Source organism: Castor canadensis, chromosome 14, assembly GCF_047511655.1.
Source record: "Castor canadensis chromosome 14, mCasCan1.hap1v2, whole genome shotgun sequence".
Lineage (NCBI taxonomy): Eukaryota > Metazoa > Chordata > Mammalia > Rodentia > Castoridae > Castor > Castor canadensis.
Window position 1 is genome coordinate 54194443 of NC_133399.1, and position 69896 is coordinate 54264338.

The following is a 69896-nucleotide window of genomic DNA, read 5'->3' on the forward strand; positions in this document are numbered from 1 at the left end:
GACAGACATATTCCATAGTGTGATACTGGGTGTGGGGGGGGGGAGGGTCAAACCATGATCCTGAGATTAAGAGTCTCCTGCTTTACCAACTGAGCTAGCTCTAAAACAGAAAGACCCAATTTGTTGATTCTCACAGTTAAGCCCCAGAAAATGTGTAATAGGCATCCTCCACAGGAGCAGAAAATGAGCAACCAGTGCTGTCTTGGGTCCCTCTTCTGGTCTGTAGAGAAAAAAGATCTACCCTGCCATAACTCTCTTGCAGCCTGTATTAGAATCAGTTTCGTTAGAATTGCCCTCTTAGGAGGTACTCAGGAAATGAATAAATTGGTATGCACTCATTAGACCTCTATTGAATGGCTTGAATGTTCATCACCAATGGCATTTTTTTCAACCAGATTGGTGACTCCTAAAATTTAGAGGCAGGAAGTCCTGACTGCTGGTAGTAACATGGTGGTGCATTGTTTTTGTACCCAAATTTGGCATGGCCTTTTACTTCTATATTGAAAATTTCATGGTGAGGTACTTCATCTATGTGTCCTGCAAAAAGACCAGGCAAAAATTTCCTTCAACTACAGTGCAGAATACTTCTGAGTAATGGCATCAAAATGTGAGAACTTTAAAACTCTACCTATTTTTAAATACATTTATTTTGACTCTCTAAATGTCTGCTCAAAGATGGAATCTCAAGCTGACTTAAGCCCTTTAATTGGAAAGTCTCTTAAAAACCATCTAGCCTGCCTCCCCCAATCTGTATGTGAGAAGACATGACCCCAGACAAGCCAAAGGGCTCTTGTCCACATAATTCTGTAAGCCAGGGAGAGCTGGCAGAATCCACTTCCCTTTTTCTTTATTGATGACACATGTGCCTGCATCCTGACCAATCAGTGACAATAAATGGTGATCTAGCTTTCTCATCTGATCAACATTTTAATAGAGCTTCTTTGTGAGTTGATGAAGACTATATTAGTTTTATTTTATTTTGACTAATGAAAATTTACTGAAAGACACTTTTCTGATAATTATCTGTGTGTGTGTGTGTGTGTGTGTGACTAAGGTTTGAATTCAGGGCTTCACACTTGAAAGCAGGCACTCTACTGCTTGAGCCACACCTCCAGTCCATTTTGCTTTAGTTATTTTGGAGATGGGGGGGGGTCTCAAAAACTTTTTGCCTGGGCTGCCCTTGAACAGCAATTCTCCCAATTTCAGCCTCCCAAGTGGTTAGGACTATAATTTTTTTAAGAACTTTATACTTAAAAAGATACCATAGAAGGACAAAATTATACTTTTGGAGTGTTGTAGTACTTGTGAAGCAGAACATAAGAGTCTTTGCTATAATTCCTAATATGTGTATATTTCTGGTTCCTAACTCCAATTTGTAATTTTTTATTGGTGTGGGGATAGGGACAAAGCCTCCCTGTGCAGCCCAGACTGGCCAGGAGCTTACATTTCTTCTGCCTCAGCCTCACAAGTGCCAGGATTACAGGCATAAATCACCATGCCCATCTTATATCTTTTCTTCTTCTTCTTCTTCTACTTCCTCCTTCCTCCTTCTTTTCTCTCTCTCTCTCTCAGATCAAATGTAGGGCCTTGTGCATACTAAGCAAATACTTAACCACTGAGCTATGACCTCAGCCCTCCTTTTTTTTTTTTTTTTGGTACTGGGGTTTGAACTCAGAGACTTGTACTTGCTAGGCAGGTGTTCTACCACTTGAGCCACTCTACTTCTGTGTCCTTTTGGCCAGAAATTTCTCATATATTATTTAAGGCTGTATAGTGGCTGGGCTGTGGAGTATTTTGTTGTTACTAGACTGGTGGTGTGTGGCTCAGTCTTCAGACATTCAATTTTAATGCTCAAGACACTGGGTGCAGCTCCCTACTTCACTCAGGAAGAGGAAACAGCGGCAAGAGCTATCGTTGGTGATAAATCACAATCTTGACATTATGATGAACACTATTGGAGTCCAAACATTGCTTCTGCTGCACTATATTTATTTTTTTTTTCATTTTTCTTTTATTATTCATATGTGCATACAAGTCTTGGTTCATTTCTCCCCCCTGCTCCCACCCCCTCCCTTACCACCCACTCCACCCCCTCCCTCTCCCCGCCCTCAATACCCAGCAGAAACTATTTTGCCCTTATTTCTAATTTTGTTGTAGAGAGAGTATAAGCAATAATAGGAAGGAACAAGGGTTTTTGCTGGTTGAGATAAGGATGGCTATACAGGGAGTTGACTCACATTGATTTCCTGTGCGTGGGTGTTACCTTCTAGGTTAATTCTTTTTGATCTAACCTTTTCTCTAGTACCTGTTCCCCTTTTCCTATTGGCCTCAGTTGTTTTAAGGTATCTGCTTTAGTTTCTCTGCGTTAAGGGCAACAAATGCTAGCTAGTTTTTTAGGTGTCTTACCTATCCTCACCCCTTACTTGTGTGCTGCACTATATTTAAAGGAATGTAGGAGCAAAGAAGAATCTTCATGATCTAGAAAGAGCTAAGTTAAAACACATGAAAAAATGCTCACCATCTCTAGCAATAAAGGAAATGCAAATTAAAACCACGCTAAGATTCCACCTCACCCCTGTTAGGATAGCCATCATCAGCAACACCACCAACAACAGGTGTTGGTGAGGATGCGGGGAAAAAGGAACCCTCTTACACTGTTGGTGGGGATGTAGACTAGTACAACCACTCTGGAAAAAAATTTGGAGGCTACTTAAAAAGCTAGACATCGATCTACCATTTGATCCAGCAATACCACTCTTGGGGATATACCCAAAAGACTGTTACTCCAGAGGCACCTGCACATCCATGTTTATTGTGGCACTATTCACAATAGCCAAGTTATGGAAACAGCCAAGATGCCCCAACACTGATGAATGGATTAAGAAAATGTGGTATCTATACACAATGGAATTTTATGCAGCCATGAAGAAGAACGAAATGTTATCATTCGCTGGTAAATGGATGGAATTGGAGAACATCATTCTGAGTGATGTTAGCCTGGCCCAAAAGACCAAAAATCTTATGTTCTCCCTCATATGTGGACATTAGATCAAGGGGCAAACACAACAATGGGATTAGACTATGAGCACATGATAAAAGCGAGAGCACACAAGGGAGGGGTGAGGATAGGTAAGACACCTAAAACACTAGCTAGCATTTGTTGCCCTTAATGCAGAGAAACTAAAGCAGATACCTTAAAGCAACTGAGGCCAATAGGAAAAGGGGACCAGGAACTAGAGAAAAGGTTAGATCAAAAAGAATTAACCTAGAAGGTAACACCCACCCACAGGAAATCAATGTGAGTCAACTCCCTGTACTGCCATCCTTATCTCAACCAGCAAAAACCCTTGTCCCTTCCTGTTATTGCTTATACTCTCTCTACAACAAAATTAGAAATAAGGGCAAAATAGTTTCTGCTGGGTATTGGGGGGGAGAGGGAGGGGGTGCAGTGGGTGGTAAGGGAGGGGGTGGGGGCAGGGGGGAGAAATGAACCAAGCCTTGTATGCACATATGAATAATAAAAGAAAAAAAAAGAGCTAAGTTAATAAGGGTGTGGATGGGAAGGAGATAGGAGGGATAATCCTAATTAGTAATAATGGTTTTGTAAGGCAGGACTGGGTGGAGGCTTAGCTTCCTAATAGGGGTTAGTGAGAAAGTGGGTTAGAAAGGTAAAAAAGATCTAGTAACATCTAGCTAATGTTGTGTTGGGGAAGAGAGGAGGAAGAGTGGTGCAGAGAATTAAACAAGCAACAAATTTTGGAGAGAAAAAGAGATGATTTTGCAGTCCAATTAACCTGCTAAAAGTGTAGCTAATGAAGGATTATGGAAGAGGATCTAGAGATAGAGGCAAAATATGAGAGAGCAGTTCTAATTGTAGATGGAAGGACAGTATTAGTGGGGAAATTATGATAGGAAAAGGACAGAATGGGTATGGTTTAAGATTAAATGCTGAAAGATGAAAAGTGGGTGTTTTGGTTGATATACAGTGACTGCCAAGAAAAGGAACAGAGGAAAAATAGGATTAAAAAGAAAATGAGAGATTATAAAGTTATCCTAATCAGATATACACACACAAAAACCCAATACAAATGATTAAAGGATCAAAAAAATCAAAATCCAACAGTGACAATACAAACTCATTTTTAAAAAATCAAAATTTCCAGTTGCTTTCCTGCATGGGCAGCTCTCTCCCTCTCCCTCTCCCTCTCCCTCTCCCTCTCCCTCTCCCTCTCCCTCTCCCTCCCCCTCCCTCTCCGTCTCGCTCTCCTTTAGAGTCCAAAACTTTCAAGTCAGTAGATAGCAGTCTAGTTTGAGACTTGACTCTGAAATGGGGTCTGGGCTTGTTTCTAGTATGGTGGGTGGGGATTTGGTGTTCTGCATACAGTCTCCAGTGAGGTTTCAGAGGTCTGAGCCTTCAGCCCACCAGTCTCACATGTTGCACTAAGCTTGTAGTTTCCTCTCCCAAGTCACTCATAGTCAGTTGTATGTTCTAGTGGTAGTACTTTCCTGGATTGGAAACTACTGAATTGTGCTTCTGTACATGCTGCCACAGTTTCTTTTATTATTATTATTTTATTTTATCATTTTTACATTTACTCACATATGGATACATTGTTTGGGCCACCTCCCCCACTGCCCCTCCCCACTTCTGGGAAGAACCTGTTCTGCCCTCGTGTTCTCCAATTTTGTTGAAGAGAAAACAAGAGATAATAAGAAAGACACAGCATTTTTGCTAGTTTGGGATAAAGATAGCTATACAGAGAGATTCCTCGGGCTGCTCCCATGCACATGTGTATTACAACCCACATTGGTTCATCTCTGCCAGATCTCTTCACTATTTCCTAGTCCTTTCCCATAGTGGCCTCTGCCAGTTTAAGATTACTATATTTGCTCCTGTACAGTAAGCACATCAACCACATTCAAGTTTTAAGTTTCCTTCCCTATCCCTATTCCTCCTGTGCGCATTCTCCCCTTAACTGTGTGACCCATGTCCAATGATATTATTGCATTTGTTTTAGGTCTATAATCCACATATGATGGAGAACATGAGATTTTTGGCCTTCTGAGCCTTGCTAACTACACTTAAGATGATGTTCTCCAGTTCCATCCATTTATTTGAGAATGACAAAACTTCATTCTTCTTTGTGGCTGAGTAAAATTCCATTATGTATAAATACCACAGTTTCTTAATCCATTTGTCGATAGTGGGGCATCTTGGCTGTTTCCATAGCTTGGCTATTGTGAATAGTGCTGCAATAAACACGGGTGTGCAGGTGCCTTTGTAATAACTTGAGTCACATTCCTTTGGGCATATCCCTAGGAGTGGTATTGATGGATCATATGGCAGGTCTATGTTTGTTTTTTTAACAAGCCTCCATATTGTTTTCCAAAGTGGTTATACTAGCTTACATTCCCACCAGCACTGTATGAGGGTTCCTTTTCCCCCACATCCTTACGAACATTTGATGTTGGTGGTGTTCTTGATACTAGCTATTCTAACAGGAATGTGGTAGAATCTTAGTGTGGTTTTGATTTACATTTCCTTTATGCCAGGGATGCTGAGCATGTTTTCAGTGGTTTTTTTTAGTCATTTGGATTTCTTCCTTTGGAAAAGTTCTGTTGCCCACTTCTTTATTGGTTCATTGGTTTTGGGGAAGTTTAGTTTTCTGAGCTCCCTGTATATTATGGTTATCAGTCCTCTGTCTGATGTATAGCTAGCAAACATTTTCTCCCACACTGTAGGTGGTCTCTCAATTTAGAGATCATTTCTTTTATTGTGCACATTTTTAATTCATGTAGTCCTATTTGTCCATCCTTTGTCTTAGTTGCTGGGCTGCTGAAGTTCTACTGAGGAAGTCCTTGCCTATACCTATTGCTTCCAGAGTATTCCCTGCTCTTTCCTATATTCACCACAAGGGGTTTTGGGTCTGATATTAAGGTCCTTAATCCACTTTGAGTTGATACTAGGACAAGGTGATAGGCGTGGATCTAGTTTCAGTTTTCTGCAGGCAGATAACCACTTTTCCCAGCAACATTTGTTGAAGAGGCTGTCTTTTCTTCATTGTATGTTTTTGGCACCTTTGTCAAAAATAAGGGGGGCATAGCTGTGTGGATTCATATCCAGGTCCTTTATTCTGTTCCACTGGTCTTCATGTCAGTTTTTGTGCCAGTACCATGCTGTTTTTATTGCTATGGCTCTGTAGTATAGTTTGAAGTCAGGTATTGTGATATCTCCAGCATTGTTACCTGTAGCTAGTAGCTGTTTCCCATCCAAATGAAGGCCTCTATCTTTTGTCTCAGATGGGGTTTCTATGTAGGTATGTCTCTTTCCTGCTGTTTTTCTTACTAGCTAGAGCACAGGATGATCAGAGGTTTCTATGTTTGCCTGTGAGGAGCACCCACCAGACAAATCCATAGTCCCATTGTTCTGCTTTTGTTCACAGTTACCCTGGCACTCATGGGCTGTTGATGTAATCAAAACTACTTTGCTGCCAGAGCTCACTATCTTAACAGTTTTTCAAGGAGTTAGTTAGGTGAGTTATTTGCTGCTAACTGGGGTGCATTCCTGAGAAAGATGGTGCGTGATGTTACGCCATTGCCATCTTGCTGTTGTCTCTCAACTATACATTTAAAAAAATTATTATTAGCATATAATAATTGTACAGGGAGTATGTCACTTATTCCACTGTGTCATAAAGGGCTTAAAAAGGACCCATGTTAAGCCTCTCAATTATAGTCAGGTGACATAAGTAAAACAGGAGGAAAAAGAGGCCCCTTCTGCATTTTGCAAAAGATTGAGGGAGGCCCTCATTAAACACACCAACCTTAATCCTGATAAATATGAGGAAGAATTGATTCTAAAAGATAAGTTCATAACCCAGTCTGCCCCAGACATATGCAGAAAATTTCAGAAGTCCCCCAGAGGCCCTGAGGACACTTTGGACAACCTCTTAAATTGATTATTAAGGTGTTCTACTCTAGGAAGGAGGAGAAATTACAGGCTCAGAGGCTTAAACAGGGAGGAAAGATGGAGGCACTTGTGATGGCCATGCGAGAAAACAATCTCAGAAAAGGGGAGAACATGAAAGACATTCTGCTTGTCATCAGTATAACAAACCTGTCTACTTCAGAAGAGACTGCCTTACAGGCCCTGCCCAATTTGCTGAAGGTACTACTAGAAAGTGGACTGTGCCAAGGGACAAAGGTTCCCAGGGAGGGACTCCTCTATAATGGGCCAGGGGCAGGACTAATGGGGCCCAAGGTCCCCACCTCATGAGGTCCTTCTGTTCTGCTCTGAGATAACTAAATGGGAATCTCACATAGTTATTGAAGTGAAAGGAAACATGACTGATTCCCTATTAAGTACTCAATTCTCCTGTCTTACTCCAGAGTTTTCCTAGAGTTTATAGCCAAAGGAGTCCTGAAGTTTCAAATATTAAAACTTTCTCCATAGCCCAGATTCCTTTGATGTTTGGCAATTTGTTTTTGGTAGTACCAGGGTTTGAACTAAGGGCTTCACACTTGCTAAGCTACCTTTTGAGCTACTTTTTGAGACAGCCCTGTTTTGTATTGGGTATTTTCAAAACAGGGTCTTGTGAACTATTTGTCCAGGCTGGCCCATGATATTCCTGAGAAAGATGGTGCGTGATCTGTGGCTCCTGAGTAGTTAGAGTTACAGGGGTGAGCCACTGACACTGGATAATGTTTGGGATATTGTAGACAAACTTTAGGTGGGACCATGATGGCAGATAGCTTATAGATATCTGGGCAGGTAACCCAGAATTCTGAACTCTCACAAGTCTGAAAAAAAACTTCAGGTTTGTGGTAGCAAGGGTAGGGGAATCTTGCTACTCTGCCGAGTAAAATACTGCCAACACATAGGAAGACCAAATTTACAATGACAAATGTTTAAGTTAGATTTTTATAGCACAAAACAGTCCCAGGTGCTGTGGCTTCTAGACTGCTGGCGAGTGGTTTCCTCTCTCCCTCCCTCCCTTACTTTCTTTCTTTCTTTCTTTCTTTCTTCTTTCTTTCTTCTCTCTCTCTCCAAAGAAGAAAAACTCAACACAGAAAATTGCAGACCAAGTTCTTTCTGAAGCACGCCCAGGGTTGTCCTGGACCCACAAAGAATCATGGATGCCACTTGCAACCTAAGCTCCCAACACCCTGATACCACTGAGAGAAAACCCATTCAGGTTAGCTAGCCACACCATCCACCCTGGGGGAAACTGTATAGTTCAGCAAAGCTTGTAGGCATTGATTGCACCTCTCTAGAACAAACCCTTTTAAAAAACTCCTGCCCTGCCTGGTGGAGGAGGGATGACTATTTGAAGTGCTGAGCTGAACCAGGCCATGTGGGTTATGTTACCTGGGGCAAATAACAATGCATTCAATCACCTTGGAGTGGCTAGTAGCAGCTGAAACCAACTACCTTGCCAAAGATGAGCTTTTGGACTAAACAGCTCAACTCCAGCTCCCAGGCTTGCCCAGTGGGCTACAGGGGCTGCCTTCTGCTCACACATCAGGACCACTTTGGAGAACCCACTTACTCAAAAAAGCTGACACTGCCCACTGTCCCCCCAAGAGGATGCGAGGCTTAAATATCCTGAGTGGAACCCTCCCAAACCTGTTCAATAGAGAGGGGCACCATCAATTGCCACACAACTAAACATCTTAATCCTAAGAAGGGGCAGGGTCTCAAAGAAAGCCCCTGTCAGAAGGAATAGCACACAGACTAGATATCAGAAGGAAGCACCAGGTGTACTCATTGAACTCAAAGGAAACCCACTCCTCTCCACAACAAGGTAGAAATTTAGACAATAAATACTTATTTTTAAAATTTTTTTTTACTTATTTCTTTTTTTCCACACTGGAAATTTTAATTTGCTTAGCCTTCTCTTGTTCCATTTTCTTTTCTTCATTTTTCTTCCCTCCTTGTCCTTATCTTCATCTCTTCTCATTCCTTTTCCCTCCATTGTCCCTATCTTCTCCACACAAACCATTCACCAAGTAATCTATTATACCAATTTACACATTACTCCCATCCTTCCTATCCTTCTGCAATCCCTGACAATAGCACCCTCCTCCACAATGACTGAACTATGTCTTTACACAAATTACCCCATATCTCCAACCTCATAACTTTTCTCCCCTTCTCCCCATTAACCCTGTCTCCACCTCTTTTTCTAATCCCCTCTCTCTCTCTCTCCCTTTTTTTTTTTTTTTTTTTTTTTTGCAGTCCTGGGGCTTGAACTCGGGGCCTACTTCTTGAGTCACTCCACCAGCCCTTTTTGTGTTAAGTATTTTCAAGATAGGGTCTCACTAACTGTATGCCCAGGCTGGCTTCAAACTGTGATGCCTCCTGAGTAGGATTACAGGTGTGACCCACTGGCACTTGGCTAATCCCATCATTTTTGTTACCTAAATTTTATTCTCCATGCAAACATTTTTTATTTACCCAATACCTGGTGTTTATAGATAATACTGCCAAGGATTTTATATACTATGTAAATAACTAATTCAGAATTGAATCCATGATTTTGTAAATTACAACTCCAGGTCAGTGAACAGAAATGTTACAACCTAGCTAACAACTAAGCTAGCCTTAGAAGAAATTAAGTCAAGGGACAGATAACAAGTGATTAAAACTCCAAACCAACTAATCAACAGCACATGAACAAATCTCAAAATAGAAATGTGGGAAATAAAATAAGGCAAGGGAATATGATTCCTCAAAAAGATAATGATCATACAATAGAGGATTTGGTGAAATGAAAGGGATGAATCCTCAGTTGCTGAGATCAAAAGAATCATAAGAAGAATATTTAAGGACATTAAAGAGGACCTACATAAACAACTCATTGAATCCTAAGAAAATACAGATTAAAAAAAACTCAACAAAACACAGAAACAATTAAATGAACACAAAGAGGATTTCAACAGAGATTGGAATGAAACCAAGGAAATTATTTAAAAAGAGATAAATGAAATAAGACAATACAAAGTACTTAAGAGGATCTTGGCAAAGATGTACAAAATCTGAAAGAAAGAAAAGGAAAAATAAGGAACCCTGGAAACAAAAAGTTCCTTAAGTCAAATAAAAAACACAGTTGAAAGCCATCCACCAGAATGGAACAAGTAAAAGAATTTCAAGACTTGAAGACAAAATAGATATTAAAGAAAAAACAAAGAACACTTAGAGAAAGACTGAAGAGCTGTGAAAGGAATATGCAAGGATTCTGTGAGTCCATCAAAAGGTCTAACCTGAAAATCATGGGCATCAAAGAAGGAGAAAAGGTACAAACCAAAGATATAGGAAATATAATCTACAAAATAATAGCAAAAAAACCTCCCAAATCTTAAGAAAGAGATGTCCATCCAGGTACTGGAGGCCTCTAGGACACCAAAAACACATGATCAAAATAGAACCTCTCCATGGTATATTATAATTAAAACAATTAGCAAAGAGAACAAGGAAAGAATATTGAAGGCTACAAGAGGGAAAAACAAAACAATATGTAAAGGTAAATCCATCAAAATAGCAACAATTTTGTCAACAGAAACATTAAAACCAAGAAGGGCATGGAGTGAGATACTTTGAGCACTGAAGGAATACAATTTTAAACCTAATAAGTTCTACTCAGGAAAGGTAGCATTCAAAATTGAAGGAGAAATAAAAAACCTTCCATGATAAACAGAAATTAAAACAATAAATGATCACCAAACCAGCCCTCAGGAAGATGATCAAAGGAATCACACACACAGAAGATGGAAATAAACATTGCCATAAAAGGATGGGAATTATTAAATATCAAAAGAAGTACAGATAAGTAATTAGAGAATTGCATAAAATGAGTTGTACACACACACAAACCCCTATACAAAAAAAAAAAAAAAAACTAAATGGCAGGAATCCCCATACACCTCTCAATATTAACCCTGAATGTTAATGCCCTTGAATCCCCTGTTAAAAGACATTGTTAGCAAGCTGGATTAAAAGGGAAAGCCCAAATATTTGTTGTTTACAAGAAATCCACTTCATAGATATAAGCAAACATTGACTTATAGCAAAAGGGTGGAAACAGATCTTCCAAGAAAATGGCCACAGAAAACATCCAGGAGTAGCTATACTTACTAGGATTAAAATAGACTTCAGATCTAAATTAGTCAGAAGAGACAAAGAAGGTGACTTCATGCTTATAAAAGGAACAATGTATCAAGAGGAAATAACAATTGTTAACTTATTGGTGCCCATATTAGTGCACACAATTTCACCAAACATACACTACTGGACTTAAAAACAGATAAACCCCAACTAATGATAGTGGGAGACTTTAGTACTCCACTATCACCAATAGATAGGTCATCCAGACCAAAAAAAAAATCAATAAAGAAACTTTAGAAATGAATGATACCATAGATCAAATAGACCTGACAGATGTCGATGAAGTATTACATCCAGCAACTTCACAATGTATATTTTTCTCAGCAGCCCAATGAACTTTCTCCAAAACATATATTTTAGGGCACAAATAAAGTCTTAACAAATATAAGAAATCTGAAATAACTCCCTGCATACTGTCTGAACACAGTGGAATACAACTAAAATCGACATCAAAAGAAACAACAGAAAATACTCAAACACCAGGAGACTAAACAACACATTGTTCCATAACAAGTGGGTTATTAAAGAAATAAGGGAGGAAATTTAAAAGTACCTGGAATTACATGTAGATGAAAGCACAACCTACCAGAACTTATGGGTCAGACCAAAGGCAGTGCTAAGGTGAAAGTTTATAGTCATGAAAGTATATATTAAAAATGCAGAAAAATCTCAAATAAATGACTTAATGATGCATCTCAAAATCCTAGAAAAATAAGAACAAGTTAAACTCCAAACCAGCAGAGTACAAAGATCATAAAAATAAGGACTGAAATAAATGAAATAGAGAATAACAACAAAAATACAAAAAATCAACAAAACAAAAGTTGGTTCTTTAAAAAGATAAATAAAATGAATATACCCCTAGCAAATCTGACTAAAATGAGGAGGGGAAAGTCCCAAATTAATAAAATTAGAAACAAAAAAGGAGAAATCCCAACAAACACTGACGAAATCAAGGGAGCCATTGGGGATTACTATGAAAACCTATATTCAAATAAATTAGAACATCTATAAGAATTGAATAAATTTCTAGGCACATATGACAAACAACCATTGAACCAAGAGGATATAAATCACCTAAATAGATCTGTGACAAGCAATGGAATTGATGCAGTAATAAAGAGCCACTATGGAAAATATGGAGGCTCCTCAAAAAATGAAATAAAAAACTACCATATGATCCAGCAATAGCACTTCTAGGAATACCTAGGGATATACCCAAAGGAATGTAAATCAGGTTACAATAAAAACACATGCACACCCATGTTTATTATTCACAATAGCTAAGCTATAGAAACAGCCAAAATGTTCCATAGCTGATAAATGGATTAAGAAAATGTGATACTTATAGACAATGGAATTTTATTCAGCCATAAAGATGAATGACATTTTGTCCTTGGAACTGGAAAACTTCATCTTAAGTGAGGCTAGCCAGGTTAAGAAAGCCAAAGGCCACATGTTTTCTCTCATATGTGGAATATAGACCCAATACAAATACAAGCAATATTACATATAAATAGAAATATATACAGAACATGGTACCCAAAAGTGAGACTGGTAGGAGGAGAGTAAGGGAGGATGAAAAGAAGGAAAGAAAGTGATAATAACAAATTACATCACATCTGTGTAGGAACAAGGCAAAAGGAAATACACTGAAAACTGTTAAACAAAACAGGATGGGGGAAAGGCAAGGAAGTGCAGTGGAGGGGGTTTACATTGACATAAGCATAATACATGTATAGGTATAATACCAAGGCAAAAAATCCATGGACAGTGAACCAAAACACCTAAACAACAAAGGCCAAGAATGAAAAACAAGTCACTAACAGGAAGAGGAAAGTAAAAGAAGGAATTAAAGAAAGTGAGTATGGTTGTGAATTTTCTATACAAGAATACAGAATTTTTAAACCTCTTGAAATCTCCATAAGAAGGGGACTATGGTAGAAAGGAGAAAAATGAAGGGGATGAACCAACTCAGGTTATAATACATATATACATGAAAATGTCATAATGACACCCCCCATAGGTATCTTAAACAAACAACAATGCAATGTCTTTTTTTTCAAAAACATAGGACAGGAAGGTAAAACAGGTCCTGTCTGGGGATTGGTACCAGTGTGTGTGTATGAGGGGGGTGATATAAGGAAAGGGTGTAGGAGGGTGAATATGTTGAAATGTTATGTACTCGTGTATGAAAATGGAAAAATGAGACCTGTTGAAACTATTCTAAGAATGGGGGGGATAAAGGGAATGATGGGGGTGCTGAATTTATTATAAGCACTTTTGTAAATGTTACAATGCACTCCCAGTACAATATAGTAAAAAATTTTAAAATAAAATATAATCAATATAGAATTTTTAAACTTCTTGAAGTCATCATAAGAGGACTAAGGCAGAAAGGAGAAAAATAGAAGAGATGAACCAATTAGGGATACAATACATATATATATATATATATATATATAAAGAAATGTCATAATGAAACTCTGTATAGATATCTTAAACAAACAAAAATGTCTTTTTCAAAAATGGAGGGCAGGAAGGTAAAACAGGTTCTGTCTGGGGGTTGGTACAAGTGGGAGGAGGAGGATATAAGGAAAAGGGTATACTATGGTGAGTACAGTGGAAATACGTACTCATGTATGAAAATGGAAAAATGATACCTGTAATGGGTAAGAGGATAAGAATGGGAGTAAGGGGATAAAAGTGAATGATGGATGGGGTGAATTAAAAATAAGATATATTGTAAGCACTTTTGCAAGTGTTATAATATACCCCCAGTACAAAAATAATATGATAATAAAAAATTGAAAGAAAGAAAAGAAATTCTAGGCACTAGATGGAGACTTTGTATCCATGTCTAAAATACATGGACAAACATGCATCTACATCAGTTCCACAGAGGAAACCATTAAATGAGAAAGCACGAGGATACCTTAGACGTTCACCAGGACTCTGATGCACAGTAAGTGGGGAAGAACTCACAACAGCCCTAAAAACAGCTGACAATACTTTTTTTTTAATTAAGTTGCAGGGCAGCAATCATCCAATTGAAAAACTATAACCTTAGCTGTATCTACAACAGCAACACTTTCTTTCTTTCTTTCTTTCTTTCTTTTTCTTTCTTTCTTTATTTCTTTTTCTTTTTTGTTTGCTTGCTTGCTTTCCTTCTCTTTCTTTTCTTTCTTTCATTTTATTATTTTATCATTTTTACATTTACTTACATTTGTATACATTCTTTGGGCACCTTCCACTCCATACTTCTGGGCAGAACCCATTCCACCCTCTTCTTCTCTGATTTTGCTAAAGACAAAACATAGGAGATAATAAGAAAGTCATAGCATTTTTGCTAGTTTGACATAAGGATAGCTATACAGAGAGATCCCTCGGGCTGCTCCCATGCACATGTGCATTACAACCCACATTGGTTCATCTCTGCCAGATCTCTTCACTATTTCCTAGTCCTTTCCCATAGTGGCCTCTGCCAGTTTAAGATTACTATATTTGCTCCTGTACAGTGAGCACATCAACCACATTCAAGTTTTAAGTTTCCTTCCCTGTCCCGATTCCTCCTGTACACATTCTCCCCTTAACTGTGTGACCCATGTCCAATGATATTACTGCATTTGTTTTAGGTCTATAATCCACATATGATGGAGAACATGAGATTTTTGGCCTCCTGAGCCTGGCTAACTTCGCTTAAGATGATGTTCTCCAGTTCCATCCATTTACTTGAGAATGACAAAACTTCATTCTTCTTTGTGGCTGAGTAAAATTCCATTATGTATAAATACCACAGTTTCTTAATCCGTTTGTCAGTATGGGGCATTTTGGCTGTTTCCATAGCTAAGCTATTGTAAATAGTGCTGCAACATGGGTGTGCAGGTGCCTTTCTAATAATTTAAGTTGCATTCCTTTGGTTATATTCCTAGGAGTGGTATTACTGGATCATGTGGCAGATCTATGTTTAGTTTATTTTTTGTTTTTCTTTTATTCATATGTGCATACAATGTTTAGGTCATTTCTCCCCCCTTCCCCTCACCCCCTCCCTCTCACCCCCTATCCCCCTCACTACCAGGCAGAAACTATTTTGCCCTTATCTCTGATTTTGTTGAAGAAAGAGTATAAGCAATAATAGGAAGGACCAAGTGTTTTTGCTAGTTGAGATAAGGATAGCTATACAGGGAGTTGACTTTCATTGCTTTCCTGTTACATGTGTGTTACCTTCTAAATTAATTCTTCTCGAACTAACCTTTTCTATAGTTCCTGGTACCCTTCTCCTATTGGCCTCTGTCGCTTTAAAGTATCTGCTTTAGTTTCTCCGCATGAGGGCAAGAAATTCTATCCAGTTTTTTGTGTGTCTTACCTATCCTCATACCTCACTTGTGTGCTCTCACTTTATCGTATGATCAGAGTCCTGTCCCCTTGTGTTTACCTTTGATCTATTGTCCATATATGAGGGAGAACATATGATTTTTGGTCCTTTGGGCGAGGCTAACCTCACTCAGAATGATGTTCTCCAGTACCATCGATTTACTTGCAAATGATAGGATTTCATTCTTCTTCATGGCTGCATAAAATTCCATTGTGTATAGATACCACATTTTCTTAATCCATTCATCAGTAGTGGGGCATCTTGGCTGTTTCCATAACTTGGCTATTGTGAATAGTGCTGCAATAAACATGGGTGTGCAAGTGCCTCTGAAATAACCTGTGTCACATTCTTCTGGGTATATCCCCAAGAGTGGTATTGCTGGATCATATGGTAGAACAATGTTTAGATTTTTAAGAAGCCTCCAAATTTTCTTCCAGAGTGGTTGTACTAGTTTGAATTCCCACCAGCAGTACATAAGGTTCCTTTCTCCCCACATCCTTGCCAACACCTGTTGTTGGTGGTGTTTCTAATGATGGCTATTCTAACAGGGGTGAGGTGGATTCTTAGTGTGGTTTTAATTTGCATTTCCTTTATGGCTAGAGATGGTGAGTATTTTTTCATGTGTTTTTTGGCCATTTGAATTTCTTCTTTTGAGAAAGTTCTGTTTAGTTCACTTGTCCATTTATTTGTTCATTAATTTTGGGAGAATTTAGTTTTTTGAGTTCCCTATATATTCTGGTTATCAATCCTTTGTCTGATGTGTAGCTGGCAAATATTTTCTCCCACTCTGTGGGTGGTCTCTTCAGATTAGAGACCACTTCTTTTGTGAGAAGAAGCTTCTTAGTTTTATGATCCCATTTATCTATGCTATCTCTTAGTTGCTGAGCTGCTGGGATTCCATTGAGAAAGTCCTTGCCCATACCTATTACTTACAAAGTATTTCCTACTCTTTCCTCTACCAACTTTAGAGTTTGGGGTCTGATATTAAGATCCTTGATCCATTTTGAGTTAATATTGGTATAGGGTGATAAACATGGATCTAGTTTCAGTTTTTTTGCAGACTGCTAAACAGTTTTCCCAGAAGCTTTTGTTGAAGAGGCTGTCTTTTCTCCATCGTATATTTTTGAGCCTTTGTCAAAGATAAATTGGTTATAGTTGTGTGACTTCATATCCAGGTCCTCTATTCTGTTCCACTGGTCTTCATGTCTGTTTTTGTGCCAGTACCATCCTGTTTTTATTGCTATTGCCTTGTAATATAGTTTGAAGTCGGGTATTGTGATACCTCTAGTGTTGTTCTTTTTACTGAGTATTGCTTTGGCTATTTGTGGCCTCTTGCATTTCTATATAAATTTAGCGGTTGATTTTTCAATGTCTTTGATGAATGTCATTGGGATTTTGATGGGAATTGCATTAAACATGTAGATTACTTTTGGGAGTATAGACATTTTCACTAAGTTCATTCTACCAATCCATGAGCATGGGAGATCTCTCCACTTTCTATAGTCTTCCTCAATCTCTTTCTTCAGAAGATTATAGTTTTCCTTGTAGAGGTCATTCACATCCTTTGTTAAGTTTACACATAGGTATTTGATTTTTTTGAGGCTATTGTAAATGGAATTGTTTTCATATATTCTTTCTCAGTTTCTTCATTGTTAGTGTATAGAAATGCTAATGATTTTTCTATGTTGATTTTATATCCTGCTATCTTGCTATAGCTGTTGATGGTGTCTAGGAGCTTTTGAGTAGATTTTTTTTGGTCTTTAAGGTATAGGATCATATCATCTGCAAATAGGGATATTTTGACAGTTTCTTTACCTATTTGTATTCCTTTTATTCCTTCTTCTTGCCTAATTGCTCTGGCTAGGAATTCCAGTACTATGTTGAATAGGAGTGGAGATAGTGGGCATCCTTGTCTGGTTCCTGATTTTAGAGGGAATGGTTTCAGTTTTTCACTATTAAGTATAATGTTGGCCATAGGTTTGTCATATATAGCTTTTATAATGTCGAGGTGCTTTCTTTCCATTCCTAGTTTTCTTAGAGCTTTTATCATGAAATGCTGTTGGATCTTATCCAAGGCTTTTTCTGCATCTATTGAGATGATCAAGTGGTTTTTGTCTTTGCTTCTGTTAATATGGTTTATTACATTTATTGATTTTCATATGTTGAACCACCCCTGCATTCCTGGGATGAAGCCTAGTTGGTCGTGGTGAATGATCTTTTTGATGTGTTGTTGAATTCAGTTTGGCATTATTTTATTGAGGATTTTTGCATCAATGTTCATTAAGGAGATTGGCCTATAGTTCTCCTTTTGGGAGGTGTCTTTGCCTGGTTTTGGGATAAGTATAATACGGGCTTCATAAAATGTGTTAGGCAGTTTTCCTTCCCTTTCTATTTTGTGCAACAGTTTAAGGAGGGTTGGTATTAGTTCTTCTTTAAAGGTCTGAGAGAATTCAGCATAGAATCCATCAGGTCCTGGACTTTTCTTTTTTGGGAGACTCTTGATTGCTGCTTCAATTTCATTTGATGTTATAGATCTATTCAGGTGATTAATGTCCTCTTAGTTCAGATTTGGAAGACTATAAGTATCTAGAAATCTGTCCATTTCTTCAAAATTTTCAAATTTATTTGAATATAGGTTCTCAAAGTAGTCTCTGATGATTTCCTGGACTTCCATGGTGTTTGTTGTTATCTCCTCTTTTGGATTCCTGATTTTACTAATTTGAATTTTTTCTCTCCTTATTTTAATCAGGTTTGCCAGGGGTCTATCAATCTTGTTTATTTTTTCAAAGAAACAACTTTTTGTTTCATTAATTCTTTGTATGGTTTTGTGGTTTCTATTTCGTTGATTTCAGCTCTTATTTTTATTATTTCTCTCCTTCTATTTGTTTTGGGATTTGCTTCTTCTTGTTTTCTAGGGGTTTGAGATGTATGATTAGGCCAACGATTTGAGATCTTTCAGTCTTTTTAATATATGCACTCATGGCTATAAACTTTCTTCTCAGGACTGCCTTTGCCATGTCCCATAGATTCTGGTAAGTTGTGTTTTCATTTTCATTAATTTTCAGGAAACTTTTAATTTCCTCTTTTATTTCATCAATGACCCATTGTTCATTAAGCAATGAGTTATTCATTTTCCAGCTGTTTCCATGTTTTTTGTCTTTATTTTTGTTGTTGAGTTCCAGTTTTATTGCATTGTGATCAGATAGTATGCATGGTATGATTTATATTTTCTTATATTTGCTGAGGCTTGCTTTGTGCCATAGGATATGATCTATTTTGGAGAAGGTTCCCTGGGCTGCTGAGAAGAATGTATATTGTGTAGAAGTTGTATGAAATGTTCTGTAGACATCAACTAGGTCCATTTGATCTATGGTATGTTTTAGATCTAGGATTTCTTTACTGATTTTTTGTTTGGATGACCTATCTATTGATGACAATGGGGTGTTAAAGTCTCCCACAACCACTGTGTTGGAATTAATATATCCTTTTATGTCCTTCAGGGTATGTTTGATGAAATTGGGTGTGTTGACATTGGGTGCATATAGTTTGATAATTGTTATTTCCTTTTGGTCTATTTCCCCTTTTATTAGTATGGAATGTCCTTCTTTATCTCATTTGATCAATGTATGTTTGAAGTCTACTTTGTCAGAGATAAGTATTGCTACTCCTACCTGTTTTCGGCATTTACCATTTCGGCATTTAGCCATTGGCTTGGTAAATCTTCTTCCAGCCTTTCATCCTAAGCCTATGCTTATTTCTACTGATGAGATGGGTCTCCTGTAAGCAACAAATTGTTGGATCTTCCTTTTTAATCCAGTTTGTCAAGTGGTGCCTTTTGATGGGGGAATTAAATCCATTAACATTCAGTGTTAGTACTGATAGGTATGTGGTGATTCCTGTCATTTAATTGTCTTAGTTGTTTGAAGGTTTGATTGTGTGTAGCTATATTGATGTTACTCTCTACTTTCTTGCCTTTTCTTCTCCTGTGGCTTGGTATTGCCTGCCCTTTCATGGTTATGTTGGGTTTCACTTTCTGTGTGCAGAATCACTTGAAGAATCTTTTGTAGTGGTGGCTTTGTGGTCATATATTGTTTTAGTTTCTGATTATCTTGGAAGACTTTTATTGCTGCATGTATTCTGAATGATATTTTTGCTTGGTAGAGTATCCTAGGGTTGAAGTTGTTTTCATTCACTACACGGAAGACCTCACCCCAAGTTCTTCTTGCTTTTAATGTTTCTGTTGAGATGTCTGCTGTTATTTTGATGGGTTTACCTTTGTATGTTATTTGTTTTTTCTCTCCTACAGCCTTCAATATTCTATCTCTAGTCTCTGTACTTGTTGTTTTAATGATAATATGTCATGGGGTTGTTTTATTTTGGTCAGGTCTGTTTGATGTTCTGGAGGCTTCCTATACCTGTATGGGCACAGTTTTCTCTAGATTTGGGAAATTTTCTGTTATTATTTTGTTGAATATATTACGCATTCCTTTTGCTTGCACCTCTTCTCCTTCTTCAATGCCCATGATTCTCATGATTTGGTATTTTGATGGAGTCAGTAAGTTCTTGCATTTTCTTTTCACAGGTGTTGAGTTGTTGAACTAATAGTTCTTCAGTTTTTCCTTTAATTACCATTTCATCTTCGAGTTCTGAGATTCTGTCTTCTGCTTGTTCTATTCTGCTGGATTGGCTCTCCATTTTGTTTTCCACTTCTGTTTCATTCTTTTTTCTGAGGTTTTCCATATTCTGAGTGGTTTCCTCTTTAATATTGTCTATTTCTGTCCTGAGTTCATTTATCTCTTTATTTATCTTGTTCTTTGTTTCACTTTGGTGTTTATACAGTGCTTCTAGAGTTTCTTTTATTTGTTCTTGTGCTTGCTCAAATTCTCTATTTTTATTGTCTTGGATTTTCTTGAGTGTCTCCTGTATATTTTGGTTGACCATATCCAGTATCATCTCTATAAAATTCTCATTGATTACTTGCAAGATTTCTTGTTACAGAGTGTTCTTGTGGACTTCGTTGGGTTCCATGGCATAGTTTATCTTCATTTTGTTGGAGTCTGGATCTAGGTATCTGCTTTCTTCATTTCCCTCTGGTTCCTGTACTAATTTATTACTGGGGGAAAAATGGTTTCCCTCTTTTTTCTGTCTTCCCACCATTGCCCTTGCTATTGTTACTGTCCCTGTACTGTGTGTAATTCAGTATTATCTAGCTTGCAATAATAACAATGTGATAACTAGAGTGGAAGTGTGAGAGGAAAGGGAAAGCAAAGAAGGTAAAGAAAAAGGGGAAAAAACACACAAACAAATGAACACACACACACACAAACAGAGCCAAAGAAATAAACAGGGAGAGATAGTGTACTAATCAATGGTAAGCTAAACAAGCATTAGAGAGACAGAGAGAGAATTAAAAAAAATCTCCAAGTTCAAATGCAATAAAGTTTCAGTCTTAATAATTTTGGTTTTTGTCCTTCAGCCTCCCATCCTGGTGTTGGTGCCTGCGAAGTAGTTCTGTCGTCTCATCAAAGGGGAAAAAAACAAAAACAACAAAAAACAAACAAAAATCCCAAGTTCAAATGCAATACAGTTTCAGTTAGTCCTTCAGCATCCAGTCCTAGTTCCGTCATTGTCTCATCAAAGGAAGAGAGAAAGAAAAAAAAAGTCTGGAGTCAGGTTTGTGAATGTCTATGTGAGGCTGTGGCTCACCAGCCACCTACTGTCAGCCAGCTGCTGCTGCAGGCTTTATTTATTGTAGATCTCAGGAATGAACTTTACACTCACCTAGCCCCGCAGGCTTTGTTTATTTAGAGTTCTCCTGGACATGTGCCCTTTTGTTTTCTCCAGTATACATCCCTACCTGCAATTGCAGTCATTTTTTTTTATTTAGAGTTTGTGTGGGGATGTGCCTCTCCCCCACTCTCCTGTGGAGCATGCCACACTTTAGCCACTATTACAAGCCTTCCCCTCTCCAAGCACACTGGGGGAGGTGGTGCCACAGCCACCTTTTCTGGCCAGCTTGTTTATTTCAGTTCATAAGAGGGAGTATCCCCCCACACACACACTCTCCAGAGCTCAGGGCGCTCCACCTTCTTTGCTATGTGTCTTCTTTTTTTCAGCTGCTTGTTTATTATTCAGTTTGTTTGGGTTTTTTCTCTTTTTTCCCTGGATGGGGGTCAGTCTGTCCAGGGGGCTATGCTGATTTGTTCCAGGGCTGTCTGTGGGAGTATCACGTGCTACTTAGCTCACCTGGTGGTCTGCTTCTCCCATGCAGGATAGAAGCTGGCATCTGGCGGCATGGGAGCCCTCCTGGTTTCTCCATTTAACGTGGAGTGGGGATGCTATGTGCGGGCTGGGGGTGTGGAGGTGTCAGAGTTTTGCCGCTTCTTGATGGTTTTTCCTGCAAGGCATACCTCCAGCGTCTCTCCAAGATTTTACTTTAGGAGGCATGCTTTCTGCTTCCTCCCTCTAGTCGACATCTTGAAAATCTCTCTATATTTAGTTTTTTAACAAGCCTCCATATTGTTTTCCAAAGTGGTTGTACTAGCTTACATTCCCACCCGCAGTGTATGAGGATCCTTTTCCCCAGCATCCTCACCAACATTTGCTATTGGTGGTGTTTTTGATGATAGCTATTCTAACAGGGGTGAGATGGAATCTTAGTGTGGTTTTGATTAACATTTCCTTTATGCCAGAGATGCTGAGCGTTTTTCTTGTGTTTTTTTGGCCATTTGGACTGCTTCCTTTGAAGAAATCTGTTTAGGTCAGTTTCCCACTTCTTTATTGGGGGAGTTTAGTTTTTAAACTCCCTGAATATTATGGTTATCAGTCCTTTGTCTAATGTATAGCTAGCAAACATTTTCTCCCACTCTATGGGTGGTCTCTCAATTTAGAGACCATTTCTTTTGTTGTGCGAATTTTTAATTTCATGTAGTACTATTTGTCCATCCTTTGTCTTAGTTGCTGGGCTGCTAAAGTTCTACTGAAGAAGTCCTTGCCTATACCTATCACTTCCAGAGTACTCCCTGCTCTTTCATGTACTAACTGCAAGGTTTTGTGTCTAATATTAAGGTCCTTAATCCACTTTGAGTTGACACTAGTACAGGGTGATAGACATGGATCTAGTTTCAGTTTTCTGCAGGCAGATAACCACTTTCCCAGCAACATTTATTGAAGAGGCTATCTTTTCTCCATCATATGTTTTTTGGTGACTTTGTCAAAAATAAGGTGGGCATAGCTGCATGGATTCATATCCAGGTCATCTATTCTGTTCCACTCATCTTCATATGTTTTTGTGCCAGTACCATATTGTTTTTATTGCTATGACTCTGTAGTATAGTTTGAAGTGAGGTTTTGTGATACCTCCAGCATTGCTCTTTTTGGTCAGTATTGCCTTGGCTATTTGTCTTTTGTGTTTCCAAATGAATTTTGGATAGATTTTTCAACCACTGTGATGAATGTCATTAGGATTTTTATGGGAATTGCATTGAACACATAGATTGCTTTTGGTAGTATAGCTATTTTTACTATGTTGATTCTGCCAATCCATGAGCATGGGAGATCTTTTCATCTTCTGTAGTCTTTCTCAATCTCTTTCTTCAGTGGTTTGTAGTTCTCCTTGTAGAGGTCATTTACATCCTCTGGTAAGTTTATTCCTAGGTATTTTTTTGAGGCTATTGTAAATGAAATTGTTTTCTTATATTCTCAATTTGTTCATTGTTGGTGTTTAAAAAGGCTATTGATTTCTGTAAGTTGATTTTGCATCCTGCTACACAAAAGCTGTTTATGGTGTCTAGGAGTTTTTTGATAGTTTTTTGGGCCTTTGAGGTAAAGGATCATGTTGTCTGCAAATAGGGATAGTTTGATTATTTCTTTACTTATTTGTATTCCTTTTATTTCTTCTTCTCAGCAGCAACTATTTCATTTAGAGTCAACTAAAACATTTTTATTACCATGGCTCAAAACATTAGGATTCTATTATATTGTGTCCTGTATTGTGTTCAAATGAAGTAGTAGGAGGAAGAGAAAAATGATTCTTGTTACTCTCAGAAAAATGCATTCTATTTTCTTCCCTGGACTGGACTGTTCATTTTCACACATGGAACGTGCAAGTGCAGGGGCTGATGAAGAATGAATGGGAGAGCTGACATGTAATACTTTACTCCAGTAAATAGTTTTTAAAAAGAAAGCATTAAAGATGACCGAAAGTTGCAAAGATGCTACAAAAGTTGAAACATTATGAAAAAAGTTAATGGAGCTTCATTTCTTATTTGATAATAACAAAAGAATAAGAATTTCACCATGACAGTCTCTGATTTTACAAGTGATGGTAAAAATAAAGGAAGATAACACATGTGTGTTCTGGTTCACAAGTGTATCTAGAGTTTAAAAGTAATTTTAATTATTTAATTCCATTAAAAAGTAAAAATCTGAAAAGCACTGTAACAACAAAGGCAATATCTGAATGACCCACTGTCGATGCTGCCAGGCATGGCAATGCTTTGCATCCTGATTAAGAATATCAGCAATAAACTCAAGCTCTTGAGATGGATCCTTTAGCCATTCCACTAACACTTGCCTATGGTGCCTAAAGTCCAGAGAAGTTTAGCATTAATTTAAAACCAAGAATTTATCAGGTGTGTGTTTCACTAGGTGACATGGAAGGGCACTCAAAAAACAAAAATTCACCTCCTAATTCTCAGCATTCTACTGGAGAGAAAAAGTAACAAAACAAAAACACCATCAGAAAAATTGCAGAACACTAAGTAAGAAAAACATAAAAAACATTAACGTACGTTACATGTAGAATCAGATACCAAGGGCTGAAAGATCATTTTTATCAATCTAAGCCTCGAAGTACAGTTAGCTTTTGACAACCACAAACTTCTGTTCAAGATCTCTGAAACACTTTATAACAAGTCTAGAGAAATGTAATATTTTTATCAAGTAAAAGGTTTCCTCTACTGAAAGTTTGTTGATTTTCCCTACATCCAAAATGTCACTATACAAGCAACACAAGCAACTTTTGATAGCTCCTTTCTTTTTTTTTTTGTGGTACAGGAGTTTGAACTCAGGGACTAATGCTTGCTAGGCAGATGGTCTTCTACTTGAGCCAGTTTGCCAGTCCAAGGCAACTTTTTCATTCCACCAATTAGTGAGGAGAATGGAATTTACTTCTACCCTGACAAATAAATAGCTTTATCAAGTTGCAAATTTGTCACAAGTACTAGAAAATACTTCTAAAAGTTCTATAGTGGATTCCATTTTAATAATTTTCTTTACTTAAAATATAGAAATCTGTATTTAAAAAAAAGTTCTAAAGTTCACTGTGAGGGTCAGAGGTAGCTCAGTGGTAGCACACCTACCTAACGTGTGAGGTCCTAGCACCTACTGAGGAAAAAAAATCACTGTGTCGATGGCTGCACACATCTATGACTATACTAAAAACCTTTTAATTATATACTTTAAATGGGTGAATTGTATGTTATGTGAAGTATGTCTCAATAAATAAGACCCAGAAACAAGCCCACACAGAAGTAGCCATCAGATTTTTCAATAAAGGCACCAAAAATATGAGTTGGTTAAGAGACATCTTTTCAAAAATAGTGTTAGGAAATCTGGATATCCTCATGTATAAAACTGAAACAAGACCCCATCTCTCAATTCAAAATGGATCAAAGATTTTAACGTAGGACCTGAAACTTTGAAAATATTAGAGGAAAATCCTTTAAGATATAGGCCATACCACGCTGGACACACCTGATCTCATGTGATCTCGGAAGCTAAGCAGGGTCGGGCCTGGTTAGTACTTGGATGAGAGATATAGGCATAGGTACTGTCTTTCTAATAGGACTCCAATTGCCCATATTGAGAACTACCAGGTCTATATGTGCTGAAGGATTAACAATCTCATCACATAAGAAAATGTGAAAGTACATTATAAATCATATAGTGATTTTTAAAATTAGCATATATTAGTTGTACAAGATATTTCATTGTGCCATTTAAATGTGCTTACAATGTATCTTAATTAGATTCAGCCCCTCCATCATTTTTGCTCTTCCTTCTTCCCTTGCGGTGATTTTTTTTAAGACCTGAAATAAGGTACGTAGAAAGAGAGTTTGGTAGCACTAAAAAATGGCTAACTTCATCTGTCTCTTCTGATGATACCTCCAAATGTGAGATAGCAAGCTATGTGGACAATGAATTCCTCATCTAGGTTTTATATAAAATATGATTTTCTCTTGTACTTTTTGCAGTTGGTGGTACTGAACTGTGTCTGTGCACAAAATGAAAACTGAAGAAGGAAGGAGATTAAAGGGACAGTATATGGTTGCTGGACTTCAAATACCTGTAAGAGGCAGAGTTGAATAACCTCTTGCAATTGCTTTGGGTGGGGTGGGGGGGGGCTGGGGAGAGATGATGGGGGCAATGTGGACAGTGTACAGTGTAAGCCTGATTGGAATTGTTACTGCAAATCCCCCCATGTAGTGAAAGTTTCCAAATAAAACAATTATAAACAGAAAAGCCAAACAACTTCTCCCTTTAAACCCTATCCTCAGTTTGTTTCTGAGGGTGAAGGGTTTGAATTATCTCATAGACATCCCCTTGCATAAATGTGTCTGCTTTGTCTCACTTTTTTCAACCGAAAAAAAATAAAGTATACAATCCTAAAAAAAAACAAAAACTGAAGTCTGACAGGCAGTGGTCCTGTTTGGTGTCTGGCATGTTAAAGCATCAGAGTAAACAAAAGAAGGCAAAGCAAAACTTGGTTATTACTACCACCAATTTTCTCATTTTAGGCAGTGGATTTGTCTGAGACCACACCATCAGTTGTGAACTGGAATTACAACTTAGGTCTTCTAATTCTAGTGCAGTGTCCTTTCCCCTGTACCAAACTGTTTTAGCTTTGTTGTCAATATTTTAAAACAAATTACTCTGACCTAATAGTTTTGCTCTAGTTCAAAGTCCAAATGTGAAGCAAATCCTTAAACAAGAATACAATCTAGACAGGGTGTCTTTACCAGATCACCTTCACACAGTCACTGCCACATCACATGAGAGGGTTAGAAGGAATACACAGCTTTCTGGTAGAATTTTTTAATAACAGCTTTATTGAGATATAAGTCACATACCACAAAATTTTTCATTTACACAATTCAATGATGATCAGTATATTCACAGAACTGTGTAACTATCACCACTATGTAATTTCGGAACGTTTTTATCACCACCCCAAAATCTCAGTAGCAGTCAATTCCTAATCTTCAGCTCCAACCCCCTACCAGCTCTTCACAAACACTAACCTATTTCTATGGATTTTTATTCTAGACAAATTCAAGGAAAGGCAGAGTTCACTTTGGAGCATGTGTGTCTCTGAACATCAGTTATATAACCACCTTATTAGTGATCATTAATATACACCAAACTTCTTATCCCTACAAATGATGACAATGCCACAGGAAAGTGTTGTTGCTTTGGCTTTTAGAGCAAGGGTCTCACCACATAGACCAGGCTTGTCTCAAAATCAAAATATTATTCCTCAGCCTCCCAAGTGGTAGGATTACAGGTGTATACCACTACATCCAGCTCCAGAAAATAACTTTTTTTGAAGGATTCAATCATGCAATTCAAGGGAAAAGGCTTGCCACTTTGTAGTAATGAGTAGCACTTATTGATGTAAAATATTCACAATCAATTTTGAACACAGAAAACCCAACTCAATAGGAATTTCAAAGCATCACTCAAGATCACTAAGAACTTCCCTCAACTCACTGTTCAAAATACTCTTACCCATTCAAAATCTCGAGTGTGCTTTCACACTACAGCTATGGCATGTTCAACACCTTTGTTTGCATTTTTTGGTTTAGTTGTGTTTTTTCCTTTTTTTTTTTTAAGTGCTGGGGATGGAACCCAGGGCTTCACACACAGTAGGCAAGTAATCTACTACTGGGCTACACCCGAGCCCTTAATGCCATTTTTTCTATTTAGGAGGAAAAATTGTTCTTTGATGAACTACTGTATGTTTCTTTCATATACTGATATTTAAAAATATATTTTAATATATATTAAAAGCTTATAAATTTGGCTATCAGGGTAGGTGAAGCTTCTTTATGGCTATACTTTTATTACTTCCATCAAATATTGGGTAGATTCACTGCTTCTCTGTATCTTCACCAGAAAGCAAGCAGCCAGAGAAAAGTGAAGCTAGATTTAAATCATATCTGGTTTGCTCTTAACAACTTCCATCCAGGTTGCCAGGACAGAAAAGCACACTCAAATGTCAGGCACATGTAGAGAAAGAACTACATGGCCCAACAGCAAAACACAGTGAAACACCAAGTCAATCAAAAACCTCCATCATCAGAATAGAATTGCTGTAACTTCCATTCAGTCCTTAAATCCCATCCTTCAATGACTGCACTAGGTCTTATAGCATTTCTCTTGTCTGAGACATCATAGTGTCTCTGAGTGAGTTTAAAACCTTCTTGTAAGTGTCCAGAATATCCTGAGCAGTGGGTCTTTCTGCAGGAGTGTGGCTCTTACAGGCCTTATGAATATCAAACAAATGAAATCGAACCATATCACTCCCTTCAATATGACCCAAAAGGAAACTAGAGACATCTGGAATCTTCCAAATGTCAACCTTCTCATCATATGAGGGCATGAGATCATCATGAAAAGGTATGGCTTCTCCATAGGGCCACAACTGCTCTGGAGCCACAAAATCCCCATGAAGCTCCCTGTGTCCACACTTCACAAATGTCCTAGATCTGTGGTTTACCAGGGGTAAGGCATCCAAGTCGTTTGCCACAATGCTGAAGTTACTTGTGAGTAAATACTGGGACAATGTCTTAGGCAGGTCATTAGAATCGCACATGACCAATGTGCCCAGGGGGCTGTGGTGCAGGTAGTTAATGATGCCAACATAACCCATGGCCAGTTGCAGTCTGTGCTGCCATGTGTTCACATTTTGGTACTTCAAAAGGTTTAGTGTTTCTTCCAGGTTGCTCAAAGAACCTAAGGGGTGATACTCAGTAAGGATAGTGTTGTCATCCTCACAATAGCCAAGCAGCATGACAACATGTTTGCTTTGTAGAGATTTCAGCATCTGCAGTCCATGCAGGAAATCATCTTTCATTTCTGGACTGGTCAGCCGTAAGAGAGCAACTTTATTTTCCTTCCACTCAGACAGAAAGACCTAAAACAAAGCCACAGAGAACATTAAACCTAAACTTTCACTGAAAGTGATCAAGAAATAACAAGTATCTTCTAAGGGGCAGGTGTGGTGCAAAAGACATAGAAGATAATGAAACACAGACCTAGTCTGTGCCATCCTAGAGTTGTACTTAGTCTGGTTGTAGAGACTCACTTATGAACAAACAGAGAACATTCAGCAAAGTTAGCACACCTTAGTGAGTGAGATTTCAGGAAAGGAATAAGCAGCAGGGACTGCATCTGATCTGGTTAGAACCAGCTGGAAAAGTTGCTAGATGGCTCTTGGTTGCCAGTCTTAGAGAATGATTAGGACTTGCAGTATAGACATGGAGTGTGGGGAAGGTAGGTCAGGGAGTGGGCACCGTGTGTGTCAAGGTAGGGAGTGGCAAATGGACTCCAGTTCCAATTTACTACAATACTTAAGGAGGAGAGAAAAAGGGAAGGAAAAGCCTAGAAAAGGGAGTAGAAATACTGAAAAGCTTACATAAAGGAGTCCAGTCCAACCCATCTAATAAAACAATACTACATAATACTCACTAATGTTAAAAAGGCAGCCTAGCAAAATAAAAATAATAATAATAATTCTAGGTAAGGAAAACATTTTTACATGGATTTGGTTTTGTGTTACTTCAACTGTAAAAGCAGGAACTAAAATGCTATAATAAGCACTACTTGTTCATATAGCACAGCTAACAGTAGAGTAACTGCACATTACTGCCTTGGATTTTCATATTTATTAGCTAGAAAAGGGCCGCAGGAAGCACTGTAAGGAAGGAATCTCTTTCTTAAATCCCAAGATAGAAGGCAAAAGTTATTTTGGAAAAAAAAACAAAACAGGCTCAGGAATTAGGAATCTCTGCTCCAGGCTGGTTCTATATACAAGCTGTGTCTTCACACTTGTTAAAATAAGAGTTATGATTTTCTTTTCTTTTCTGTGGTGCTGGGAATCAAACCCAGGGCCTCATGCATGCTAAACAAGCACTCTAACACTGAGCTACCATCTCCAGCCCTTAAGATTGTGGTTTTCAAAAACAACTTTTTGGCATATTTTATTAAGACTTTAACATCTATATTAACGCAATGATTTGAAATAGATGAAAAGCTCTAGGAACAAAAACTTGGCATTATTTATAAAAGCATAAAGCAAACCTAAGAAAAGATGGAGAGTAGTTAAGCTTTGGTAGGATCACACAACAGTGTATTATGTGAGCACCAAAAATGCATATATTTATAGAATTATAACAGATAAAAAGTAATGTTACTTCTTAGTTCAAACCTCAGTAACACCAAGAGAGTAATGCTCCAAATAAAATAAATTTTAAAAGTTTATATATTATTCTAAATGCAAAAAATAAGAAAACTAAATTACACAGAAATCACAGAAATATGTTAATGTTCTAGTCACTGCCTTTCTGGGTATGAGTCTAGTTGAGTTTTATCTTTCAGAGCTTTTCCAACTCTTTAATAAACATATTACTTTTATAGCTTAAAAAATTTAAACTCCTGGCTGGGCACCAGCAGCTCACACCTGTAATCCTAGCTACTCAGAAGGCAGAGATCAGGAGGATCCTATCTTGAAAAAAACCATCACAAAAAAGGGCTGGTAGAGTGGCTCAAGGTGTAGGCCCTGAGTTCAAGTCCCACTGTAGCAGGAAGGGGGAGGGCAGGAAAAAAACATACAGACTGTGTTCTGACCACGAGACAGGGGAGGAGACAGCAAAGCAGAGAGATAAAACTGAAAAAATTTAAATATGAAGGTCACATAGCACTGGGAAAATGAAATAGCCAATAAAATCACACACAGCTATATGTGGGTTCAGCTTTGCTTTTTGCTTCTGTAACTTGCTTGCAAGGGTATATAAGGTGATACCTCTTTGTTCTCGGGGCTCAGCCTTTGGACACGAGTCTGCTGGGTCTGTGCTGGCACAATAAAATGTTGCTTCCTCTAATCTGCCTCAATGTCCCATATCTCAGCTGGTAATTTCCCGCAACATTTCTTGGGGGCTCGTTTGCCAGGATTGCAGAGACAGCAAGTTATCACCTCTCTTGTCACTGGGGTATGTCCCCTAGACCGCCAGGAGGAGATCCCACCAGGTGCCAACAGACAGCTTGATCCGTAAGAGGATTTGTCCTCCCAGTGAGTTGGGATGAGGGCCTCGGATGCACAATGGAGCCCGGTGAGGTGCAGGAACCAACTTCAGAGCACCGCTCATCAGACTGGTAAGAACCTGGGTTCAAATTCAGGCCTGCCTCAGAAGGCAGAAGAGGAGACTGGTCACCTCCCAGAGACTGCTAGTAACCGCCTTTTGGGGTGAAGCCGTGTGTCTCAGGTTTAGGGAGTGGAGCGGAAGTACTGTGCTATACAAAAGTACATAAGACACCTCTGAGAGTTAACGGGGGTTTGAGCTTTTCCCAGGAAATAGTCCAACTGAGGTTAGGGGATGGATAAAAAAAAATTCAGTTCCAGAGGGGGGAGACTCCCAAGAGTCCATCATCCACCATTCCACCAAACAGGGTGTTTGTTTTAAAGATCTCTGTTACAAACTACTTAAGCTTTTTACATTTAAATATATAAACATCTTGAGGATGGTTCTTATAATAAAGTAAATGTAAAAAAAATTTTATTACTCTGTTCTACTGCAACTTTTAAGAAAACAGGTTTTCAAACTTATTTCAATCAGAACTCACTAGGATGCAGGCATTCAGGGGTTAACACTCTGGCTCAGACCAGAGGAGAAAAAAAAAGGGAGGCTACACTTTGAAACAGAAATCTTAAAATTTGGGTAGTTAAAAATGAACTTAGCCTGTTACATTCTGCCATAAATAAAATGTGGGATTTAATCTGCTCTTATAATACATGGGTCTATTAACAAATGGGCTTTCTATAAGTTGTTTTTACACAAAAAATAATTTTAAGGTTGCTTTCTTTCTGTTTTTTTCCATACAAATACAAGGTTCTAAGTTAAAAGGTTTTATAAGTTAATTTCAAGAAGTAACATGTAGATATCATATAGATATGATATTAAAAGACATGGTTTTTAAAATAAAAGGATAAAAAATACTTTAAAAAAAAAAAGATAAAGACAAGCTACCTAAGGGGATACAAAATAAGTTGTCATAAAAGTGCAGAGTAAGTTGTCATAGAAGGATAGAGCTTATAAATGCTTACATAAGTGACTGAGTTGACTAAAATCTAGTTACATTAAAGGTTTTGTAAGGTCAAAATTTAATGTACTGATGTTAAACTAAAACTTTATTCTCTAACCTCATAACAACAAGGCTCTCTTAACAATATTATTCTTAATAGCATTTACAAAAACTGTCTTAAAAATGGCTTTTGTTTTGTCAAAATGAAATTTTTGGTGCTACAGGTTAATCCACAAATTTGTCAAGACAACAAGAGTTTATTAAAACACAGAGAGGCAAGAGGCAGCTGAGCACAGAGAGTACTGCTGCACTGATAGGAGGATTGAGCCAAATTTACTTATATAAAGCAAAGTTAAAAAAAAAAGGGGGCCAAAATGCACCCTCCAGAAAGGATAAAAATTAAAACTCAAAAAGGAGCACGACACTGAAAGTCAAGACCTCCAGTTTTTATTGGAGTCAACAGAGTGGAGATGTTAGTCCTACTCCTTCCACATGTCAGGCAGAGGGAACTTTTGGCCTGAGATGGCCAAATTAGACCTATTATTTAGTGGGGGGGCTCCACTGACTATAGGTTGAGGAGATCCTGCTGAATGTTATGAGCTATCTGTTAATATCAACAATCTGGGATGTCATCCCTTATCAACATCTGAGCCATGATTCTGGTCATTAGGTTTCCTAACTCCACGCTTAGTCCCCATAAATATTTACCTGGGGGGATGGGGCTCAGAGAAATGACCCAAACATTGTATGCACATATGAGTAAAAAAAAAGAAAAAAAATTTACCTGTGTTCTCTGGTAATTTTGTCCAGGTTTTTAACTACTAAGATAACTGAATCATGTTGATTTAAGAGTTGGTTTATGTTGGGGTTAACAATGAGGACAGCCATGTTAGGACTAGACCTCCTCCCCGCTTGCAGATGGCTTACTAGAAACTCCCCAGTCAACCCCAAAGACTGACAAAGAGACAACTGTTAACCCTTATCTCCCCAGACAGATGCCAGGGACAGTTGGGCAGACAGTGACCTAACTACAACTTACCTTTCTTGGCTGCCCAGCAACAATATCCCTTAGTGACCTTCCTGATACTCTTCCACTAGCCCCCTATATCTAGCCCAAGCCTGTGTATAGCAATGGGCTCTAGCTCTTTTGCTGGGGTCCCCCTTCACAGAGTTCCTGCCTAAACAATAAACCCTGTACTGGTGTTTGAGCCATCTCTCTGCCTCTTCCAGGCCTCTTATTTCCTAACAGCTTATGTAAAATTTTCTAGATTACCTCATGGTTAAACAACTGTTGTCTTGAGTGATTCTAATATAGTCGGTACCCTGTATGTGTCTGTGACTGAGCTATCTGGGTTTACTAAAACTGTTCCCCCCTTCACAACTGATAAAAATCTAAGGTTTTACTTCAAGAACAACTAAACTAAGATGTATATATAACCTCTACAGAACTATGATGCTATTGCTGGTTCCTTATACTAAATATATATATTTAGTATATATATATATATATATATATATGTTCTTCAAGGTATATCAAGCCTTCTAAAATACAAAATTTAGATAAACATGGTAACAAAAGTTAATGGTATGGATATACTGTTCTATTAGTTGCTAAATTGTCCATCAAAATTTTAATCACAGTTCTTAGTTTTTGTCATTACAGTCCTGATCCTTCTGGGGCATTTACAATCAAGTCCACAAAAATGACTCTAATAAGTGCTTAGGTGTCAACCAGGTTAACTTTTTAGACATCTGATTTTATTGGATTTTGTTCTAATTGTCCTGTCTAAAAGCCCATTGCCTAAGGGCCACTCCCTCTAAGCCTCTTTGTTGCTTAAATTTGGCCCAAAGGGTCACTTGGCACTGATTCCCACCTGATCTGCTCACTATTTCCCCCCACAACGTGGGACCAAAACCAACCAACCAAAATCCAGGAAAGAACAAATCCTCACGATGAACAAAGAAAATGACCAACCAAGGAAGATCTTCAGTCTACGGCCCTACCACCCTAAATGTGCCCAATCTCATCTGGTCTCAGAAGCTAAGTCAGGGTGGGGCCTGATTAGTACTTAGATAGGAGACAAATCTTCAAAAGAGTCTGCTCAGAGACAAACAGTTTGGAGACAAGGAGGGAATGCCATCAAAGTTCAAATGGATTCACTGGTGCCAGAACTCTCAAAATAACCAAGGCCGAGAGGATTGAGGAAATGGTTCTTATACACGTGTGGCCATCTGGCATTAAACCCTTCCAGATACAAACTCATATTTTTAGACAGGGTCTTCTACTTACAGACAAAATGACTGTTTTTACTGGCTCTAACTGCCCTTTGATATTTAAAGATGATAGTTTTAACTTTTTAAAACAATGAGTTGTTTTAAAGATATATACTGATAGTGTATTGTTGCCTAGGTAATTCTACTCAGTTAAAAAGAAAAACAAACAAACAAAAAAGATACTGTCTGGGTAAAAGAATAAAATGTCCAACCATTAAAACCCCATTAGAGGGGCCATTTTGTTGTTGTCTTGTCTATCCCCACTATAGTTAAAATAGCAGAGATTGCTCCTTGGATCCACCACAGTCGAGTCAAGCCAGCTTCTCTCGAGTGGGAGTGTATCCCTGATCTAGCTTCACCATGTTGGATTGCCCTCTGGAACCAGAGCGCCCTCCCTCCTCGGCAGGACTCCACTTCCCAGGAAACAACAGGGGACCAAGAACAGCAGGACAACTGCCCTGATCTAGTCACCCCCAGAAGCTGACTAGTCTATGCATGGCAGAAGCTTGAGGAATCAACTCTCCAACAGGACAAATGGACTGTTTTCCACACCAGTTATTTCACTATAATGTATTGTCACTCCTTGTCTTTATCTGTTGCTGTAGTTCTCACCCTAGTATTTGCCATAGATTTGACAAAAACTGCCCTCGCTGACTAGATTCATGATAAAAGGCTTTTATTAGCTCTCTTCTATCTCTTTTGGGCAGGATGCATAATTGCTGCTTATTGTTACTGATATGGTCTCCCTTCATGGTCCCAGAGCCCTCATCCTGTGACCTATGTATGCATACTACTCGTGCAGGCTCTGTCATCAGGTCATACACTCACAACCATACTACCATGCTCCCATGGTAATCAGCATATCTATTTCAACTCCACTTGCTGCTCCCAGGAGCAATGGTTAGAGATCCAAAGCATCCGCAACCCTGGGAATCTCATCAGCCACACCCAGTTGTTTAACCCTGATAAACCAGTGTCAGTGCTCTCTGATGCATGTGCAGCCATAGACCAAGACAGATATAAAGGTATAGGCTATAGCTATGGGGGCCTAACTTGGGAGAGAGCCTATACAGCCAATGAAAAGTGTATGTGCAGGAGAGACAACTTTTGGCCATGTGATCATGTAGGTTCTTATTATTGCCCTTATTGGAGTTGTATTTCACTCAGCCCTCCTTTCACAAGAGGACAGCTGCCCCAAACTGCACTCCTGGTACCTGTAATCCTGTAAATTTCACTGTACTTAAGCCATCTGATTGGACACAGGGACATATAATTGGCAATCAAAAAGATGACAAATGGCCTCCTGAACTTGGGCAGAAGATGGGTCTTGGGACTATCGCACCCCTACATATATGCTCAACCATATCATCAGACTGCAGGCTGTTGTTAAAACTGTAACTAATAAAACAGCCAAGGCTCTCAATTTGCTGACAAAACAAAGCACTAAGATGCACAATGCCATCTATTAGAACCACTTGGCTTTAGACTATTTGCTTGCTTCTGAGAAAGGAGTTTATAAGAAGTTTAGCATAAACAACTGCTGCTTTCAGATAGATTAAAAAAAAAAGTCATAAAAAAATCAGAGACAAAATGAGAAAGCTTGTGTATGTTCCCATCCAGACTTGGAGAGGATGGGATCCCCATTACCTGTTTGGAGGGTAGTTTTCTGCCTGAGGTAGATTCAAAACTCTTGATAGAGGCAATAGGCCTAATCCTAGGAACATGCTTATTATTCCCCCGTCTGTCTCCCCTGGTGCTACATTGAGACCATTATAAAAAGGAAAATGGCTGTGCATGTAATGATGCTGTGGAAATACAAACCCCTAGATCAAGATGATGCTCTTTGACCTTGGGTGGGTCTGAGCATCAAAGGGGGGAACAATGTAGCAGAAAGGGGAGGTAGAAAAAAAAACATACAGGCTGTGTTCTGATGACAAGACAGGGGAGGAGATGGCAAAGCAGAGATAAAACTGAAAAAATTGAAACATGAAGGTCACATAGCACTGGGGAAATGAAATAGCCAATAAAGTCACATGCAGCCACATGTGGGTTGAGTTTTGCTTTTGCTTCTGTAACTTGCTTGCAAGGGTATATAAGGTAAGACCCCTTTGTTCTCAGGGCTCAGTCTTTGGACACGAGTCTGCTGGGTCTGTGCTGATCTGCCTCAATGTCCCATTTCTCAGCTTGTAACTTCCCGCAACACCAGTGCCTCAAAAAAAAAAATTAAACTCCAAAATATTATATAAAAATGGAGGACTTCAAACATTTCTTCTGGACCCGAGAGGGTAGATTCATTATGGAAAAGTCCAGCTGACCCTTCACATTCAAAAGAGAAATCTTTTAAGACTTCAAATTCTTCAGTCTGAGAAATTTCACTATGGATCATAATTTCCATAAAGCTATTTTACTCTGGGTGCTACATTCACAAAAAAAAAAAATTCACACATTAAAAAAATTATATTAAACACACTCTTTCAATAGATTTGTATCAACACTGAATTGATATTTTACTCTAATACAAAATTCTCATTTTTTGTTAAGATCTATCACTTCCTTAGATCTTCTCTGCATAGTACTGGCAGATGGCTCTGGTTGTAGGATCATTTTTCACATAAAAACAATGATACCTTAAAGAAAGCTGCTACTATACATTCAACAACAAATGGTGGGTATGACCACACCTCAAAACTTCTTCCTGACCTTCATTCATGTCAGATTCACTCTTTTGCCTCAGATAAATGAATAATTACTGAATGTTATTTATTACTAAACACTATTAGTCTTTGGGACCACTCACAAATGTGAAACCTCTGATCTGCAAATTACAGATTAAGAATCATTTCTCAGCAACCTCTAGTTGTTTTATATCACTTTATAAAAATATTTTTATTTGGAAAGAAATGTTAATGCACTTTTTTTTTCTTGGTGGGACTAGGGTTGGAATTCAGGACTTCATTCTTACAAGTAGGCACTCTACCACTTGAGCCACACCTCAGTTCTCTTTACCTTTTTAAATTGTAAAGTTAATCATGAATAGTTTTTGGTAAAAATTCAACTGGAGAAGGGTAAACAGTGTTTCTTGTTTCCTCCAGTTTTACTTCCCAACCCAAAGAAAACCAATTAAGTGGCTGGTTGGTGTTCTCCTAGAAGAACTTTACATGTACTTTTACATGTACTAGTAACACTATAAAATAGCATTTGAGCTCACTATTACATAAATGGAATTATATATAAATATCTACAACACACACATGTATTATTATAACTTTTTCTTTTAACTGATACCTAAGAAATCTTTCCTACATGTACAAGAATGACTTAAGATATTCTTTTTAAAGTTGTATAACGTTTTAAAGAAAATTCACCTTTTTTCTCTAAAACTATAGTATAATGTAATAAAGTCCATCAAATTTGCAATGGATGCTGTCCAAATATGGTGAATTCTTTCTCTTACATTACTATATAGTTATAATTTTGTGTAAACACTAAACAAGATCTTACATGATCGATTTTAAAGATTTGATGGATGTTTAAATTATGGCTGTTTTATTTCTCTTAAGTTAATTGTATATTAAGCTGGAAACTTCTTGTTGTTGCTGCTGTTTTAGGTTTTCTGGGTTTTTAATTTTGTTTTGTTTTGGTTTTGGTTTTTGCAGTGCTGGGCATCAATTCCAGGGCACTGTGCATGCTAGTCAAGCACTCTACCACTGAGTGCAGCCTTTCATTTTATTTCTAACAACAATGCTATAAGAGTAGTCTTACATTTACACCTCTGTCCACATCTTCAAATATTTTATAAACTAGGCATGAACACAGAATCCTGAGTGAAGAATACGTACCACTATCGTTACCCTTCAAAAGTCTGTATCAACAACACAGTTTCCAACATTAGCCCATGAGATGTGTATGTCCTACATCCTTAGTTACAGTAGATGTTATGTCTTTGTAATCTGTACCAATCTGATGAATGAAAAATATCTTACTAGTCCAATTCATAGTTCCCTAATTTTATTAATGAGGCTGAGCATTTCTCATGTCTACTGGCATTTCTGTATTTCTGCTGTCAAAACTCTGGTCAATGTCCTTTATCTAATTTTCTACATGGCTGCTTGCCTTGTGCTTATTAATTACTAGGAGCTCCTTATTATCACCCATGCAATCCTTTATTGCAAATGTAAAAGACAAAAGCTAGAAAATAGTCCATTTATGTGCTTCTTTGTAAAACAAAGAATTTAGCTATATATAGTGAAATGTGTCTTCATTCATTCAACAAATATTTATGTCAAAGGAAAAGAACTTGACTGGAGGGGGTGTAGCTCAGTGTTCAGTGGCAGAGCACATCGCTAGCATGTGTAAGGTTCTGGGTTCAATCTACACACTGCAGAGGGAAACACACACACACACACACACACACACACCACAAAATAAAGGAAAACAGACATAACTCTTGGCCATGATGAAATTTACATTCTATGCAGAAGGCAGACACTAAATAAATAGGAGGAAAAAAAAAAAGAGAGATTGCTGATAGCTCCCAGAACACCCAGTTCCCACAAACCTGAAAGATAACCTTAGGTTCGTGGCAGCAAGAGTAGGTGGTCTGGCTAGTTTGTTAATAAGAGATTGCCAATATATAGGCAGACCATATCTACAAAGACCAAACCATTAAGTAAGCCTGGACAAACCAGTCTCAGGCCTGTGGTCACAGCTGCAACCTGCACCACAGGTGGAAGTGGTTGTTTTTTTTGTTTGTTTTTCTTTTTGGACTAGAGTAGACTTCAGTCCACAAAAGACCATCCAAAGTACTAGAGAGAGGTGCCTACAATCCACAATTCAGCTGAGCTTGCTGCTTTCAGTCTTGGAGGATACTGCATAGTAGAGATCAGCTTGCAGGTATCTGATTGCACCTCTCCAGGAGGAAGCTTTTGGCCTAATAAATGGAGTAAAATCTCCACCCTGCCTGGCAGGGGAGGGGTGACTCAGCCAGCACTTCTCTGTACAAAGACAGCACAGATACAGGCTAGTCAACCGTGAGCACAGCCTGAGGGAAACAGTCACTACTCATTCGACCACCTCCAAGAACCATAGTAGCAGGCTGAAAGACTGCTTGACCAAAGAAGCTTTTAGCCAAATAGCCTGAGCTACAGCTCCCAGGCTTGCATGATGGACAGGAGAAGCTGGCCACTGCTCTCAGAAGAGCTTCACACAGGACCACCTTGGAGAACCTGCCTACCCAAACAAGCTGAACCTGACTGCTACCTGCCCCCCCACCAAGAGGAGCCTAAGGCTAAGCAGCCTGAGTGAAGCACCCCAAACCAGCCCAGTATGAAGGGGTACCAATAACTGCAACCCACCTCAGCAAATCTATCCTAAGGAAAGACAGGAACCCAGAGAAAGTACCGTGTAAAGGGACACAGGCCAGCATATCACAAGAGGGATAGCACCCAGAGGGAACACATGAGAGCTTCAGTCTAAAACTTGAGGACCAGAAATCAAAGAGAAGCATCCAGTGCACTCACTGAATGAGAAGAAATCCACTCCTCTCCACAAGAAGGAAGAAATTTGGACCTTAAAAAATTTTTTTATCTTTTTTTTCCACTTTGTTGAAGTTTTAATTTGTCTATCCTTCTTTAATTTTTTCTTTCTCTTTTTTTTCTTTCTTCTTATTCACTAGCTCCCTTTCTGTCTCCTCCTCCCTTTCCCCACTTTCCCTGTCTCCCTGATGAATCACTCAATGAGTGGTTTATTTTACCACCTTTATAGATTACTCCCATTCTTTCTACACTTCTGCAATCCCTGACAACACTCTCCTCCACAATGACTGAACTACAACTATACACACATTAGGGTCTTATTACCCTGTAGCCCCCACACTTCAAACCTCTTCTCCTTTCCCCATCCCCCTTTTCCTCATCTCCTCTTCCACTCTCATTGTCTATACTATACAAGTTTTAATCTCTCTGCAAACAACTTTTATTTCCCCAACACCCTTCTGTTTATAGATAATACTGCCAAGGGTTTTATATATCACCTAAATAACTGGTTTGACATTAAATTCTTGAACTCATTATTGCTAAATTATACCCCCAAGTCAGTGACCAAAAACGATACAACAACCTCGCTAACAACCATTCAAGCCATAACACAGAAATTAAGTCAAGGGAAAGATTTCAGGTGCCTAAAGATCCCAACCAATTAATCCACAACACATGGGGAAATCTCAAAATAGAAGCATGAGAAATAGAAGAAAGCATGGGAATATGACTCTTCAAAAGGTCAACAATCACACAAAAGTGGACAGTGAAGGGGATGAAACCTCACTTTCTGAGTTCAAAATAATGATGAAAAATGTTTAAGGAGCATGAAGAGGACATACAAAAATGAGTCAATGAATTCCAAGAAGATACAGAAACAACTAAATGAACTCAAAGATGACAAAATATCAGATATAAAAAAAGAGATAATGGAATAAAGAAGACAATACAAGATGTGAAAGAGGAGCTTAACAAAGGTGTACAAAATTTCAAAAACAAAGAATCAAACAGAAACTCTGGAAACAAAAAGTTCCTTAAGTCAAATAAAAAATACAGCTGAAAGCCACTCTACCAAAATGGAACAAGTAGAAGACAGAACTTCAGGACTCAAAGACAAAATAGATATTAAAGAAAAAAAAAAGAATACTTAGAGAAAAGATGGAAGAGTTGTGACAGGAATATGGAAGAACTCTGTAACTCCATCAAAAAACCAAATCTGCAAATCATGAGCATTGAAGAAGAAAAGAGGTGCAAGCCAAATGTATAGGAAACATAATCCACAAAGTAATAGCAGAAAACTTTTCAAGTCTTGAAAAAGAGATGCCCATTCAGGTACAGGAAGCCTCTAGGACACCAAACACACATAACCAAAATAGAACCTCTCCATGGCATATTATAGTTAAACCAATTAGCACCGAGAACAAGGAAAGAATATTGAAGGCTGAAAGAGGAAAAAAATCAAATACCATACAAAGGTAAACCCATCAAAATAACAACATATTTTTCAAAGAAATGTTAAAAGCAAGAAGGGTATGGAGTAAGTATTATGAGCACTGAAAGAACACAATTTCAAACCTAGAATACTCTACCCAGCAAAGCTATCATTCATAATTGAAGGAGAAATAAAAACCTTTCACAACAAACAAAAACTAAAACAATGTATGAACACTAAATCAATACTCCATAAGATACTCAAAGGAATCCTAGACAAAAGATGAAAATTAATACAGGAACAAAAGGATGGGAATAACTAAATCTCAGGAGAAGAGCAGACAAGCAATTGTAGAGTAGCAAAGAATCAACTGCACACATACACACACACAAAAACAACAAACTGGCAAGAATCACCACATACCTCTCATATTAACACTGAATGTTAAGGGTCTCAACCGCTCCATCAAAAGACATCAATGGCAAGCTGGATTAAAAAGAAAGATCTGACAATGTGTCGACTACAAGAACTCATCTCACAGACAGAAACAAACATTGGCTTAGGGTGAAAGGTAAAAAAAGACCTTTTAAGCAAATGGCCATAAAAAAACAGCCAGGAGTAGTTATATCAGACAAATTAGACTTCAAACCTAAATTTTCAGAAGAAACAAAGAAGGTCATTTCATACTAATAAAAGGAACACTATGTCAAGAAGAAATAACAATGCATCTTATGTTGGGGTCTTAATTCCCCAATGAAAAGGCACAGAATGGTAGGTGCTTGTGGCTCAGACCTGTAATCCTTCCTAGCTACTCAGGAGGTGGAGATTAGAAGGATCACGGTTCCAAGCCAGCCCCGGCAAATAGTTCATAAGACCCTATCTTGAAAATACCCAACACAAAGCAGGGCTGGCAGAGTGACTCAATTGGTAGAGCCTGGCTAGCAAGTATGAGTTCAAATCTCAGTAGGGCCACAAAAAAAAAAAAGGCATAGAATGGTGAGCTGGATTGAAAAGCAAGACACACCATTTGTTGCTTACAAGAAACTTACCTCACTGACCAGACAAATATTGGGTTAGAGTGAAAGGATGGAAAAAGATCTTCCAAGCAAATGGACTCTGAAAGCAGGCAGGAGTAGCTAAACTCATATCTCATAAAGCTGACTTCTGACCAAAATTATAAGACACAATGAAGATTACTTCATATTAATAAAGGGAGCAATCCATCAAGAAAAATAATTCTTCACATATATGTGCCAAACATCAGTATACCCAAGTACATTAACAAAGTACTACTGGATTCAAAAGCACAGACTCCAAAACAATAAGATGGGAAATTTCAATACTGCACTCTCACCAATAGGTATGTCATCCAGACAAAAAAAAAAATCAACAAAGAAACCTCAGAATTAATTGACACGATAAACCAAATGGAGTTAACTAAAATCTACAGAGTATTTCATCCAATAATACACAATATACATTCTCCTCAGCAGCCTTTCTCCAAAATAGGTCATATTTTAAGACACAGAACAAGTTTTAGCAAATGTAAGAAAGTTGAATTAACTTTCTGTATTCTATCAGTCCATAATGGAATAAAACTAGAAATCAAAAGCAAAAGAAACTACAGAAAATATTAAAATACAGGGAGACTGAACAACACATTGTTGAATGATCAGTGAGTTATTAAAGAAATAAGACAGGATGTAGGAAATCCAAAATTTCTTAGAATCTAATGAAAATGAAAGCATAACCAACCAGAACTTCTGAGATACAGCAAAGGCAGGGTTGGGAGGAAAGTTTATAGCTTTGGGGAGAGGTTTTTTTTTTTTTTTTTGTCTTTTCTTTTTTGGTGCTGGGATCGAACCCAGGGTCTCACGCATGCTAGGCAAGCGCTGTACCACCGAGCTACATCCCAGCCCAAGTTTATAGCTTTGACAGAAATTACAAATAAATAATCTAATTATGCACCTTAAGCTCCCAGAAGAACAAGAATAAGGAAAACCCAAAACTAGAAGACAGAAAGAAGTAATACAAATTAAGGCAAAAATGATTGAAATAGACAAAAAATACAAAGAATTAATGAAACAAAAAGTTGGATCTTCAAAAAATTAATGAGTGATATAAGCCCTTAATCAATCTAATTAGAAGGAAAAGAAATGATGTAAAAATTAATTAGAACTAATTTATTAATAAAAATTAGAGATTAAAAGAGGAATCATGACAAATACTAATGAAATATGGAGGATCATGAAGGAATATTTTGAAAACTTATATTCCCATAAACTGGAAAAATTAGAAGAAATGCATAAATTTCTACATGCATTTGATCTACCAAAATTGAACCAAAAGGAAATAAGCCACCTAAATACATTTATAACAAGCAATGAGATTGAAGAAATAATAGTCTCTCAACAAGGAAAAACCCAGAACTCAATGGATTCATTGCTGAATTCTACCAGACCTTTAAAGAAGAACTAATATTTACATACCTCAAACTTTTCCATAAAGTAGAAAAAGAAGGAATATACCAAACACATTCCATGAAGCAGTATTACACTCATTCCAAAAGAGGAAAAGGACACACACAGAAAAAAGAGAATTATAGACCAGTCCCATTAATGAACACAGATGTAAAAATTCTCAACAAAATACTTGCAAACCATACTCACAACACACAACACATCAAAAAAGATCATATTCCATATCAAGTTGTTTTCATCCCAGGGATGCAAGGGTGGTTCAGCATACATAAATTAATAAATGTAATACAGCATACAAACACAATCAAGGACAACAAGATAAACATCTAAACTGATACAGAAAAAGGTTTTGACAACATACATCATACTTTCAAGATAAACATAATGACAGCCATATATGACAAACCTACAGACTATATCATACTAAATGGGGGAAAACCGGAATCATTTCCTCTAAAATCAGAAATTAGTAAGGGTGTCCACTCTCTCCCCTCAAGTACTGGAGTTTCTTGCCAGAGCATAAGGCGATAAAAAGAAATAAAGGGGATCCAAAAATGGAAGAAAGAAGTCAAATTATCCCTATTTGAGATGATATGATGCAATACTTAAAAGAACTTAAAGATTCCGCCAAAAAACTCTCAGAGCTGATAAAATTTTTGGCAATGTAGCAGGATACAAAACCAGCGTACAAAAATCAGTTACTTTTCTATCTACCAACAATGAATAGGCTGAGAAAGAAATCAGGAAAACAATCACATTCACAGTAGCCTCAAAAAATAAAAATAAAAATAAAAATAAAATACCTAGGTATAAACTGAGCTGAAGGACCTCTTCAGTGAAAACCACAAACCTTGAAGAAAACTATTGAAGAAGACCCTAAAAGAAGGAAAGGCCTCCATGTTCACAGACTGGCAGAATTAATATCATGAAAGTAGCTATTCTACCAAAAGCAATCTACAGATTCAATGCAATGACCATCAAAATTCCAAAGTCATTCCTCACAGAAATAAACAAATAAATCTTAAAATTCATATGGAAACATAAAAGACCCCAAACAGCTAAAGTAATCCTGAACAAAAAGAACAATGCTGGAGGCATCATAACATCACACTTCAAATTATACGTGAAGCAATGTTCAATATCCTTAGTCACAAAGGTAATGCAAATCAAAACTACCCTAAGATTCCATCTCACCTCGGTCAGATTGGCAGTCATCAAGAACAAACAATAAAAGCTGGCAAGGACACAGGGATAAAGAAGCTAGTATACTAGTACAACCACTATGGAAATCAGTATGAAGGATCATCAAACAGCGAAAAATAAACCTACGGTATGACCTAGTTATACCACTCTTGGGCACATATCCTAAGGAGTGTAAATCAAAATATGAGACACCTGCCATCCATGTTCATCACAGCTTCTAAACACCTCACTGAGGTCAGCTGCCATAGAAATGAAGCCCATACAAAGTGTTGTACACACTGGTCACCAATGAGACAAGAGCTCTTAGAACTTCACTTGAGAAATGAGTTCATCCTTTGGTGTCTCTTCACAAATTTTTAAAAAAATTTAATCAATATAATAATACTTTAATCAATGTAATACCAACATAGTTTAAAAACAAGAAGAAATTCATAATCCCCGTTTGTCCTATACAATTGCTATCATTTTTTATTTTTCTACACAAACATGTAATTTTGCAACTGAAGATAATACATAACTTTTATATCATGAGTTTTTTTACTTATCATCCTAAAATTTTCATCCTGTTGCCACACAGGATTCCTAACTGTACATAATGGCTGCAGAATATCCCACCAAGTTGTTGAACCATAATTTAACAAACTATTCTGAAATTGTTGTTCCTAGTTTTCTATTACTACAGCATTCCATTTACTTTTTCTTCCTTTGGAGTATCTTACTAAAAGTAAGATTAAAGTCCCTGATGTGAGATTACTGAGCTCAAGTACAGAAACACAGAGCCTTTATAAAAAGGTTGTTTTCTTTTTGCTGTTGTTGTTGTTTCGAGCCTGTTGCCCAGGCTAATCTCAAACTCCTGGGCCCAACTGATCTTCCTGCCTTGGCCTCCTGAGTAGCTGGGACCACAGGCACATACCACATCTGGCTTGCCCTTAACACAGAATGCCAAATTGCTCTCCCAAATTGATGACACCAATTGCAGCACTTACTCTCTTCACAGCTCCTTCCCCAACGCACTTTAACTGCCTCACTTCTGTCCTCAGCTCCTTACAGGACAGCCAGGGTGAGCAGTTTTTCATGTGTCCCATTCTGAAGTAACCATAGGGACAGAGCCCAGGGTCCTCAGTGGATCGTCGAGGGGAAATAAAAAATCGATCGAGGCAGAGGTAAAGGAGCACATTCATGAGGGCCATGGCAAGCAGCAGCCCAGCAACCCGGGGGACTGCTCTGTGGGTGAGACCCTTCCTGCTCTCCTGGGGTCTCCTTTCCATGTTGTTATCCTGTGTCAGTTCCTATAATATAATATGAGACAAGGAGTAATAAGTGTCTGCATTTATTTCCATGAAGGGGTTCTGATGACACTGGTGGCCACACCTCTCATAGGTAAGTGAGTTTTGGTATCACTGTAAGGAGTAAGGTTGCTACTCAATATTAGAATCACTATTCTTTATTAAAAAACTAAAATTTGGATGCACCCACATTAAATCAGACTAGAAGGGAGATGTCAGTGTCTGACTTTGCCTCATTCACAGTATTTTATACTAAGTAGATATTCATAAGTATTTAGTAAAATAAAAACAAAATTGAAAAAGGAAAAACAAATAAAATAAAATAAAATAAAAACAAAATGTCTATTGTTAATTCAGTGGGGCTGGGACAGAAGATAGAAAAGATTAGTTAGGGTAGCAAGGTAGGTAAGTAGGAGCCTCTTGAACCTAGCTAAAAAGTTAGGATGTTCCTTAGAAGGCACTCAAAGCCCCTAAGCAGGCTGGAAATGTAGCTCACTGGCAGGGCATGTACAAGGCCCTGGGTTCCATCCCCAGAAAAGAAAAACAAAAAAAGTTCAGGTTTGTTTTTGTGGTTCTAATGATTGAACTCAGTATTACACATAAGCTAGATGAGTACTCTACCCTGAGCTACACAGCCATCCCAAATCCTGAACATTTTAAAGATATGAAAGGTAGATTTGGAGTGAAAGAGACAGGCTCTGAAACTAGTTGGGAGGCTCTGGTAATAATCCTGGGTAAGAGTGGACAAATTTCTGAGCTAGAATAATGGTGATGAGATCACAAAGATAACTCAGTTGACACTGGTAACCAAAGACTCCAGCACTGGAGCCACAGTAAGGCTGCAGTGGAGGTATCTGTATGGGGGCAGCAACTCCTTATGAAGCAGAATAGAAGCACATCAATACAACAGATATGGCCATATTGGTGTGTGCCAGCTGAGTATCATCACACTGAGAGGCACAGAAACACTTGGGACAGAACTGCCCCAGTGCTCCTTGCCCCAAAACAACGGTGACATGAAGTGTTACCTTCCAGGAGCGTCTTCCTTCTCCCAGCTAGATCTCCATCCAGATGCTGCATCAATCAGTGTTCTGGTTGGTCCCAGGGACTTGTGTGAAGTCCTCTGCCACAAAGAACCGAAAAAGGAGGTTTGTTAAAGAAAAACTGCAACTCTGCATACAAATCACAACTGTCCGAATGGTTCACCTTTCCCAGGGGCCTTCTAGTGCCTATGTGTCCCCCAAGGCTCTCGAACCCCAGGATGGCCCAGCAGCCACAGGACAGTCCTCAGACAGCCTGGCCACCATCATTAAAGCCCTGTCAGCTTTGCAGGCTCAGAGCTTCCTCAGCCCCTTCTGTTTCTCCCACTTCTGCTCCCTGTACTTCCATTACTGTCTTCCACTCATCTACTCAACACATATGAAATCAGCTTCGGGAGCTCATCTCTATATCTCTAGACATGGTTCTTATCCTCTTGGAGCTTCAGGGAAAATCTAGTGGGGAGGGCAGACAATAAGTTTGCCATTATCCTGTGATGAGAGTTCAAGGATAGACAATAACTAGATAGGAAACTCTCTGGATGAAGCAACCCAGACCAGAGACCTAGCCAAGGAGAGATCAGAGGACTAAGGAGTCAGCCATGAAAAATTCAAAACTCAGGCTCTTTCATAGTTTGTCCTGGAGAAAGTGAAATTTACCTACCATTTATTGAGCTGGGGCAATAAACACCAACTATGCTGGCCATAGTCAACAGTAAATAGCATTTGTAAGGACATGCCACAGCTAGAAAGTGTCAAATACATATAAACCCTCTTTGAAAAGTGACTACTTTCATACTATTGAGAACCTTTTTTCTCCACAATCACCAGAAATTGTAGCACTTAAAAGTCCTATCAGTAAGAATGAAACAGCACACTCTTGCCTGGAGGATCTAAGTCACTCTGACACAGAGAAGCAGCCTTGAGTTCTAAACCAGCACATCTTCAGATATAGAGTTTCCGAAGATAATCCTGCATATTTATGTCTCTAGGAAAACAGGACCCTGGGTCCACTTTGCAACCCAGACTAGAACTTGACTCCACACACTCAGCCCTACTTGGCTTTAAGCCCATCAAAAGCACTACTTCGTTTAAACTTTCCATCTCCCAAAGTCCATAACTTTTCTTTCCCTTTGTGACATCCAAGTCCCACTGGTGTACGGTCTCACTCACAGCAATGAGTTCATAAGCCTAAATATTAGTTCCAAGAGGTCTTAGGCTGGACTAAGTCACCCTCTCTCTTCAAATCTATATCCCCACCTTTGCTCTGAGCTCATGATCTTTTTTCCTGTTTCACTAAAAACAGAAGCAATTAGAGAGCATTTCCACAAGTTCCCAGGTACTTGCATGCACTACCTTCTCTTCTGTTACTATGAAACTGGATACAGTCCTAGCTCAGGAAATCACACTATACACAAGATCCCTCCCTCATGCCTGCTCATCTCCAGCAGTTCTCTCCTCTTCTTAATCATTACCAGAATGACTTCCACATTGTCTAAAACACCCCATCTTCACCCTAACTTTCCATTTCAGCTACAGTCACGGTCCTCTTGTCCCTTTTCAGCAAGCTCCATAAGAGTACCCAAATCCACTCTCTCATCATTGCTGTCCTCTCCTCTCCACCTCACTGCTAGTCCACCCAAACTGACCTCACTTTGCCAAAGACCTCACCAAACACAGCAGTCAATATGCAGTCCCCAGTGTTACCAACCCATCAGCAGCAGCATTTGGCATGGCTGACCCATCCCTCTTCCTTAGAATATCTCCCTTACTTGGTTCCCAGGAAACCACGGTTAGTGGCTCTTCCTCATCTCTCCAACCATGTGCAAGGTACTCTACGTTTGGACCTTAAACCTCTCCACTCACTCCCTGAGTGATCTCACCAGACTTGTGACTTTCCATCCCCAATATCTCCACTTTTCTGATGGACCCAGAAGTATGGTTCCAATTTCAGCCTATCCAAGAACTCAAGGCTTGCTTATTTGACATCTCCTTTTGGATATCTGATAGATAACTTAAAAATACTCCCCTCAACAGTAAAAGTATAACTTAATTTTCAAATGGGCAAAGGACTTCACTACACATTTCTCCAAAGAAGATATACAGATGGCCAACAGGGACATGAAAAATGCTCAATTTTATTAGCTATCAAGACAATGCAAACCAAAATTATAAGATACTACTTCATGCCTACCATGATGGATTATAATAAAAAAATTAATCAGATAACGAAGTGTTTATGAGGATGTGGAGAAATTGTAATCCTTATACACTGCTGGAGTGATGTAAAATGCAGTCACTGTGGGAAATAATCTGGCATTTCTATGTTAAGCCCAGTCAGTTACTGTATCACTCAGTAACTCTACTGCTTAGAATATGTCCAAGAGAACAAAGAACACACATTTATACAAAAACTTGCACATGAATGGTCTTTAGCAGCACTATTTATAATAGCAAAATAGTGGAAATAATCCAAATGTTTATCAACTCATGAATGGATAAACAAAATATGCTATATCCAAAGTAGAATTATCTACCCATAAAAAGGAATGAAACACCAATTCATGCTGCAATAGGGATGAACCTCAAAAACAAAAAAGGCCAGTCACAAAAGGCCACATGTTATGTGATTGTATTTATATGAAATGTCCAGAATAGGTAACTTTATATAGACAGAAAGTAGATCAGTGGTTGCTAAATGTTAGAGATGGAGAGATAGGGAATGGTTACCAATGGAAATGGGATATCTTTTGAATAAAGAATTCTGGATTTAGTAATAAAAGTTGCACAGTGTTATAAATATATTTAAAAATCAATGAACTGTATACTTTAACATGGTGACTTTTTTGGTATGCAAATTATATCTTAACTTAAAAATGGTAAAACTATCTCCCAAACTCAACTTCTAATCTTTTCCCCAAAACCTATTCTTTTCACACTGTCCACAGCCCAGTAAATGAAAGCTTTCTCCATCTAGTTCCTGGGCCAGTGAGGTTGCAGGCCAAGGAACAGCATGACACTGTTGCCTCTAATCAGGAAATGTTAGAAACTGCCTCTTCTATAGTTTGGTGTTAACAAAAGAACATGTTCTTGTTTATTCATGCTGTCAGGAAACCTTGACCATGGAATTAGTTCAGTTTCACACAATAGCCTCCCTTTGTTCAACATGAGGCCATCTGCTCACTGGCCCTGCTGTCTGTCTCCCTAGTACACTATCAGTATTCAGGAGGGTCACTTGCCTTCCTTTCTCATAAAGACTCTAGGCCCACACCATCCCCTCATGTCATCATCAGAAATTTCAACTAAAATTGTGGCAGCTCTCATGACTCGGGCTCAGTCTCCTGAGCTTCTTCCACATAACCCTGATTCTCAAAAGGTACTCACTTAAAGAAATAGATAAAAGCTAACCAAGTGCAATGGCTCACACCTGTAATCCCATCTACACCAAAAGGGAAGATCAGGAGGACTGCATTTCAGACAGCCTGGGCAAAAAGTTGGCAAGACTCCCATCTCAATCAATAAACCAGATATGGTGGCATACGCCTGTGATCCCAGCTATACAAGAGACCAGAGGTAGAATTGTGGCCTGAGGCTAGCCTGGGGGCAAAAAGCAAGACCCTATCTAAAAAATAATCTAAAAGCATAAAGGGCTGGCAGCATGCATGACAAAAGTGGCAGAGCACTTGCCTACCAAGTACGAGGCCCTAAGCTCAAAACCCCAACACCACCACAAATAAAAACTAAAAATAGGAAAAATAAATATTATTCATCTATCTTCTACAGTATTTAAAGTGACCAAGTGTGTCTCAACTTTGACCTTACGTCAGAAAGATGCAAACTTTTTCTCTAAAGTACCAATGGTAAATTTAGGCTTAGGAGTCAAAAATCAAAATCAAGTGATAACCACATCATTCATCCATAATACATTGAGAGGTGGTACAAAGCAATGTCAGGCCCCATACTGTCTCAGTCACACTTACTCAACTCTGTCACCAGAGTGTGAAAGCAACCCCAAACAACATAAACATTTATAGACACTAAAATCTGAATTTTATATAGTTTTCATGTGTCACAATATTCTTTCCTAGACCCAATCCCTGCCAACATGCAAAAAAATAAAAAAGCATTCTTAACTCTCAGGCTATACAAAAACAAGCAGTGGGCCATAGCTGGCCAAACCATTAGGTGATGGTATTCCTCCAGGTCTGTCACTGGCCAAGACACTCTCATCCTTGCAGTGGCTTCAGTGGCCTCCTAAAATGCTTAGGATTTCCAAGTCTGTACTACAGCTCACATCTCCTAATTGCTCCACTCAGTAGGCGCTTCAAAGCCTTAGTGTCCACAGCTAAACTCAGCATCTCCCTCCTTCCCCCAGCATGTCCCTTCTCTGAAGCTCCCACACTCTCAAATAAACTGGGGTGACTCAATTCCTCCCTCCTTTGACCTCAAAACCAACCAATTACTATATACAGCTAGTTCTGTCACCCAAATCTCTCAAATCTGTTCATAATTGTTCTTCCCTGTGGCCTTCACCCTGGCACAGCTTCAGCATCTCTTACTTGGACTTCTGCAACTTGTTTTGTGTGGTCTTCCCCTTCTTCCTTTTCTCCAACCCATTCTGTACATAGTGGACAGGATCGTTTTTCTTTAATGAAATGTTTCAAGAGAAAAAAATAAAATCATGAACACCCATTTGGTTTTGTCAATTTTGTTCCAATCTTTTTCCTATCTTGGCACTGGGATCCAAGCAGCATCTTGGATCTCAAGCAGGCCAAACAACACTTTACCACTGAGCTACATACCCACTCCAGTTTTTGTGAAAGAAACAAAATAATACATATATAGTAAAAGCCCCTTTGGACCCCTCCCCATACCAAGCTATCACAGTCCTTATCTTGGTGTACATTAGCAGTTCTCAAGGTGTGGGCCCTGGACCTGTAGTATTGCCTCACCTGGGAACTTGAGAGAAAAGTATTGGGTGCTCACCACAGACCCACTGAGTCAGAAACAAAATCTGTTTTAGTTAGTTCTCCAGGCAATCTGGATATATGAGAACCTCTGTGCAAATGATTCCCCTTTATGCTTTCTAATTTCACAAGTGTGTGTCCACAAGTAACAACACATAATGTTTTCAAGCTTTATACAAATGGTGATATACAGGTATTATACCTTTTCAACTAGCTGTTTTTGTAAGACGAACATTATGTTTTTGAGATTTATTCAAGTAGATACATGAAACTCTAGTTCACTATTTTCAACAGCTTGGCTATAGCACAATTAGTGAAACAATTTTTCTTTTTTTTTTCTGGAGACTGGGTTTCAGAGGCCCAGGCTGGCCTCAAACTCAGGAGCCTCCTGTCTCAGACTCCTGAGTGCTGGAATTATAGGCATGTACCACCACACTCTGTTTGAGGCAAGTTTTGGGCACATCTTATGCATATGTGTTGCTCTCTCATATATACAAGGCAATCCTTCTAAAACACGGATTTAATCCCCTCTGGATTACACACATTCAACAGCCCCCACTCTGCCTTCAGGAAAAATCCAAACTCTTAAAAGGCCACCCAGAGGGGCTGGGGATGTACTCAGTGGTGGATCATGGGTTCAGCATGTGTAAGTCCCCAGGTACCTCAGCCAGAGAGATGTCCTCCCTCTACACCAATTGAGCCTTCCTCAGCGCTCAAAGGCATCCTTTTGGGGATACCAAAAACATCTGATGGGCTTTGTTCTTTTAGAGGCGTATTTCTGGACCAAGCTACCCAGAGCGTAGGATGGGGCTGTGTGGGTGAAGAACATTTCTAGTTCAAAAATAGAAGGAAAAAAACCCACTAAGATTTACTGGCCCTGAAAGACACTCTGCACATCTGCACATTAAGAAATAATGATTATGGGGCCAGCTGGACAGAAGAAAGTCAGGCACTGTTTAAACACAAAGGACATTAATAAGAAAAACTTGTAACGGGATCCACTGCTCTGTATTTACACCTAATTTATTAAAAGAAAAGTAGTGGCACAAAGTAAGTTACCAATTTACAGAATATTCTATGCAACTCGCGGAGAAACGGATTGGTAGTCGCCCAATACAATTCAGAGTATAATCTCATCTCGCCAATGAGGCACAAGGTACATGGATTACTTAATATTCCGCATGCTCTCTTGGCTTCGGGGTTCTATAGTAAAGGCAATAGTAGAGAAGACAGCACTACTAAATAAAATGGAAACTTTTTAATTAAAAAGAGCGGCACACTGCCTCCCTCAACACGGTCCTGGCCTGCGCGATCCGGACAACAAACGCCCGGAAGAAAGGGCTGAAGCCGGTCCCCGGCAGAATCCTCGATCCTTCGCAGCCCAGGCACAACGAGTATCCCCAGTCCTGCGTAGCCCAGGGAGAGGCAGACCGGCCGGGCTGGGTGCAGACCCGCAGCCTCTGGGCCCAGAGCCGCTCCGCGCCACGCCACGCCACCCGGCCCTACCTGGTGGCCTGGCTCCCTACGCGGGCACCGACCCCGTGTGGGCCCACAAGCGGCCCACTGCGCATGCGCCTGCGCGCCGGAAGCGGCTCGAGGGAGAGTGCGAGGCTACGCCTTGTCCGCCTGCGCAGCGTCCGTAGGCCGGAAGTCAGGGGCCAAGCCGGAGCTTGAAGGCGCTGTGGTGGCTTAACCGGATCTCCTGCTGGTATTTTCCTTTTCCGTTTGGTTAACACCGTAATGTGTTGACTGGTTCTTGTTGTAGCCTAGTGCAGGGTGCTGTGGGCAGATGCTGTAGGACCTAGACTCGTGATAAAGCGGGGTTCCGAAGGACGGTCAGCGAATCCAAACGCAAGCTCCGGATCAGATCTAGGGATACTGATGCCAGAGGAATTTGGGAACCACCCAGACGAAACTGCTCATCGGCTTTCCCCAAGAGATGAGAAGATGAGAACCTGACTTGGGGAAGGAAAGGAAGCCATGGGAATGCTGGAATGGCTCCACACCCTTCCTGGTATTTGTACCTGGCCATAAAATGACTGCCTAATGCTTGCAAAATGAGCGTAGGATGATGTAACTTGCTTGTTTAACTTATAAGTGTCTCTGTTTCTGCACTGACCCATCTTCCGAGTTTGAAAGCACGAAAATAATAACGATGTGATTGAAAAATCGAATCTGTACCAATAATCCAAACTGAGTTTAAAATAACTACAAGTATACACAAAGCCCTGGGTTCCATCTCTAGCACCAGAGAAGGAAAAAAGAAACAGCAAAAAAACCTACAAAACCCTTTACCTATCAGACTGATAAGTAGCGACAACAAAATTAAAAATTAGCAACACATACTAACACAATGCTGATGTCCAGAGTCTGTTTCCCTACCTCATACATGGTGTAAATTGGAAGAAACTGTTCCAGTTCCTCCTCCAGGTCCCAGCAAGTGCCACTTCCAGGAGTCTGTCCTGTGAAAATCATTAATACATGCGCAAGATGTATACACAAGAGAGCCTGTGGAACATTGTCATAGTAGAAAATAGAAACTTTGAAAGTATAACAGGAATGTCTGAAAGAAATTACATACATTTAAGGGATGGCTTTAGGAAACCATTAAAAATGATGCAGTTTAATAGGTATAGACTTTCAGTTTGAGAAGATGAAGGTTTTGAAGAATAGTTGCACAATAACATGAATGTACACTTAATGCCACTGAACTATACACTTAAAAATGGTTAAGATAGCATTGTTATGTATAGTTACTACAACAAAAAATTATACTGCAAACCTATATGTATTGACTTGAAAGGATATTCCTAATATATTGATGGGGGGAACCAATCCCATGTTTTTAAATTATTTTTGTAGTGCTGCGTATTGCATGCTAGACAATCGCTTTACCACTGAGTGTAGTCTCATGGCCAGCGTGTGCAGGTCCCTTGACCTGACTGGGAGCGACTGGCGAATGAGAAAAAAGACACAAAGACAGACATACAGAAAAGCTTGGGACTGTGTGGGTCCAGCACTCCTGATGAGAGATGCCGGTGACCCCCTCCAACTACAAGCGCATTTATTTATACAGCATGTATGGAAAAGCAGTGTGAAATGCAGGTCGAGTTCTCAGAGGCAGCAGGAACAAGGGCAGCTGTGGCATGTTGTTATTTACTGCAGACTAACCTGACTAGGTCAGCGTGCCCTGTTTTCCCTGCAAGGCAGCCTTGCTGAACCTTGCCTCCTCTTGGCTGGGTCCCTACCTAGCAACCAAGGGGCCCTTTGACAGAGCCATGCTCATGCTTCAGTCTCCCTACTTGCATGCAGCCTTGCTGAACCATGCTCACATCCTTTGTGCCAGGCCTTGCCTTCTCAGCACAAAGGTATTTGACACGGCCTTACACATGTCAAAGTTTCTTCTCAGTCTATTTGGTTACTGGTCTCCCACACTGTATCCCCAACCTTTTTTATTTTTGAGTTTCCCAAGCTGGCCTCAAACTTGCTGTCCTCCTGCTTCAGTCTCCCAAGTAGCTAGTACATATAATACATATTATATATATATATAGATAGATACACACTTTTTACAATGGTTACCTCTAACAAAAATGATTTGGGATAATTTAAATTATATTTTGATTATATGTACTTTTTAATGTTTATGTAATTGATATGTATTGAGATACATACATATGTATATAAAAGAAGAACCTGGTGGCAGGATAAGAAGTAATAGAAGGAGACCATTTAGGAGACTGATGAAAAGAACCTGTTAAGAAACTTTGAGAACTGGCCAAGTGGCTCAAGTGGTAGAGTGCCTGCCTAGCAATTGTGAAGCCGTGATTTCAAACCCCAGTCCTGCCACAAAAAAGAAAAGAAACTTTGAATATGATTGAATATGAGACTTTGAAGGGAAAAAAAGTCAGGTGTTAAAAAGTTACCATATACAGGGGACTGAAGAGAGCAATAAGTAAAATTAAGTGTAATCAGTTGTGCTGTAACACATTTTAAAGATTCAAATTTATTTCAATATGATAAATATATTAGGAAATAGTATGAGCATAATACCAATTTCCCATTTGTTTATGTGCCATTTTATCTGTAAAAGCACTAGGTAAAATACAAACAACACCAACCAGCATCTTCAGTTTGTGTGTATTATGAGCTACATCCACAACTCAGTTTTCAGATGACTTACTCTACCGCTTCACATTCTGCCCACTTCGACAAGCAAGCTTCATGTCTTTTTGAAGGTAAAGTACCATATTTATTAACATACTTATGTCAGTGGTTTCCTAACCACTGACGTGTAAAACTGTGCTGTCATTTTATCTTTTCTTTATCTGGTTTAAGATTTTGAGTATTATATCCTAATCCCATTTCTGCCATAAACCCCATGATTTTTATTCATGGTTTTTCATAGCATGATGAAACTTAGGAACGCATATATACATAGTCTTAACAGAATTGACTGTACAAGGATTTCAGCTGAGTTTCAGGTGGAAGAACAGTAATACCATCCAAACAGCAAGGAGATGATATTTTGAAATTGAAACGGAGTAGTAATTCAAATTAACATCCAGAAGGAGGTTACCTCTCTGGTGAGAGGGCAAAAATAAAGATTCCCTGAGATGGGGATGTTACTCAGTGCTGGAGAACTTATGTAGCATGTACAAGGCCCTGGGTTCAATCCCCCAGGATGGAAAAAAATTTTCCCTGTATATAAGAATATCTGTCCCAAAGGCTGCTGTGTGCCCTGGAAATGGATGACCTCTCCAAGAGAGAACATACAGAGAAAAGAAGAGAACCAAATCTGAGCTCTTAGAAATTTTGATTTCAGAAAGGAAGGAAGGAAGGAGAAAATTTTATTTCAGTACCAAAGGAAGTTTTAGCAGAAAATGAAAAAACAGAGAAAGCCATTAAAACAGAGATTTCAAGAAGGATAAAAGGTACTGGTTCCCAGTAAAATGAAGTAAACACATGCAAATTTCCTCTCCCACAGAACACAGTTTCAAAAATCTAAACAGAACTCATAGCACAGCTATTTAGAGTGGATCAAAGAATATCAAAATTTGAAGCACCACCAAACTTGTCAGAATATCACCTTGTTTTCCTTTGAGTTCCTCTAGCCTAAACTCAGCTTGGCTCAAAACCTGGAAATCTGGTTCTGGCTCATGCGGTAGAAAAGAGAACACCTGAAACACAGTGGAAATAAATTCCCTCTTTCGGTTTTTTTTGTTGTTGTTGTTCTCTCTTTTTCTTCAGTCCCTTGCTTTTGGCAGCCCCCAGACATTCCTGTCAGAGCAACAAAAAGCTGTAGCAGCCTGAGGGAAAGAGTATCTCTCTCCTCTCTCTCTCTCTCTCTCCCTCTTTCTGTCTCTCTCTCTCTCCTCACCCACCACCACCTCCACTGGCACAATTGGGGAAATGGGCAGTTTCTTGACAGTGAAATTGTAAGTAGGAAGTTTCTGGGCAGAGAAATGAAATGGGAAGCTCTAGGGAACCAAAAAGTACTGGAAAGGTAGTGGGACAGGAGAGGCTCAGCCAAGCAACCCATAAGCTGTTCATGAACTCTTGGACTTGTGCCTGACTACACATTTTACATCTGATTCTAATGAGCACACCAAAGACTTGGAGAACTGTGATGGACAGTTCTCCTGTTCAGGTTCAGGTCCCAAATCAACTTCTCACTGGGGCACCCAAATAGCATTACAAAGGATTTGAAAACAAGACTGACTTTGGAACACAGCCTACAGAAGGGGTGGTTGGAACCTGCAGCCTATACCTAATGAGTACAAGTTCTTGCAAAAAAACAAAAATATCAACATTATCCATAGGATATACACAGACTTATAATATTCAAAATGCCCATATACAGTCTAAAATTATTAGGCATATGAAGTATCCTAAAATCTCAACTTGCATGGAAAAAGATAATTAACCATCACTGATAAAATGACACAGATATGAAAATTATTTGAAGAAGGCCTTGGTTATTATAGAAATGCTCAAACAAGCAATGACACAAAAAACTCTTGAAACAGAAGTCAAAATAGAAATTATCAGTAAAGGAACAGAAGAAAGTAAGACTTGCTAAAGGAAAATTCTTCCAACACAAGGGAAATAATACCAGAAGGAAAATCAGAAAACCAGAAATGAAAAATAACAGAAACCATAAATATCTGAGTAAATACAACACATCACTAGATACTGAGGTGAGTTAGCATGCTGTTAGTCTCTCATAATTGAGATCCCTGAGAACAGAGAGGGTGTGTTACTCATTGTTATACTCCCAGCTTTTTTTTATGTTGGTAGTGTTGATATTTTATAGTATTGAAATTTAAATTTCTTATTCATCAATAAAGCAAAAAAATTACATGTAACCAAAAATATTTCATTAAAATTACATTTTCTAAATAATAAAAATGGCATTCTTTTATATTTTTGCAAATAACTTTAATGTGATTTAATAGAGGATATCTACAGATTACCATATTTACTTCTACTTTCAATCTGTTGCAGTATTATGAGATACTGGTAAGAGAGTATTTCAATAGCCTTTTCAGAAATTTTTATATATTCTTCTTAGATGCTACATCCAAATTTGACAAGTACTAATTTTTCAAAGGTTAGTTGCAATGTGCAATTTTCATTCTTATCATTGAACTTATTTGTGTGTGTATGTGTGAGTGTAGTGCTAGGGCTTGAACCTAGAGCTTTGTACATGCTATGCAAGCACTCTACAACTGAACTAAACTCCCAGTCCCTCAAGAAACTTTTTTGTACTCTTTTACATCTTTTATTTTGGGTCATTTATGCATGCATGATAGCTTAACATCATGGATTGGTCAATTGGAAAATGTTGGTTCTTTGAATTTGGCATACCTCTCAAGTGTCAACACATTTTATGGTACGATACCAAAAAATAGCATGTGTTAGTGTCACCATGGATTTCATTAGAAAGGTCCACAAGTATTGGGAAGGTCAACATGGTAGATTAAAATTTTAACAGGAAAGTTCAAATTTGACCATTGACCACAGACATTCAGCTGTTTTCCTTGAATTGACCTCTTACTTTACTCATTTTTTAGAGAATATATGCCAACCGTTCATTTAGTAGATGTTTGTTCAAGTAAAAATAGTGTTCCACAAAAAAAGTAGCCTGTTTGGCCTCCAGCTAACACAAATGTTTTCCTCAACATAATAATAAATATATACTTTTTATATATTTCTACTAAACTACTAAAAACATTAAAAAGACACGTTGAGTGTTGTGACAAAATTTATAATCACTGATAAAAGAAACACAATGAGGGTGTTGCAAATAGTTTTGCACTAGCAGAGCCCTCCACAGACCACACATTCAGAAGTATTGGTACAATGAAAGGAGTGAGACATCACGTTTATGCATAAGAAGACAGCTTTCCCAAGGATGATCAGAGGCTGAGATCATTATACATTTAAACTAGAGCTTCCTAACCTGATTCAGTGCTCAGGAAGTGATTTTTTTGATTAATGAATTGCCACAGTCAAACTTCAAGCAGAAAATGCCAAGTGGCTAAGCAGACACAATCACTTTCTCTGATTCATAGTTACATTTCTCAGTGTAAATTAATAAATTGCCATTGTGTTCTTGTTTTTGTTTTCGAAACAGGGTCTTGCTATGTAGCCCATGCTTCCTCGAATTCATGATCCATAACCTCCTGAGTGCTGGGATTATAGTAGCCCATTGTACCTGGCCCATTGTCCTATTTTTAGTATATATTAATTATATAAAGGAGTTTCATTGTAATATTTCCATACATGTACAATGTACTTTGATCAAATTCTTATTAACACCTTTTAAAAACAGTTACTAAAGGATTTCATTATTCTATTCTCACACATGTATGTAAAAAACCACCGGTCATATCCAAAACAGTCCCCATTTTACACTCATGTCATTTTATTTTTTTAGGTCTATGTTCTGCATATGTGAGAGAACATGCAACATTTGTCTTTCACAGACTGATTTTTTTGCTTAACATAATGATCTCCAGTTCTATAACATAATTTTATTCTTCTTTATGACTGAATAATACTCCACTGTGTATATTTACCACATTTTCTGTATCCATTCATCAGTTGATGGGCACCTACATTGATTCCATCATTTGGTATTGTGAATAGTGCAGCTATACACATGGGTGTGCAGGTGTCTCTATTGTATGCTGACTTACATACCTTTGGATGTGTACCCAGGAGTGATATAGCAGGATCATGTGGTAGTTCTAATTTTACTTTTTGAGAAACCTCCAAGTGGTTTTGAGGAACCACTTTCCAGAGTGGTTGCACTAATTTACATTCCCACCAATGGTATATAAGAGTTCCTCTTTCCCCTACATTCTTCCCAGCAATTTGTTGTCTGTTTTCTTTGTGTGTGTGTGTGGTATGGGATTTGAACTCTGGGCCTACACTTTGAGCCAGTCCACCAGCCGTTTTTTTTTGTGATGGGGTTTTTTGAGATAGAGTCATGTGAAGTATTTGTCCAGGCTGGCTTCAAATTTTGATCCTCCCGATCTCTATACCGGTGTTTGTTTGTTTTCTTGAAGGTGGACATTCTGACCAAGGTGAGATGGAACATCAGTGTTATCTTGATTTGCATTTCCATTACAGCTAAGGATGTTGAACATTTCTTCATGTATTTATTTCTTCTTTTGAGAACTGTTCATTTGCCCATTCATTAATTGGGTTATTTATTCATTGGTGCTTAATTTGTGGAGCTCTTTATATATTCTAAATATTAATCCTTTATCCGATGAATAGCTGGCAAAGACTCTCCCCTGTTCTGTAGTATGTCATTTGATTCTTGTAATTGTTTCCTCTGATGTGCAAAAGCTTTTTACTTCAATTCAATCCTATGTGTCAATTCTTTGTCTAATTTCCTGAGCAATTGGAGTCCTATTTATAAAGATGTTACCTATGCCTATTTCTTCAAGTATTTTCTAATGTGTTTTCTGTAGTAGTTTCAGATTTTCAGGTCTGACATTGAGATCATTAATTCATTTTTAATTCAATTTGCATGGAGTCAGGGGAGGAATTTAGTTTCAGTATTCTACAAGTAGATATCCAGTTTTCGAATCAACATTTGTTGACGTTGGCCATACCTGTGTGGGCTTTTGTAGATCTCCTATTCTATTCCATTGGACAAAACAGGTATGACTGTTTTGTGCCAGTATCATGCTGTTTTGTTACTATGGTTCTGTAGTAAAATTTGAATTCGGTATTATGGTATCTCCAGTATTGCTCTTTTTGCTCAGGATTTCTTTGGCTATTCAGGTCTTTAGTGCTTACATATGAATTTTAGAATTGATTTTTCTCTTTCTGTGAAAAATGACATTGGAATTGTGAAGGAGATTGCATTGAATCTGTAGGTTGCTTTTGGTAGAATAGTCATTTTCACAATATTAGTTCTGCTGATCCATGAACATAGGAGGTCTTTCCATTTTGGTGCCATTTTCAATTTCTTTCTTCAGAGTAGTATAGTTTTCATTATAGAAATATTTTACATTCTTAGTTAGGTTTATTCCTAATTAAATTCTTTGAGATTATTGTGAATGGAATTGTTTTTCCCGAATTCTTTCTCAGCCTGTTAATTATTGGTATACAGAAAAGTTACTGATTTTTTATGTTGATTTTGTATCCTGTTATTTTGCTGAAAGTGTTTATCAGATCTAAGAGTTTTTAGTGGAATCTTTAAAGTACAGGATCAGCCCCTACAAATAGGGATAATTTGATTTCTATTCCTATTTATATCCCTTTTCTTTCTTTCAGACTTATCGCTCTGGCTAAGAATGCAAGCACCGTAATTGAATAAAGAGTGAATAGAGTGGACACTCTTGCCATGTTCTTGACTTTATTTTCTTTTCTCAAGGTGTTTTCATTGCCATATATCAGTTGTACATTGTCTTACATTGTACATTAATTAGATTCACCCCCCATTATCACTCGCCCTCATTCTCCTTTCCCCATGTAAAACAATTCCAAAAGATTTCATTGTTTTATTTTATATACATATACAAAGCACATGGACCATATTTACCCTCCTTCAGCCTCTCCATTCATCCTCCCCCCTCCCACAAGGACCTATCCCCCCAGAACCTATTTTACAGTTCTGTTCTTCATTTTTAATTCGAAAGTCAGTGTTCAAAGGGGTTTCTCAATGTATCTCAGCTATGAACATACTGTACTTTGGTCAGTTCAACCCTATATTACTTTTCCTTATCCTTTCCCTCCTACCCTCTATTATTCAACAGCTTTCAGTATGTTTTGTTAGGTCATCTGCTGCCCACATGCTATGTATTTCGATACTATTGATTCTCTGTCATTCTCTTTTCCTTTCCCTCCTCCCCTTCATTCCATAGAATAGTTCTGTTATTACAAGCATGTTCTATATAAAATGTATATATGATCATTTTGTTTTTGTGTATACATTTGTCTTTTGGATCTGTCTTCCCCATAGGAGAGAAAACATGATGTTTGTCTTTCTGAACCTGGCTTACTTCACTTAACATGACATCCTCCAATTTCATCCATTTACCTTCAAGTAACATAATTTCATTCCTCTTTGGAATTGAATTTTTATAACTGAGTAGCACTCCATTGTGTATATATACCACATGTTCTAAAGACATTCATCACTTGTAAAGCATCTGGGCTATTTCCATAGCTGGGCTATTTCCATAGCTTGGCTATTGTGAACAGTGCTTCAAAAACATACAAACAGTGCAAGTGACTGTTATATCCTGACTTACATTCTTTCGGGTATATGCCCAGTAGTAGTAAAACTGGATCATATCTTACCTCTTATTTTCAGTTTTTAAAGGAATCTCCATACTACTTTTCATAATGGTTTACTAATTTACATTCCCACCAACAGTCTATAAGGGTTCCTGTTTTGCCACCTTCTCACCAACCTTTGTTGTTGTTTTTTCTGGAAGATAGCCATTTTGACTGGAAAAAGAAGAACTCTAAGTGTAGTTTTTATTTGCATTTCTTTTATGGCCAGGGAAGTTGAACATTTCTTCATGTGTACATTGACCTTTGAAAAATACCTATTCAATTCATGTGCCCATTTTTCCATTGGATTGTTGATTCTTTGGGCATTTAATTTTTTTAGCTCCCCATATATTCTGGTTATTAGTCCTTTATCTGATGAATAGCTGGCAAAGATTTTCTCCCCTTCTATAGATTGTCTCTTTTTTCCAGATTGAAATATATTTTTCATTTTTATTAGCATATTATTCATTGTATGGGGGGAGTCATTGTGCCAATTCCCAATATCCTTACATTGTACTTTGGTTAGATTGCTCCCACCCTCTCCCCCTCACCCACAACCTCCTCTTTGCCTCACTTAAAGCAATTGCAAGGGGTGTCATCATTCTGTATCATGTATATATATGATGTAGGCTGTCTCTTACATCTAGTGACTGTTTCCTTTGCTGTGCAGAAACTTTTTACTTTGAAGCAGTCCAATTTGTCCATCCTTTCTCTTAATTGCTGAGCCACTGGGGTTTTATTAAGAAAGTTCTTGCCTGTGCCTATTTGTTCCAGTATATTCCCTACTCTTTACTGCAGTAGTTTCAGTTTCAGGTCTTATATTAAAATTTTGGTTCACTTTGAATTGATATTGGTACAGGGTGATCAGGGTGAAAGATAGTTTTAGTCTTCTACATGTGGATATACAGTTTTTCCAAATTTGTTGAAAAGACTTTTTGCCACCTCATGTTTTGGGCTCCTTTGTCAAAATTCAGTTGGTTGCAGCTGTGTGGATTTGTGTCTGGGTCCTCTATTCTGTTCCATTGGTCTTCATATCTGTTTTTGTGCCAGTACAATGCTGTTTTTATTTCTATGGCCCTGTAGTATGGTTTGAAGTCAGGTGTTGTGATACTTCCAGCATTGGACTTTTTGCTGAGAACTGCTTTGGCTATTTGAGGTCTTTTGTGCTTCCAAATGAATTTTAGGATTGATTTTTCTATCTCTGGGAAGAATGTCATTGGAATTTTGATGGGGATTGCATTTAACATGCAGATTGCTTTGGGTGATATAGCCATTTTCACAATATTAATTCTGCCAACCTGTGAGCATGGGAGATCTTTCCGTCTTCTGATGTCTTTTTTGATTTCTTTCTTCACTGATTTATAGTTTTAATTGCAAAGGTCTTTGATTTTCTTCATTAAATTTATTCCTAGGTATTTTTTGAGCCTATAGTAAATGGGATTGTTTCCCTGATTTCTTTCTCAGTCTGTTTGCTGTTGGTGTATAGCAAAGCTACTGATTTTTGTATGTTGATTTTGTATCTTGTTACTTTGTCAAAAGTGTTTATGATTTCAAAAAGTTTTTTGGTGAAGTTTTTAGGGTCTTTAAGGTATTAGATCATATTGTCTGTAAGTAGGGATAGTTAGACTTCTTCCTACCCTATTTGAATTCCTTTTATTTATTCTTACTGTCTAATTGCTCTGGCTAGGAATTTCAAAACTATATTGGATAAGAGAGGGGAAACTGGACACCCTTGTCTCATTCCTGACTTTATCAGAAATGGTTTCAGTTTTTCTCCATTTAGTATAATGTTGACTATTGGTTTGTCATTTATAGCCTTTATTATGTTGAGGAACATGCCTTCTATTCCTAGTTTCTTCAGTGGTTTTATCATGAAAGGATGTTGAATTTTGTCAAAGGCTTTTTCTGCGTCTATGAGATGACGGCGTGATTTTTATATTTGCTTCTGTTTATATGCTGTCTTACATTACCAATTCGCTTATGTTGAATGATCTTTGCATCCCTGAAATGACCGACATGATATTGATCTATGATTTTTTGATGCATTGTTTTCAGTTTGCCAATATTTTACTGAGAATTTTTGCATCTATATTTATCAAAGATATTTTTGTTGTGTCCTTGTTGGGTTTGGGAATGAGTGTGATACTGGCTGCATAGAATGAGTTTGGCAGTGCTCCTTCCTTTTCTAGCTCCTGGAAGAGTTTGAGTATTGGTATTAGTTCTTCTTTAAAGGTCTGGTAAAATTCAGCTGTGAATCCATCCAGTCTTAGGCTCTTCTTTCATGAAAGACTCTATTACTGCTACAATCTCATTGCCTGATATAGATCTACTTAGGTGGTCTATAACCTCTTGGTTCAATTTTGATTGGTTAAATGCATCTAGAAATGTATTCATTTCTTCTAGGTTTTCCAGTTTACTTAAATGTAAGTTTTCAAAGTATTCCCTAATGATATTGTGAGTTTCATTGCTATTTGTGGTAATGTCCCTTTTTCATCTTTAATTTTACTAATTTGGGTCTTTTTCCCTCTTCCATTTAGTCAAATTGGCTAAGGATTTATCAATCATATTAATCCTGATAAAGAAACAACTCTTTATTTTTGTTTCATTGATTCTTTGTATAGTTTTTGTGGTCTCAATTTCATTGATCTCAGCTCTGATCTTTATTATATATCTCTGGCTGCTCATTTTGGATTTAGCTTGTTCTTGTTTTACTAAAATCTTAATGTGCATCATTAGGTTATTTATTTGCAAACTCTCTGGGTTTTTTCTTTTCTTTTTTTTTTTTTTTGGTGGTACTGGGGTTTGAACTCAGGGCCTCACGCTTGCTAGGCAGGCACTCTATCACTTGAGTGACTCCACAAGACCATGATTTTTTTGTTTTTAATGTAGGCACTCATAACTATAAACTTTCCCTGTTGCATGGCTTTTGCTACATCCCACAGGTTCTGGTAGGATGTGTTTTCATTTTCACTAGATTCTAAGAACTTTCTTGATTTCTCTCCTTATTTCTTTGATAACCCACTAGCTATTCAACAATGTATTGTTCATTCTCCATGTGTTAGAATATTTTCACTAGTTTATTCTGTTGTTGAGTCCTAGTTTTATTTCATTCTGATTAGATATGGTATAAGGGGTTATTTCAGTTTTCTTAAATTTGTTAAGACTTGCTTTGTGTCCTAGAATATGATCTATTTTGGAGAAAGTTCCATGAGCTGCTGAGAAGACTGTATATTGTGCAAATGTCCATTAAGTCCATTTGGTCTATTGTGTCTGTTAATTCTGATGTTTCTTTGATTTTTTGTGTGCATGACCTATCTATTGGTGACCATGGAGTATTGAGGTCTCCCAATACCTTATGGTCACCAATAAATAGGTTGTTTTTTTGGGTTTTCTTTTCCCCTGATGTTTACTTTTCACCTATTCCTTGTTTGCTAGTCTGCTTGGTCAATGGGATTTATTCTTTTCTGCATCTTCCTGGATGAGTCTAATGTCTTCTTTGCGCAGGATTCCTTGAAGTATTTTCTGCAATGATAGTTTGGTGGCCATCAATTCCTTTAGTTTTGTTTGTTGTGGAAGGTTTTCATTTCTTTTCAATTAGGAAGAATAGCTTTGATGGATAGACTAGCTTAGGTTTACAGTTGTTTTCTTTTAGGGCCTTAAATCTGTCTTTCCATGACAACCTCACACTTGAGTTTTTGTTGAGAAATCTGCTGTCATACTAATAGTTTTACCTTTATATGTGACCCCTCATTTCTCTTTTGCAGTTTTCAGTATTCTTTCTTTGTTATGTATATTTAGTGTTTTCATTATAATGTCAGGGGGGCAGTGTTTTCTGGTCCTCCTGGTTTGGTATTCTGAAAGTCTCCTGTATTTGTATGTCCCTCCCTTTCCCAAGATTGAGGAAGTTTTCAACTATTATGTTATTGAATAAATAGTATGCCTTTAGTTTGTACTCTTCTCCTTTTTCTATATCATAATTCATAGAGTTGGTCCTTTGATGGTGTCTTAGAGGTCTTGCATGTTCCATTCATATTTTCTTAGCATTTTTTCATGGTCTTTGACTAATTGTTCTAATTCCTCTACTTTATCTTCTGTTCCTGATACTCTATTTTCAACTTGCTCTGCTCTGTTAACCAAACTTTTACTTGGGGTTTTAATTTCAGACATTTAGCTATTCATTTCAAATGTTATTTTCAGAATTTGTATAATTTTTTAATCTTCTCTTTCATATCCTGCATTGTCCTTATTTCATTCATCTGCTTATTTGAATTACCTTTAAGCTTAGTTACTCATTTAATATCCTGAGTTCAATTACTAGTTTATGTGTCTCCTCTTTGGGTTTATTGATCATTCTTCTGTTACTTTTAATTCAATAATTGATATTTACTCTTCTCTACTATTGTTTAGTAAGTGGTGGAAATGGCTTTTGAGGGAGAGCTGTTGCCTTGTTGATTTAGGTTTCTGTGTTGAGATTTATGCAGCTGGGGTCATTTTTGGTTGGAGGTTCCAATCCCCTGTATCCCTTCAACTGAAGATTTCTGAAATTATTTAGGACAGGATAGTAGGTGAGCTTTGGTGTGCTTCCTTGTTTTTAGATGGGGGCAGGGTAGGACATGAGGGTTGTTCAATAGTCAACCCTTCAGCTTCTTGTTCTAAAGATTATAGGTGTCATCCTCTATTCTGCACAGGGAGAGGAGGTTTAGCTGCTAAAGCTATCAAAGTTGCTAAATTGCAGCCTTCAAATTACAGCAATCCCTAAAGAGGATTATGGCTATTTTCCACTTTAGTTGTCCATCAGAGCAAGGATGAATTTTCATGTTCCTGGAGGACTAAAGGAAATAAGGATAGTGATGGGAGGGAGATGGGGGATAACTCTAGTAAATATGAGGTATAAAGATTTATGTGGCAGGAAGGGGTGGGAGCTGAGCTAATAGAAGGGGTTAATGAAAAAGCAGAGTGGGATAGATAGGACATTAAGATGGTGGAGATGGCGGAGAAAATAGATTTGAACAGATATGCAAATACAAACTCAATAAAACTGCAATAATCTGGGAATCTATTTACCCACTAAAAGTATTGGTAGTGAAAGACTGTGGTGGGAAAACTGAAAGGGGAAATCTGAACTAGCAAGGGGTTATTAACAGGAGGAATAAATATATATATGGAAGGTGATGGGAAGAGGGAGAATAAATGGTTTAAAGTTGCTTACTGAAGGCAGGTTATGGGGAAGGAGAAATAGGAAGGGCAGCTCTAAAAGAAAACAGGGAAAAGAGAATGCAAAATTGTTCAATTGAAATGTACACAAAAGAAAATACAAATGTATAAAAAAACTACATCACAAACTAATAGCAACAAAAACAACTTTACATAAAAATAATTTTCTAATGCTCTTCTAAGCAGCTGATTTTCCCCCCTCCTTATCCAATCTTTCAGTTCACTAAATGGCAGTATACTTGGATACCTGCCTTTGGGATGGTGTCTGTTGACAGCCTGTGCTCCTTCTTCAGTGAGGGTGGGAAGGACGGAGAGTTTGGAGATCTAAATGAGACCTCTGGTGAAAGCTTCTGGGGTTTGGGCCCTCATGTAGCTTTCCTCTCTCAAGCTCCCAGTACTTACAGTAGTTCTGCATCAACACAGAGTCTGGTGGGAGTCTCTGCAGTGGGATTGGAAATGCAGCTTGCTGTTGCCTTGACTGCAGTTGCTGCAATAGATCCTTTCAGTCCTGGGCTTTGTTTTTTGACTGTTTTGTTGCTTGTTGTAGATCTGTTTAGGTGGTTTATATCCTCTTGAATCAATTTTGGTAGGTCATCTGTATCGATAAATTTTGCCATTTCTGCTAGATTTTCAGTTTATTTAAGTATAGATTTTTAAAGTATTCCCTAATGATCCTCTGAATATCATTAATATTTGTTGGGATATCCCCCTTTCTCATTTCTGAACTTGTGTTAATTCGGTGTTTTCCGTCTTCAAGTTAGTTTGACTTAATTATGTTTATCTTTAAAAGAACTAAGGGGTCTAGAGAAGTGGCTCAAGTGGTAGAGTGCCTGCCTAGCAAGTGCAAGGCCCTGAATTCAAACCTCAGTACCACAAAAAAAAAGTCTGAAAGAACCAAGTCTTTGTTTCCTTGATTCTTAGTACTTTTTTTTAAGTCTTCATTTTGTTAATTTCTACCTGATCTTTATTATTTCTTTCTGTACACTGCTATGTGTTTGGCTTCTTGTTTTTCTAAGAGCTTGAGGTGCATTGTTAGGTTATTTATTTGAGATCTGAAATTTTTTAAGGAAACCAAAACTTTGCTGTTACCATTGCCTTTGCTGTTCCCCAAATGTTCCGATAAATTGTGTTTTCATTTTCTTCTACAATTTAAAAAAAATTTTCCCTCTAATTTTTTTTAATGACCCACTGATCATTCAATAGTGTATTGTTCAGGGCTGGGGTTGTGACTCAAGTGGGAGACCCTGAGTTAAAATCCCAGTACTGTTCCTCCAAAGTGTAGTTTTCAGTCTCCATGTGTTTGGATATTTGCTGTAGTTTCTCTTGCTATTGACTTCTAGTTTTATTCCATTGTGTTCTGATAAAATAAAGAAGTTGCTGGGCATGGTGGCTCATGCCTGGGAGTCTTGGTAGGCTGAGGTTGAAAGGATCACAGTTTGAGGCTATCACAGGCAAATAGTTCACAAGACCCCATCTCCAAACTAACGACAGCAAAATGGACTGGAGGTGTGACTCAAACAGTAGAGCACCTGCTTTGCAAGCACAAAGTGCCGGTTCAAACCCCAGTCCCACCAAAAAACTCAAAAAAGCGCTAGCACAAGTTAATTCAATTTTCTTGTACTTAAGACTTGCTTTATACCCTAAAATGTTACATATTTTGGAGAACATTCCCTGTGTTGCTGAGAATGTATATTCTGTACATGTCTGTTAAGTCCCTTTGATCTATAGTGTCATTTAAATTTTTTTTCAAGTATTCAAAAAAAAAGGT

General features: G+C 38.2%; 1 protein-coding gene across 2 annotated transcripts; it reads right to left on the minus strand.

The window, feature by feature from the left end:
* Positions 1-26629: 26629 nt before the first annotated feature.
* Pomk (protein O-mannose kinase) lies at positions 26630-53772 on the minus strand. 2 transcript variants are annotated; one of them, XM_074054574.1, is made up of 5 exons: positions 53621-53721; positions 51707-51792; positions 47139-47233; positions 45811-46113; positions 26630-28737 (listed from the first exon to the last, which is right to left on the minus strand). In XM_074054574.1, the coding sequence occupies exons 4-5, from the start codon at positions 46090-46092 to the stop codon at positions 27967-27969; spliced, it is 1053 nt and encodes a 350-aa protein (XP_073910675.1). In that variant the 5' UTR covers positions 46093-46113; positions 47139-47233; positions 51707-51792; positions 53621-53721; the 3' UTR covers positions 26630-27966. The 2 variants fall into 2 exon arrangements, with proteins under 2 accessions (XP_073910675.1, XP_020040277.1); XM_020184688.2 differs by lacking the exon at positions 51707-51792 and having other exon boundaries at positions 53621-53772.
* Between the last annotated feature and the right edge of the window lie 16124 nt (positions 53773-69896).

What these genes read in the sequence shown, in the direction of transcription:
- Pomk (XM_020184688.2), bottom strand. Translation starts at nt 46,092, where the DNA reads ATGGAAAGGAGACCCCAGGAGAGCAGGAAGGGTCTCACCCACAGAGCA. An exon ending in GGGAAGGAGCTGTGAAGAGA is followed by an intron (nt 28,738 to 45,810) that starts GTAAGTGCTGCA and finishes GCTTTGTTTTAG; the next exon opens with GTCTTTCTGTCTGAGTGGAA.